The sequence below is a fragment of the Salmo salar genome, chromosome 16, assembly GCF_965601325.2.
Source record: "Salmo salar chromosome 16, fSalSal1, whole genome shotgun sequence".
Lineage (NCBI taxonomy): Eukaryota > Metazoa > Chordata > Actinopteri > Salmoniformes > Salmonidae > Salmo > Salmo salar.
Window position 1 is genome coordinate 77,589,196 of NC_138306.1, and position 72,089 is coordinate 77,661,284.

General features: G+C 44.3%; 2 protein-coding genes across 3 annotated transcripts; one reads left to right on the forward strand and one right to left on the reverse strand.

The window, feature by feature from the left end:
• The first annotated feature begins 3,052 nt into the window (after positions 1-3,052).
• Positions 3,053-22,145, forward strand: LOC123723654 (insulin-like growth factor-binding protein 2-A). Of its 2 annotated transcripts, XR_006759834.2 has the most exons (5): positions 3,053-3,515; positions 16,365-16,543; positions 18,779-18,919; positions 20,888-21,120; positions 21,372-22,145. XR_006759834.2 is itself a non-coding variant. In XM_045697907.2 (4 exons), the coding sequence occupies exons 1-4, from the start codon at positions 3,128-3,130 to the stop codon at positions 21,044-21,046; spliced, it is 867 nt and encodes a 288-aa protein (XP_045553863.1). In that variant the 5' UTR covers positions 3,053-3,127; the 3' UTR covers positions 21,047-22,145. The 2 variants fall into 2 exon arrangements, 1 of the variants encoding a protein (XP_045553863.1); XM_045697907.2 differs by having other exon boundaries at positions 20,888-22,145.
• Positions 22,146-22,673: 528 nt separating this feature from the next.
• Positions 22,674-32,088, reverse strand: LOC100194500 (insulin-like growth factor-binding protein 5). Its single transcript, XM_014150691.3, has 4 exons — positions 31,231-32,088; positions 25,780-25,997; positions 25,539-25,658; positions 22,674-24,617 (listed from the first exon to the last, which is right to left on the reverse strand). The coding sequence occupies exons 1-4, from the start codon at positions 31,562-31,564 to the stop codon at positions 24,480-24,482; spliced, it is 810 nt and encodes a 269-aa protein (XP_014006166.1). The 5' UTR covers positions 31,565-32,088; the 3' UTR covers positions 22,674-24,479.
• Between the last annotated feature and the right edge of the window lie 40,001 nt (positions 32,089-72,089).

Sequence of the window (72,089 nt, forward strand, 5' to 3'; positions counted from 1 at the left end):
TCAGTATAGCCAGGATACTGTTCTAATACATTATCGTCAGTATAGCCAGGATACTGTTCTAATACATTATAATCAGTATAGCCAGGATACTGTTCTAATACATTATAGTCAGTATAGCCAGGATACTGTTCTAATACATTATAATCAGTATAGCCAGGATACTGTTCTAATACATTATAGTCAGTATAGCCAGGATACTGTTCTAATACATTATAGTCAGTATAGCCAGGATACTGTTCTAATACATTATAGTCAGTATAGCCAGGATACTGTTCTAATACATTATAGTCAGTATAGCCAGGATACTGTTCTAATACATTATAGTCAGTATAGCCAGGATACTGTTCTAATACATTATAGTCAGTATAGCCAGGATACTGTTCTAATACATTATAATCAGTATAGCCAGGATACTGTTCTAATACATTATAATCAGTATAGCCAGGATACTGTTCTGATACATTATAGTCAGTATAGCCAGGATACTGTTCTAATACATTATAATCAGTATAGCCAGGATACTGTTCTAATACATTATAGTCAGTATAGCCAGGATACTGTTCTAATACATTATAGTCAGTATAGCCAGGATACTGTTCTAATACATTATAGTCAGTATAGCCAGGATACTGTTCTAATACATTATAGTCAGTATAGCCAGGATACTGTTCTAATACATTATAGTCAGTATAGCCAGGATACTGTTCTAATACATTATAGTCAGTATAGCCAGGATACTGTTCTAATACATTATAGTCAGTATAGCCAGGATACTGTTCTAATACATTATAATCAGTATAGCCAGGATACTGTTCTAATACATTATAGTCAGTATAGCCAGGATACTGTTCTAATACATTATAGTCAGTATAGCCAGGATACTGTTCTAATACATTATAGTCAGTATAGCCAGGATACTGTTCTAATACATTATCGTCAGTATAGCCAGGATACTGTTCTAATACATTATAGTCAGTATAGCCAGGATACTGTTCTAATACATTATAGTCAGTATAGCCAGGATACTGTTCTAATACATTATAGTCAGTATAGCCAGGATACTGTTCTAATACATTATAGTCAGTATAGCCAGGATACTGTTCTAATACATTATAGTCAGTATAGCCAGGATACTGTTCTAATACATTATAGTCAGTATAGCCAGGATACTGTTCTAATACATTATAGTCAGTATAGCCAGGATACTGTTCTAATACATTATAATCAGTATAGCCAGGATACTGTTCTAATACATTATAGTCAGTATAGCCAGGATACTGTTCTAATACATTATAGTCAGTATAGCCAGGATACTGTTCTAATACATTATAGTCAGTATAGCCAGGATACTGTTCTAATACATTATAGTCAGTATAGCCAGGATACTGTTCTAATACATTATAGTCAGTATAGCCAGGATAATGTTGTAATATATACAAATATAAACAGGTCATCCAACTGTGCTAGGCCCATATCGGAAATATGCCCTTTTCTAATCAAAGGGATTTCTGCTCAGTGTTGTAATGTTTCACTTCATATCAATCAAATGTTATTCGTCACATGCTTCGTTAACAACAGGTGTGGACTAACAGTGAAATGCCTACATACACATATTGAAATTAACTATAGCTCTTTACATATGCATTGAAACAGATAATGTATTCATTCACTGCATGAGGAGATCTCACCCAGCGCTCGCTATCAATGTGGACCTGTACTTTATCTAGTGTGTATATTGACTTAATAATTCTGGGGGGAATTTTAGGTAGCTGAACTTGATGGGAATGGCATTGCAATAACCGCTGGCCAGATACTGTGGCCTGTTACCCCATTACCTGGTGGCCGTCCCCAGACACTGGACAAACTCTAGCCCCAGGCCTTGTTTATAAACCAGGCCTTCTCTGCTTCTCCTCCCCAATGTTGCTTTTTATAAAATGACATATGAGGTTCTACGCAAACAGCCCCAGCATCATGCAGATGCCCCCCAAGATACTGGCCCCTTCAGAAGGGCCCTTTCTCCTCGCGTCCACCCTCAAGGCAAGCCGGGATACCGACCATAAATAGGTGAAATACCATGAAATCAGAGGGCACCCACAAAACAAAATAATCCACATTTATATCTGTGACTCCCTGCCTGGCTGGAGAGTATGGTTACAGTATATATGCAATGTTTATTTCTGTGCCCTTAAATAAACAGCAATTAGTCTCCAGGGCAACCACCGCACTCACTGGACGGGTTAATGGGAGCCTGTTTGGTATGTAAGCACGACACCTCAGCGCCTGGCCCCAGCTGATCAATAGGCAACATACACAGCGCCCACCAGGTAGGGAATGGCATGCAGCCTCTGGGCAGGGCTTTCATTAAGTGGCAATGGACATGGAAGGAACGCATTTTGTTTATGTTTATTTATTTATTTATTTTCTGGGAGAGGGTGCATGCTGATAAAAATAAACATGCTACAGTATGTAATATTGCCTCTCTCAGTCTCAGGCCCAGCCAAGGGAATGCTGCCTCGTTTTCCTCCATTGAGTTGCATGATACTACCACATAGAACATTCTCTTCTTGCCTTTCCCTATTGTACAGTGTATTTTTTTGCACATTTCCAACAATAGTACTATTACAAATAGCTACATAGCCTATAATGAGGATACTATCTTGAATTTACATTTCTTAGTTTCCATTGTTCAGAATCATTTTAAATAGAAGGTTTATAGGGCATCACTTCAGTGTAGCCTATGTGTGTTTCTGTTTGTCTGACAGTTCTTTCTGCTTGTTGTAATAAATCACCAAATCTATCTATATACAGGCCTCATCAACATCAACAGTTGGCCAGAGACACCTGGCTGAGTACCATAATGTAAGTTGACTACAAAATAACAAGTCATTTGGACTGGTCTTAGGTATAATTGTACATGAAAACTTAAGAGGCTATATAATATTTTCGTCATAGCACAAAATTGCCTGTTAGGGTTTGCCTGCTGCTCTTCCATACGCACCACTGGTCTGACGAGCTGTCAGTTAATCCTGCCGTTGGTAGGACCCTGCAGAACTCAACCCAGCCGCTGGCTTCACCTGTTCGCATGCACAGTTATTTTACCTGGAGTTGCGTTCCAGCGCCTCACTAAATGACAAGAAGTTCCATGCCGAGAATGATATCGTATTCAGGCTGCAGCTTGCTGCTGCTGTCGTTGGCTTTCGTGAGCGCTTCTTTCGCGGAGATGGTCTTCCGTTGCCCGAGTTGCACCGCCGAACGTCAGGCTGCGTGCCCGAAGCTCACCGAGACCTGTGCAGAGATAGTGCGCGAACCGGGCTGCGGTTGCTGCCCGGTGTGCGCCCGGCAAGAGGGCGAGTTATGCGGCGTGTACACCCCGAGATGCTCCAGCGGGCTCCGGTGTTACCCGAAGCCGGACTCCGATCTGCCTCTCGAGCAGCTGGTCCAGGGGCTGGGGCTGTGCGGACACAAAGTGGTCTCTGAACCCACAGGGAGCCAGGAGCACCGGGAGCAATTTAGCGGTCAGTTTCAACAAGCTTGATACATTTACAATGTTATAATGGAACAGAGAGGAAGTTCGGGAAGTATGATCATTAGTAGGCGTTAATGAATAATTGCACTGTCATTGGGATGTCTTACAGCCCTTAGCATGGACCGTATTGTGATTTATTTAATTCGCAGCAGTCTAAGCTAATGCTTTTGGCGTCCATTTGCTCATAGAAACACTTAAACTGTAATTAACCCGCTCTAAAACGCCTATTTATTCGAATTATTTGTTATTACACAGTTATAACACTTTTATAACACAATTTTATCAAGGTAGTTTTGCCTTTAATATGTACCGAATTGAGCTGCAAATACTATAAGCCTATATTTGGCTTTGGGCTATATGTCCTAATCACAAATGAAAGAAACCTTTGCAGGTAGTATCATCCATCAGTCTCCAACAACAACCAGAACTGCACTGGACTAGTTTGACTTATTGACCTCCATGTGTTGACTTATTGGGCCCTTGCTGCAATCCAATAGACCCCCTTACCTAACAATATTATTCCTGTATAACATATCTTACACTGTATAAGCAAGCCTATACTGTAAGACATACTGTATGCTTGATTATACCCTGAAATAACATTCCCAACTTGTGTTTTACACAGAAATCCCAAAACATTCCTATTTAATTGGATAACATGAGAGAGGAGAAAGAAGGTAAATAATGCCACATTGATTGGCAATTTGGACTTTGTACTTTGACCCCAACAACTGTCAACTAGTCATGGAGTGTTTGTTGAAGCTTGTTCAGTATGGTGTGATTTCTACTAAACCGAATGTCAATGTCCCCATCTGCCAAATGTAACATTTGATTAGATTACAAAGGAGAAACTGTGATTCCTGAAAAGTTCAAATGGATTAGGGCCAGGTCACCACAGACAGTAGCACTAGAAATGCACGTGGAGTAACCTACACATGCACATGTAGCCAGAGATAAGTTGGGTCTTAGGAGGTAGTGGTGTTCTAATACTATTTCTATGGTGGAACTCTTCCTGAAATAGCTACTTGCAGTCTGCTTTGCTACAGCCAGATTCCACAGTCCTAGCCTACAGTACAGTGAATTTGCCATCATGCCATCCTATATTTCTCTGCTCAAACTGTTTATCTTCTACTCTGACTGTTTCTATGTATTCACAGCCTGGCATATACGGGATGGGTTACACCTGGGTTACACAGTACTATTATGTACACCTGAGTTACACAGTACTATCATGTACACCTGGGTTACACAGTACTATAATGTACACCTGGGTTACACAGTACTATAATGTACACCTGGGTTACACAGTACTCTTCTGTTCACCTGAGTTACACAGTACTATTCTGTACACCTGGGTTACACAGTACTATAATGTACACATGAGTTACACAGTACTATAATGTACACATGGATTACACAGTACTATTATGTACACCTGGGTTACACAGTACTATTATGCACACCTGGGTTACACAGTACTATAATGTACACCTGGGTTACACAGTACTATTATGTACACCTGGGTTACACAGTACTATTATGTACACCTGGGTTACACAGTACTATAATGTACACCTGGGTTACACAGTACTATTATGTACACCTGGGTTACATAGTGCTATTATGTACACCTGGGTTATACAGTAGTGTTATGTACACCTGGGTTATACAGTAGTATTATGTACACCTGAGTTACACAGTACTATTATGTACACATGGATTACACAGTACTATCATGTACACCTGAGTTACAGATTACTATTATGTACAACTGAGTTACACAGTACTATTATGTGCACCTGTGTTACACAGTACTATTATGTACACATGAGTTACACAGTACTATAATGTACACCTGGGTTACACAGTGCTATTATGTATACATGAGTTACACAGTACTATAATGTACACCTGAGTTACACAGTACTATAATGTACACCTGAGTTACACAGTACTATAATTTACACCTGGGTTATACAGTACTATTATGTACACCTGGGTTACACAGTACTATTATGTACACCAGGGTTACACAGTACTATAATGTACACCTGGGTTACACAGTACTATTATGCACACTTGGGTTACACAGTACTATTATGTACACCTGGGTTACACAGTACTATTATGTACACCTGGGTTACACAGTACTATAATGTACACCTGGGTTACACAGTACTATTATGTACACCTGGGTTACATAGTGCTATTATGTACACCTGGGTTATACAGTAGTGTTATGTACACCTGAGTTACACAGTAGTATTATGTACACCTGAGTTACACAGTACTATTATGTACACCTGAGTTACACAGTACTATAATGTACACCTGAGTTATACAGTACTATTATGTACACATGAGTTACACAGTACTATAATGTACACATGAGTTACACAGTACTATAATGTACACCTGAGTTACACAGTACTATAATTTACACCTGGGTTATACAGTACGATTATGTACACATGAGTTACACAGTACTATAATGTACACCTGAGTTACACAGTACTATAATGTACACCTGGGTTACACAGCACTATTATGTACTCCTGGGTTACACAGTACTATTATGTTCACCTGGGTTATACAGTACTATAATGTACACCTGGGTTACACAGTACTGCTATGTTCACCTGGGTTATACAGTACTATAATGTACACCTGGGTTACACAGTGCTATTATGTACACATGAGTTACACGGTACTATAATGTACACCTTGGTTAAACAGTACTATTATGTTCACCTGGGTTACACAGTACTATAATGTACACCTGGGTTACACAGTACTATTATGTACACCTGGGTTACACAGTACTATAATGTACACCTGGGTTACACAGTACTATTATGTTCACCTGGGTTACACAGTACTATTATGTTCACCTGGGTTACACAGTACTATAATGTACACCTGGGTTACACAGTACTATTATGTACACCTGGGTTACACAGTACTATTATGTACACCTGGGTTACACAGTACTATTATGTTCACCTGGGTTACACAGTACTATAATGTACACCTGGGTTACACAGTACTATTATGTTCACCTGGGTTACACAGTACTATTAAGTTCACCTGCGTTACACAGTACTATAATGTACACCTGGGTTACACAGTACTGTTATGTTCACCTGGGTTACCCAGTACTATAATGTACACCTTGGTTACACAGTACTATTATGTTCACCTGGGTTACACAGTACTATTATGTTCACCTGGGTTATACAGTACTATAATGTACACCTGGGTTACACAGTACTATAATGTACACCTGGGTTACACAGTACTATTATGTTCACCTGGGTTATACAGTACTATAATGTACACCTGGGTTACACAGTACTATAATGTACACCTGGGTTAAACAGTACTATTATGTTCACCTGGGTTACACAGTACTATAATGTACACCTGGGTTACACAGTACTATTATGTTCACCTGGGTTACACAGTACTATTATGTTCACCTGAGTTACACAGTACTATAATGTTCACCTGAGTTACACAGTACTATAATGTACACATGGGTTACACAGTACTATAATGTACACATGGGTTACACTGTACTATTATGTTCACCTGGGTTAAACAGTACTATAATGTATACCTGGGTTATACATTTCTATAATGTACTTCAGACAGAATTCACAGTATGTTACCTGTAAAAAAAAAAAATGAGGCAATGTTTATATGACTCCCTTTCAAACAGTCCCTTATTAACCACTTTCTTGCAGGTTTAAGCATCCCAGTATACGGAGTGATATAAACTTCTGGACAAAATCTGGTGTGTCCACGAGATTATGCAAAAAGCAGCCCCGGTTACACACGTTTCCTACACGCTTTCATTGTCTAAATAGGCCGACGTGTGAAACCACAATCTATGACATCTCAGGCCATGGTAGCCTAGCTACATCACATTTCCTGCTTGTTGAAACAGAGTAAACCTTGGGATAATTAATTGCAGTAACACTTCACTTTAATTAAGGGCTTGTTTAATAAAGGGCTTGTTTAATAAAGGGCTTGTGTAATAAAGGGCTTGTTTAATAAAGAGTTTGTGAGGAGTTTATAGGATCAGTTTATAAGTCAAACTAAAACGCATTGGTTAACAGTCACATCCGCTCATGTATCAAAATAATCATCACTTAACTTACCTGTCTTTCTCATCTGGCAGAACACACGTAATACACACAAATGCAATGAGTTGTCGCATAAAGCTTCCTTCTTACTGTTATTATGTGAACACATGTTATAACCAAGGAAAAGGTGTTCTGCATTCTCCAAGATTGGATCACTGGGAAATGCAGAGCACCCTATATGCATTCCTTCATGCTACTCATCTCATGCTATACAGGCCTTAATGCATGACTGGCATGTAGCCTTTCATCCATGGAAGACTTGATATGGTGGTGCACCCCGTGTCTCCTCCTTACCTGAACCCTGTGGTGGATGGGCATCTATATTAGCCCACCAGACTACGCCCAGACTGTAACCCCTCATTGTCAATATCACGTGGTACAACTACAGTCGGTTTACTGTGATGCGTCAGAGAATGATGTAAATAGAGACGTTGGGGCGAGATTGATTCCACAACAGGCAGACGGGGAGTATATCATATTATTATGTAAAGACATGTCATAGTCAATAATACATCACGCTAATACAAAAACATACTATTCAAAAAATATATTTAAGAGAAGGGTAGCATCCCAAATGGTTCCCTGTAATGGGCCCTGGTCAAAAGTAGTGCACTCCTTTGCGAAAGAGACCCTGCTAAAATAAAGGTTAACTAAATAGGGTGCTATTTGAGACACACCAAGGTTCATCACTCATCCTCCCATCAGGATCACATCGTTGGGCTGCCACTTATCCAACAGAGAGAGGGTTACCCCACCCCCAACCCAACAAAAGACCAACAAAAAAAACTCTCAAAGCTTTACAAGGAAAACAGATCCTGACCATCTGGCTGCAACTGGGCGGTGAAATAACACGGCTCCCTAACGAGGGGTATTCATCTGTACCTGCATGGGTCCACTGCCGGGGTGCCCAGCCCTCTAGACTGTGCCCACAGGCCCGAAATAGCCCCTGATAATCCCTCCTGCTTCTCTAAAACACGGGCATCACTGCCATCCACCCCTGGGGCTGCAACTTCACCCGAAGCCATGCTAAGAATCTCAGCGTGCCTTAGACACGTTCCAGAATAAACCTGCTCCCTTTCTCTCTCTCACTCTGCTTTTCTCTCCCTCTCCCTTTCATTCTTTCTCTCTCTCCCTCCCTCCTTTCTTTCTTTCTTTCGTTCTCTCGCTGGCTCCCTCCCTCCTTCCACTCCCCTCCCTCCCTCCCTCCCTCTCTTCGGTGCTTGTAGAAAACACAAGCTATGCCTGAAATGTTACTGAGCCGAGTGGGGTTGGAAGGGGACCTGTGAAAGGGCTTTGCAGGGATAGGGCTGGTTTCGCCAGATGTTTGATGTTTCTTCACCGAAGATAATGGAGTTGAAGGAGATTTAAGTGCTGGGTATGTGTGTACAGAAGGAGGCCAATGCATTTGGCTGCTGCAATCACCCAAGATCTGTTGTTCATGGCTAGCCCGATGGCTGCAGGCAGAGCTACTGTCTTAGGAATTGATCCTTGTATGATGGTGGTTTGTGTATCAAGGCCAGTTGACTTGTTACATTGGTGCCATGACTTGGATCACATGTCTGGTGTAGGGTTGCAAAATTCATTTTAATCTTACAACAAATTCACTGGTTTTCTAGAAATCCTGGTTGGAGGATTCTGGATATCCTGATTATTCCCCCCTGACTCTGGGGGAGCCTCAAACCAGGATTTTGGGCGAACCAGAGAATTTATTGAAAGTCCCGGAAATGCAACCCTAATCTGGTGTCCTACTGTCTCTGTTAATAAAGGAGATGTGGATATGTTCACTCTTCAAAGTTAATCTGGTCTTTTCAGACCTCAAAAGTGGTCTAATGTCAAGGTCACGTCTACAGGCCTCAATCCCAAAGGAATGGGAAAGATGGGCACGATCTCGCTCCCCTCTCTCTCTATTCTCTGTATGTGTGTGCTGTAATTGTCCGTGCTGCCCTGCAGGTTCGATGGGCTCTGGCTTGCCTCCGTCTCCCTGTCTCTCTGTCCTCCAGAGCCAGGTGTGTGTGTCCCAAATGGAAAAATACTCCCTTTTCCTTATATAGTGCACTACTTTAGACCAGAGTCATATAGGGATACAGTGTTGTTTGGGACGCATCCAGAGTCCCAGGTTTAGCCTGCAGTCAGTCAGTTCAGGGGTGGATAGATGCCTGGCTGGGTGCAGCCAGTGTCTACGTGTCAGGACCTGCCCAGCCCCAGCTAGCTTCACGCTGTGGAGGAGCCTCTCAGGCCAGATAGCCTGGCTGTGAGGTAAACACACTTGCTCTATGCTGACTGTGTGATTCTAGGAGGAGAGTCCTAGCAGGCCTTGTAAATGATAATGGGAAGCAGTTATGGAGCTGGCTCTTTTTAACTACAGCTCCCCAAAGTGCTTTACTGTACAGTCGTGGCCAAAAGTTTTGAGAATGACACAAATATACATTTCCACAAAGTTTGCTGCTTCAGTGTCTTTAGAAATTTTGGTCAGATGTTACTATGGAATACTGAAGTATAATTACAAGCGTTTCATAAGTGGCAAAGGCTTTTATTGACAATTACATGAAGTTGATGCAGACTCAATATTTGCAGTGTTGACCATTTTTTTTCAAGACCTCTGAAATACGCCCTGGCATGCTGTCAATTGACTTCTGGGTCACATCCAGACTGATGGCAGCCCATTCTTGCATAATCAATGCTTGGAGATTGTCAGAATTTGTGGGTTTTTGTTTGTCCACCCGCCTCTTGAGGATTGACCACAAGTTCTCAATGGGATTAAGGTCTTGGGAGTTTCCTGGCCATGGACCCAAAATATCGATGTTTGTTCCCCGAGCCACTTAGTTATCACTTTTTCCTTATGGCAAGGTGCTCCATCATGCTGGAAAAGGTATTGTTCGTCACCAAATTGTTCCTGGATGGTTGGGAGAAGTTGGTCTCGGAGGATGTGTTGGTACCATTCTTTATTCATGGCTGTGTTCTTAGGCAAAATTGTGAGTGAGCCCACTCCCTTGACTGAGAAGCAACCCCACACATGAATGGTCTCAGGATGCTTTACTGTTGGCATGACACAGGACTGATGGTAGCGCTCACCTTGTCTTCTCCGGACAAGCTTTTTTCTGGATGCCCCAAACAATCATAAAGGGGATTCATCAGAGAAAATGACTTTACCCCAGTCCTCAGCAGTCCAATCCCTGTACCTTTTGCAGAATATCAGTCTGTCCCTGATGTTTTTCCTGGAGACAAGTGGCTTCTTGCTGCCCTTCTTGACACCAGGCCATCCTCCAAAAGTTTTCGCATCACTGTGCGTGCAGATGCACTCACACCTGCCTGCTGCCATTCCTGAGCAAGCTCTGTACTGGTGGTGCCCCGATCCCGCAGCTGAATCAACTTTAGGAGACAGTCCTAGCGCTTGCTGGACTTTCTTGGGCGCCCTGAAGCCTTCTTCACAACAATTGAACCGCTCTCCTTGAAGTTCTTGATGATCCGATAAATGGTTGATTTAGGTGCAATCTTACTGGCAGCAATATCCTTGCCTGTGAAGACCTTTTTGTGCAAAACAATGATGATGGCACGTGTTTCCTTGCAGGTAACCATGGTTGACAGAGGAAGAACAATGATTCCAAGCACCACCCTCCTTTTGAAGCTTCCAGTCTGTTATTCAAACTCAATCAGCATGACAGAGTGATCTCCAGCCTTGTCCTCGTCAACACTCACACCTGTGTTAACGAGAGAATCACTGACATGATGTCAGCTGGTCCTTTTGTGGCAGGGCTGAAATGCAGTGAAAATGTTTTTGGGGGATTCAGTTAATTTGCATGGCAAAGAGGGACTTTGCAATTCATTGCAATTCATCTGATCCCTCTTCATAACATTCTGGAGTATATGCAAATTGCCATCATACAAACTGAGGCAGCAGACTTTGTGAAAATTAATATTTGTGTCATTCTCAAAACTTTTGGCCACGACTGTACAGTCAATTGTGAAGGTGATACGTTATATATACACATAAACACGGGGAAATACAGTATCATTATCACTATGCTGGCCCTAGTGTGAGGTAATATTCATTTATTACACAAAAAGTCACATTGAGATTAAAGGAGATAGTTAAAGGGATCATTTGAACCATGAATGTGTGTTGGTTTGACCTATCCAGTCTCCCCTTCTCCATCCATGGGCCATCTGCTCAGTTGACTAGAGTCTAGACTGTCAGACATGAACCTTCTCTCCTTTGTGCTGTTCTGGGAATTTGACAAGCATCAGCTATTAAAAAAGCAAGGAAGCCACTCATCCCTTTTGTCTGCTGTATTAATTCAAGCAGTGGACCGGACAACAAAGTAAAAACAATGGAGCTGCAGCTCTGTTGACGTTGCAAAGCCCAGGCCCACCTCTGTGGATCTGTGGAACAGAGTGTACTGCAGGAACAGGGCCCCCTTAGAGTGGGGTCCTGACCCTGCCCGTATGTGCCTGTGTGTGTGTGTGTGTGTCTCTGTGTGTGTCTCTGTGTGTGTGTGTGTGTGTGTGTGTGTGTGTGTGTGTGTGTGTGTGTGTGTGTGTGTGTGTGTGTGTGTGTGTGTGTGTGTGTGTGTGGTTTTTAATAGACTCAGACCTTCTCAAGTTTCCTCCATGAAGCTGGAATCAGTATATTACAGTTGGAGACAGTTGGGATTATCCAATAGATGAAAACAAAATAATTTGTGTGTGTGTGTGTGTGTGTGTGTGTGTGTGTGTGTGTGTGTGTGTGTGTGTGTGTGTGTGTGTGTGTGTGTGTGTGTGTGTGTGTGTGTTTAGGGATGTATAAGTGTGTGTGTGTGTGTTTTTGTGCATGTCTCACACCTGATTCTAGTTGACCTCTGCCCTCCGCTCTGCAAAGGACTCTGAGAGCACAAAGAGTTTCATGCGGGGAGCTGAAGTTAGATCTGATAGTTTCATGAGGAGAGCTGAAGTTAGATCTGATAGTTTCATGAGGAGAGCTGAAGTTAGATCTGATAGTTTCATGAGGAGAGCTGAAGTTAGATCTAAAAGTTTCATGAGTAGAGCTGAAGATAGATCTGATAGTTTCATGAGGAAAGCTGAAGTTAGATGTCTAGATCTGATAGTTTGATGAGGAGAGCTGAAGTTAAAGGTTTAGATCTGATAGTTTGATGAGGAGAGCTGAAGTTAAAGGTTTAGATCTGATAGTTTCACGAGTAGAGCTGAAGTTAGATCTGATAGTTTCATGAGGAGAGCTGAAGTTAGATCTGATAGTTTCATGAGGAGAGCTGAAGTTAGATCTGATAGTTTCACTAGTAGAGCTGAAGTTAGATCTGGTAGTTTCATGAGGAGAGCTGAAGTTAGATCTGATAGTTTCACTAGTAGAGCTGAAGTTAGATCTGGTAGTTTCATGAGGAGAGCTGAAGTTAGATCTGATAGTTTCATGAGGAGAGCTGAAGTTAGACCTGATAGTTTCATGAGGAGAGCTGAAGTTAGATCTGGTAGTTTCATGAGGAGAGCTGAAGTTAGATCTGATAGTTTCATGAGGAGAGCTGAAGTTAGATCTGATAGTTTCACGAGTAGAGCTGAAGTTAGATCTGATAGTTTCATGAGGAGAGCTGAAGTTAGATCTGATAGTTTCATGAGGAGAGCTGAAGTTAGATCAGATGTTTCATGAGGAGAGCTGAAGTTAGATCTGATAGTTTCATGAGTAGAGCTGAAGTTAGATCTGATAGTTTCATGAGGAGAGCTGAAGTTAGATCTGATAGTTTCACTAGTAGAGCTGAAGTTAGATCTGATAGTTTTATGAGGAGAGCTGAAGTTAGATCTGATAGTTTCACTAGTAGAGCTGAAGTTAGATCTGGTAGTTTCATGAGGAGAGCTGAAGTTAGATCTGATAGTTTCACTAGTAGAGCTGAAGTTAGATCTGGTAGTTTCATGAGGAGAGCTGAAGTTAGATCTGATAGTTTCATGAGGAGAGCTGAAGTTAGACCTGATAGTTTCATGAGGAGAGCTGAAGTTAGATCTGGTAGTTTCATGAGGAGAGCTGAAGTTAGATCTGATAGTTTCATGAGGAGAGCTGAAGTTAGATCTGATAGTTTCACGAGTAGAGCTGAAGTTAGATCTGATAGTTTCATGAGGAGAGCTGAAGTTAGATCTGATAGTTTCATGAGGAGAGCTGAAGTTAGATCAGATGTTTCATGAGGAGAGCTGAAGTTAGATCTGATAGTTTCATGAGTAGAGCTGAAGTTAGATCTGATAGTTTCATGAGGAGAGCTGAAGTTAGATCTGATAGTTTCACTAGTAGAGCTGAAGTTAGATCTGATAGTTTTATGAGGAGAGCTGAAGTTAGATCTGATAGTTTCACTAGTAGAGCTGAAGTTAGATCTGGTAGTTTCATGAGGAGAGCTGAAGTTAGATCTGATAGTTTCACTAGTAGAGCTGAAGTTAGATCTGGTAGTTTCATGAGGAGAGCTGAAGTTAGATCTGATAGTTTCATGAGGAGAGCTGAAGTTAGATCTGATAGTTTCATGAGGCGAGCTGAAGTTAGATCTGGTAGTTTCATGAGGAGAGCTGAAGTTAGATCTGATAGTTTCATGAGGAGAGCTGAAGTTAGATCTGGTAGTTTCATGAGGAGAGCTGAAGTTAGATCTGGTAGTTTCATGAGGAGAGCTGAAGTTAGATCTGGTAGTTTCATGAGGAGAGCTGAAGTTAGATCTGATAGTTTCATGAGGAGAGCTGAAGTTAGATCTGGTAGTTTCATGAGGAGAGCTGAAGTTAGATCTGGTAGTTTCATGAGGAGAGCTGAAGTTAGATCTGGTGGTTTCATGAGGAGAGCTGAAGTTAGATCTGGTAGTTTCATGAGGAGAGCTGAAGTTAGATGTTTAGATCTGATACTCTCATGAGTAGAGCTGAAGTTAGATCTGCCACTGTTGTGTCGTCAGCAAACTTAATGATGGTGTTGAAGTCGTGCTTGACCATGCAGTCGTGGGTGAACAGGGAGTACAGGAGGGGACTAAGCACGCACCCCTGAGGGGCCCCAGTGTTGAGGATCAGCGTGGCAGATGTGTTGTTGCCTACCCTTACCACCTGGAGACGGCCCGTCAGGAAGTCCAGGATCCAGTTGCAGAGGGAGGTGTTTAGTCCCAGGGTCCTTGGCTTAGTGATGAGCTTTATGGGCACTATGGTGTTGAACGCTGACCTGTAGTCAATGAACAGCATTCTCACATAGGTGTTCCTTTTATCCAGGTGGGAAAGGAAAGTGTGGAGTGCGATTAAGATTGCATCATCTGTGGATCTGTTGGGGTGGTATGCAAATTGGGGGTGATCTAAGGTTTCTGGCATGATGGTGTTGATGTGAGCCATGACCAGCCTTTCATAGCACTTCATGGCTATCGACGTGAGTGCTACAGGGCGGTAATCAATTAGGCAGGTTACCTTCGCTATCTTAGGCACAGGGACTATGGTGGTCTGTTTGAAGCATGTAGGTATTACATATTATATATCTACTGGATTGTAAACGTCAGACCCCTCTTGCTCCTGCCTTAGTGTAGAATACACTTCACTTAAGGGCCGGCCAACCCTGTTATATCTGTATATCTTATAACCTATCCCCCCTCTGTCGTTAATAGTGGTATGTCACTGGACAGCCTGACAGTACAGAGAGTTTGTAAACAATACATTACTCTGAAAGGTTATTCATCTAAGATTTCCTCAAAACAAGGTCCAGCCAACTGTTTCCTCCCCCCTGCCGTTTCTGTTATTCTTCCATTTTGACGGTCCCAGAGCCCTGGGAGAGCTGCTAGTGGGCCCTCAGCCACCGCTCTGTCTGTTGTCAGGAATAGCATGGACAGCTAGTGGACCTGCAGGGCCAGGCCCCCTGCATTGTTTGTTCTCATATCTGTTTGGAAAGAGGCTTTCAGAGGTTGATGTTTAACCACACGTTATCTGGTCAAACAGCTGAGGACTTCTACCTCCCTTCCCCAGATAGTGTGGTGTGTTAGTTCTGGGTGGTTGCTGTTCAAGCTTTCGTTCTAATCAGTCGAACATGAAAATGAGCTAGTGCCCTTTCATGACATGCCTTGACATTGGAGGTGAAGAGGACACTCTTCATAGCAAGTGAAGGTGCCCCAGAGTTAACAGAAAAGTCTTATGTCTTCAGCTCTTCAGTGGCCAATAAACCTGGAGTGTACACAGACAGAATCATATGTTCACTATTGGTTCTCATTCTTGGAAGTTAAAATGGAGAAAAAAAAAGTATTTATAATATTTCACAATGTTTTTGAAAAAGGTCCAAAATATTGCACCTTTAAAGATGTATCTATTTCCGCTGAAAAATTCACCATGTATGCCATTGCCAAATGTACTAAAGCCAACCTGCTGGCCTAATCATTTCTCATTTCATGAAGGAATGTGCAGTATACTTAATCATTCAAATGGTTGAGCTTTTCTGTGATGTAATGACAATATAATGACAATGTTATGACAGTGTTGTAATGAACGATAAATTAATTTAATGGAACTGGTTTCCATAGAGCTGTTTTGACTGTGTTTGTATGTGGTGTGTGTGTGTGTGTGTGTGTGTGTGTGTGTGTGTGTGTCTGTGTATGTGTGTGTGTGTGTCTGTGTGTGTATGTGTGTGTGTGTGTGTGTGTGTGCGTGCGTGCGTGCGTGCGTATGTGCATGTGTGTGAGTCTGTGCATGCATCTGTGTCTGTGTGCGTGTCTGTCCCTCAGGGGAGGTGGTGGACCTCCTGGACACGAGCCTGACAGAGATCCCCCCGGTGAGGAAGGCCACTAAGGACAACCCATGGCTGGGGCCCAAGGAGAACGCTATGCGCCAGCACCGACAGGAGATGAAGACCAAGATGAAGAGTAACAAGCCGGAGGACCCCAAAACTCCCCGCGGCAAGCAGGTTAGTAAACACCTAGTAGTAAACAGTTAGGCTACATCCCAAATAGCACCCTATTCCCTTAATATGGGCCCTGGTTAAAAGTAGTAAACAGTTAGTGAACCTGGGATCATGATTAGCAGTGTCCATGTCCCTTTAGGAAGGAGTCAGTCTTAACAGAACCTAGTGCACTGCTGCCATCTCCTGGAGCAGACCTGATGGTGTCCAGCAGCTAACAATGTCTTACTGCCAATTTGTACAATTAAGGCCAGCTTTTTCAATAGGAAAATGTAGATAAGCATTTCTATTGGACAAGATAGCCCTCCGTTTGACAAAGTTTGCCCCCATTTGAAGCGTACTGAACGTGACCATGGGGAAGGTGTAAATGTTTCACACATGACAGTACAAGACCCTACTGTTGAAAACTCTGTATTGTTTCCTTGAAGTCAAGCCTGGCGTCCTGTTGTAGACCGACCTAAGAAAATACTTTGGTAGCACTTTATAATAACACCTTGTAATAAAGCATTTACACCCACATTTGTAAATGTTAGTAAGCCAGGTATTCACATATTTATGAATAACTATGTCATAATAATGAACACGAGCGTTCATAAGACGTTTAATATCGGTCCTTATAAACCATCTACTGATCATTAGTTATGTGTTTCTGTGTGGCCTCATTTAAAGTGAGCGCTATTTATACTTTATAAAGGCTTTGTAAATGTTTTGAGTGACCAGTGTAATTTCTCACAAGATGGACATGCCGTTGGTAGACATTCCAGCAGTACCTAAATAAACGGTTTACTAATCTATTATAAATGCTTTATTTCAAGGTGTTATTATAAACTACTACCAGTACTTATTTTCCCACATTGAGTGATTTTCCTTGAGGATAATGATTTTGGCATTTCACGGATGCCAAGTTTAAAATAGAACCATTTGCCCCGGATATTAGCGAGTCTTGGCAACACATCAAAACCCATCAGGAGAGACTGTAAGTGCAAAGAAATGAACATTCCAATCGGTTTTACTATTGATGAAGCCATAAAACCCAGAGAAAGAGGGCGATCAGGTGCTTTGGCAATAATCCATGAATAGAATTAGTCATGCAAATATAATTTACTCTCAGTTATACCTGTGAGGGAAACATTATTCATTTTCATGTATATTAATAATTGTATTCTATATTTTGGTAGTGCTGTTCATTTAATTTCCTGTGGATTATTATTCCTCCGAGAATCCAGCTCTTAACCTTTGTAGATGACTTTGGAGAATGTTTTATTTATTTTCTCAAACAGTGGTCTGAAGGTATTGCTGTGTCATTAATCATGTAGTCTCCCTAGGCCGACGGTTTGCCTCCCACAATGTCTCCAGTGTTCCAGCACACATGTCTGTTGACTGTACCAGCATCGGTTGGGACAAGAGGCGGAAATGGGACTCGAGCAGGAAATCAGTCCAGAGCCTTTCCGTTCATGTCCTGATGCAAACATTAGCCTACCACCGGACACAAAATCGGTATCTTAGCTAGATATTTTCAATTTGTGTATTTGGCAAGTAAGTTGTTTGCTTGTGCCATGACAGCTAACGTTAGCGTTACAAGTTTACAACGTTGTTTTTCACGAGCAGAAATCCCGTCTGCATTTTAAGCCCGTCCAAACTAAACTCGTAATATATTCTGAAGAGCACCCTCCCCGGAATTGAGGTAGATATGTACATATAGCTAGAAATAAGCTAACAGATAGTAAACAGTAGCAGCAGCGTATGGGATAAGTAAAAAACATTAGTGCAAAAAAGGTCAATGCAGATAGTCCGGGTAGCTATTTGGTTAACTATTTAAATAATTATTTAGCAGTCTCATAGCTTGGGGGTAGAAGTTCAGAGTCCTGTTGGTTCCAGACTTGGTGCATCGGTGCTACTTGCCGTGTGGTAGCAGAGAGAACAGTCTATGACTTGGGTGGCTGGAGTCTGACAATTCTTAGAGCCTTCCTCTGACACCGCCTGGTATAGAGGTCCTGGATGGCAGGGAGCTCGGCCCCAGTGTAATAGTCAGAGACTATTAATCATGTGGCTGGTGTTGCCTGTTGCTCCAAGGTCTGAGATTTCCCAGACTATTAATCATGTGATCGGTGTTGCCTATTGCTTCAAGGTCTGAGATTTCCCAGGCTATTAATCATGTGGCTGGTGTTGCCTGTTGCTGCAAGGTCTGAGATTTACCAGACTATTAATCATGTGACTGGTGTTGCCTGTTGTGTTCTGTAGATTCAGTGTCAGCAGGAGCTGGACCAGGTGCTGGAGAGGATATCTAAGATGCCCTTCAGAGATAACCGAGGCCCACTGGAAGACCTGTATTCCCTGCACATCCCCAACTGTGACAAGATGGGGCAGTATAACCTCAAACAGGTGACTACACCCTGCACATCCCCAACTGTGACAAGAGGGGGCAGTATAACCTCAAACAGGTGACTACACCCTGCACATCCCCAACTGTGACAAGATGGGGCAGTATAACCTCAAACAGGTGACTACACCCTGCACATCCCCAACTGTGACAAGAGGGGGCAGTGTAACCTCAAACAGGTGACTACACCCTGCACATCCCCAACTGTGACAAGAGGGGGCAGTGTAACCTCAAACAGGTGACTACACCCTGCACATCCCCAACTGTGACAAGAGGGGGCAGTGTAACCTCAAACAGGTGACTACACCCTGCACATCCCCAACTGTGACAAGAGGGGGCAGTGTAACCTCAAACAGGTGACTACACCCTGCACATCCCCAACTGTGACAAGAGGGGGCAGTGTAACCTCAAACAGGTGACTACACCCTGCACATCCCCAACTGTGACAAGAGGGGGCAGTGTAACCTCAAACAGGTGACTACACCCTGCACATCCCCAACTGTGACAAGAGGGGGCAGTGTAACCTCAAACAGGTGACTACACCCTGCACATCCCCAACTGTGACAAGAGGGGGCAGTGTAACCTCAAACAGGTGACTACACCCTGCACATCCCCAACTGTGACAAGAGGGGGCAGTGTAACCTCAAACAGGTGACTATACCCTGCACATCCCCAACTGTGACAAGAGGGGGCAGTGTAACCTCAAACAGGTGACTACACCCTGCACATCCCCAACTGTGACAAGAGGGGGCAGTGTAACCTCAAACAGGTGACTACACCCTGCACATCCCCAACTGTGACAAGAGGGGGCAGTGTAACCTCAAACAGGTGACTATACCCTGCACATCCCCAACTGTGACAAGAGGGGGCAGTGTAACCTCAAACAGGTGACTACACCCTGCACATCCCCAACTGTGACAAGAGGGGGCAGTATAACCTCAAACAGGTGACTACACCCTGCACATCCCCAACTGTGACAAGAGGGGGCAGTATAACCTCAAACAGGTGACTACACCCTGCACATCCCCAACTGTGACAAGATGGGGCAGTATAACCTCAAACAGGTGACTACACCCTGCACATCCCCAACTGTGACAAGAGGGGGCAGTGTAACCTCAAACAGGTGACTACACCCTGCACATCCCCAACTGTGACAAGAGGGGGCAGTGTAACCTCAAACAGGTGACTACACCCTGCACATCCCCAACTGTGACAAGAGGGGGCAGTGTAACCTCAAACAGGTGACTACACCCTGCACATCCCCAACTGTGACAAGAGGGGGCAGTGTAACCTCAAACAGGTGACTACACCCTGCACATCCCCAACTGTGACAAGAGGGGGCAGTGTAACCTCAAACAGGTGACTACACCCTGCACATCCCCAACTGTGACAAGAGGGGGCAGTGTAACCTCAAACAGGTGACTACACCCTGCACATCCCCAACTGTGACAAGAGGGGGCAGTGTAACCTCAAACAGGTGACTACACCCTGCACATCCCCAACTGTGACAAGAGGGGGCAGTGTAACCTCAAACAGGTGACTACACCCTGCACATCCCCAACTGTGACAAGAGGGGGCAGTGTAACCTCAAACAGGTGACTACACCCTGCACATCCCCAACTGTGACAAGAGGGGGCAGTGTAACCTCAAACAGGTGACTACACCCTGCACATCCCCAACTGTGACAAGAGGGGGCAGTGTAACCTCAAACAGGTGACTACACCCTGCACATCCCCAACTGTGACAAGAGGGGGCAGTGTAACCTCAAACAGGTGACTATACCCTGCACATCCCCAACTGTGACAAGAGGGGGCAGTGTAACCTCAAACAGGTGACTACTCACACTTACTCCATGGCCCAGGAGCATCCACACCACACACACACACACACACACACACACACACACACACACACACACACACACACACACACACACACACACACAAACACATGTTCATTCTGTGTTTCAGTGTAAGATGTCTCTGCACGGCCAGAGGGGGGAGTGCTGGTGCGTCAACCCACACACCGGTCGGCCCATCCCATCAGCACCGACCGTGAGGGGAGACCCAAACTGCAGCCAGTACCTTAGAGGACCAGAGATGGACACCCTCGCCTCAGCCCAGAAATAGTACAGCCCTGATTCTCCCTTTGATGGGCCTGAGTCTTAAAACACAACAGAGGAAGCAGTACTCTAAACACTTAAGTAAGCTATAAAAATGTTTGTGTGTCTATTTCTGTTTCTGTGTATAGTTTTGTTTGGTATTAAATCAATTCAAAGCGATATCGTACATTGTAACCACCATAATGTGTCTTGGTTTGAGAACAAATTCCACTGCAAGGGCACAGGATGTGACAGGCAACAAAGATGAAACCCATTCTTCTTTGCAATTTCAAAGGAAGTCAGTGTTTAACTGGTATTTTCATTGATCTCTCTCTCTTTCCCTCCTCTCGTAGCTTTTCTGTGGTGAACAAAGTCTAATGAGAAGAATGTTTACTATGGGCTGAATTCTAACTAGAAATCTGTGTGTCCATCTCAGACTTTTGTGTAAAAATCAAGCATTGATGTCAATGGGCGATTTGCACGTAAATTCCAATTATATGCACATTTGGCAATTAGTATTCACCCCTTTGGACCTCTTGTATTCAATGTATCTGTTGTAGGGTATCTAGAGAAATGTTGTCATGAAAAAATGATTTGACTTATTTGAAAGGTGAATATGTGAAGCAAAAAAACAAAACGGCGAATTAGTGTTTATATGGCTGTTTGTATGGCTGTTTGTATGGCTGTTTGTATGGCTGTGTTTACACTGGTAGCCCAATTCGGATATTTTGCCACCGATTCGTCTTCTGAGCAATCAGATCAGATCTTCTGCGTGTGTAAACGCAGCCCAAGTGTCTTACTTTCTGGTGCTGGGAAGTGAACATGTCAAATGTTTGGTGGTTGTGTACTCAACTCCGCCTACCGTTTGTTTGTTTTACAGTGTTCTACGCCTTCAGGTTGGTAGGCTACTAAAACTATGAAACCTACCTTCTATAGCCTTTGGAATACACATACGTCTTCTATACACTGTAGGAAAACCACATAGACAGAGTCTTGTTGTTACAAACACAAATACACGTTTTAGATTTCCTCGTTAATAGGAACACAAATAGAAATGTAGAATTGTTTTGTGATAAAGAACGTCTTGTTATAAGATGAAGTACATGATTAAATGGATGGTAACTTCCTGTACGTTGATTGTGTATTCATTCGGGCGTATGCCCTGGTATCTTGTGTCTCATTTTCTTACTGGAGGTCTAGGTGTAGATAAGCCATCGTATTTCATGGTACAACCCATTTCACGGTACAACCCAGTTCAAAGTAAAACCCACATGATTGCCTATGTTCAGGTGATTCATGGCGGTTGGCAGACACTGCTTTGTATGTATGGAAATTCTTCTACGTTTCTTTATGTGGTATGGTAGCTATGGTAACTGGATCTCCTGGTAGACAATCATTTGAAGCCAGCAGCAGGTGTATAGGGAACTTGCATTAAGGCTTACAAATAGCGTTGCAAAATTCCAGTAACTTTCCCCAAAATTGGCAGGTTTGCCAGAAATCCTCATTGGAGGATTCTGGATTTCCTGCTTATTCCCTCCTGAATCTGGGAATCTTCCAACCGGGATTTCTGGAAAATTGGGCAATTTTGGGGAAAGTTACCGGAATTTTGCAACCCTACTTCCACAGCATAGAGCAAACAAAAGACATAACAAACCTTCCCATACATCAATACATAACTTTATTTAAATAAATGCTTTGTCGTTACAAAAAAGACAAGGTTAAAGTACATCAATTACACAGTGAATAAATATGACATATTTGTGATATTCACATAGATTTGTTAGTAACACTTCACTTAAAGCCAACAGGTGTATCTCATTGTAAGAATTGTCATAAGCATGTATGACCTTCTTATAACGTCTTACCATCGTCTCTGATGGACCCTGACTAAACAGCTATTTTCAGCCTGTTAAAGAATTGCAGCAAAGAAGCGTTATACCGTTTGGCTTTGAGTAAACTGTTACCTATTTGTGTCCTACATGCTTTTTTTATCACGAATATGGAATGTTTGAGATTTCATGGTCTTTCATACAAGCAAGCTTAAGACTGAGTTGAGAACACTTTCCAAGTCTCCTATGCATTCTAGTGGCAGGCATAGGCTGTACACACAGCCCCTGTCAAAGCTATCGGCATGTTACCATACCCTGAAAAAAGGGGATGTCTATTTCAAGGAATGTCAACAAAATATCTGGCAAATGTTTTGAGCGTCAATAAAATCAGTAGACGTCTGATTTAACATCATGTTCACAAACGGGACGTAGGATCAAAAAGTATCGTCACGGCCTTATATCCTGGAGACGTATATCTTCACACTCGTTAACTCATGGTTCTCTAGTAACCAATCTCCACATCCACATACTGCTAAAATGTCCTCGTTCAACGACAAGGCCTGATAATCTGGATGTAAATCTGGATTCAAAGTCATGAGAGAGAGAGAAGGCACTGAGATTTCCATAGAAACCCAAAGAGCCACACCTTTCCAGGGGTCATACAGGAGAGTCCTAGGCAGAAGACTGTGTTGTGGTCAGACAGGAGGCTACGAGAAGTCAATAGAAACGGCGTGCAACATTTGCATGTGATTTGAGCCTGTGTTGGATTTTTCAAAGCACCTGTACTTTCTTGGCTGTCGTTTATAAAAGACAAAACAAGCATATGACTGTCATGATGTGTTTTTGAGGTGATCTTTTTTATATACTTCACGGAAGGTAAGGCACAAAACAGACTACTAAAGGAGAAAGTATAGGAGGCACACACACACATACACACACAGTAATTTCATACAGTCACCCCTATGAAACTATATTGAGACACAACCCAACAGAAGTAGCAGTTGATGGGTTGATTAAGATAGCTACTGTAACTACTCTGTAACAACCTACTGTATACGAGCAGTTACTAGTTCTTAAGACCCTCAACTCAGAACAATCTGTGAGACAAAGTGGAAGAAAGGCAGGACTGAAAAAAGCTCTTCTCATCTCATCGCACTCAGAAGGACATATAAGGACATAGGCCCAAACTCAGACAGTAAAGTACTTTCAGTCACTGAGGTTCTCTTGTAGGGAAGTGCTCTGAAGGGACAAACATTTGGACTAAAAGAACAGAGTTACGTTTAAATACGACCCCAGATTACTGTGCTCCCCAGTAAAGAGTTCCTGTCAACATCACGATAATAACATAGGTGAAAAAGATGAGCTTTACTCTTTAGCCTTTAAATTTTGTTTAAACAGAATCTAATATAATTGAAATCAGAGAACATTGTTATATGTGCTTTAAAGGGAGGTTATAGGTCATCTCAGTATAGGTGGATGTATAGTTTAAAACCATGTGTATGTACTGTATCTGTGCCCTGCTTTCCTGATTTGATTGGCTTTTGCATATTTTGCATGTACATGTGATTTGCAGGAGTCGGGGTAAAGGGAGGCGGGCCTTGGCTCATGTCAGGTGACCAAATTGGCCATCGCTCATTCGTTTTTGTTGCTGTTGCTCTCCGGGTCTTTGCACTGGATGTCCACTCCGCTGTAGTCAGTGCCAGGGAGCTGCACGCCAAAACGGTCCACACACCAACAGATCCCCCGCTTCCGCCCACGTGATGGTTTACACTGCAGGAGGAGAGGAAATAGCAGGGAATAAGATGGAATACAATTAAATGAAATAGAATAGGATAGAATAAAATAGAATAGGATAGAATATGATAGGAATACAATGAAATGAATAGAATAGGATAGAATAAAATAGAATAGGATAGAATATGATAGGAATACAATGAAATTAAATAGAATAGGATAGAATAAAATAGAATAGGATAGAATATGATAGGAATACAATGAAATGAAATAGAATAGGATAGAATAAAATAGGAGAGAATAGGATAGGATAGGTGTCACGTCCTGACCATAGTAAGTTGTTATTTTCTATGGTAGAGTAGGTCAGGGCGTGACAGGGGGGTTTTCTAGTTTCGTTTTTCTATGTTGTTATGTTCTAGTTTTGTATTTCTATGTTGGGTTGTTCTAGTTTTTGTATTTCTATGTTGGGCTTTGTTTGAGATGATCTCCAATTAGAGGCAGCTGGTCATCGTTGTCTCTAATTGGAGGTCATATTTAAGTTGGTGTTTGTCCCACCTGGGTTTTTGGGAGATTAATTTTGAGTAGTGTGTGTTTCACCTCTGCGTCACAATTTGTTGTTTTTTGTCATTCAGTTTATTTATGTATTGCATAGTTTGACAGTATAAATAAAATGTGGAACGACACACACGCTGCACTTTGGTCCGCTCCTCATGACAACCATGACAATAGGAATACAATGAAATAGAATGGGATAGAATAAAACAGAATAGGATATAAAAGAAAAGGATAGGATAGAATATAACAGGATATCGAATCGAATAGGATAGAAGAGAACAGGATAGAATAGGATAGGATATAATACTATAAGATAGAATGGAATAAGATAGAATAGGATCAAATGAATACAATATGATAGAATAGGATACAATAGCATAGGATAGAATAGTCCATGGGTACCTGCTTGTGCTTGAAGAATCCCTTCTTGTCACAGTTGGGAAGGTATAGGGACAAAGCTAGGACTCTAGATGTGTTTTTTATCCTCTGAATGATCCCGTCCAGCTTTCTCCTGCAGGGTCCCTACACACATACAGGGTCATAGTTTAGGGCAAATATGGCGTGTGTGTGTGCGTGTGTGTCTGCGTGTATGTGTGTGTCTGCGTGTTTGTCTGCGTATACACTGTATATATGTTCAACTTACAAACTCAGGCTGCAATTTGTCCAGGGCGAGGGTTGAGTAGTCAAGGCTGCTGACAGAGTGGAGCTTGGCCTGCTGTCTCTTGCGGTCTTTAGCCTGTCTCATGGCCTGAGCCTTGCGGCTGCTGATGTGGTCTCTGCCCCCGTACAGAGGGACCTTGGCCTGGGGCAGCAGGGACTTTGGAACCTCTGCTAACATAGCTTCCTCTGGAGAATAACCGTCTGGGGAGACAGAGAGTCAGAAAGGATGATGATGATGGTTGCGATGGTGGTGAGGAAGAGGAGCAGGAGGACGAGGAAGAGAAGGAGGAGGAGGTGAAGGGGAGGGGAGGAGGAAGAGGAGGAGGAAGATGAGGAGGAAGAGGAGGAGGAGGAAAAAGAGGAGTAAAAAGAGGAGGAAGAGTAGGGGGAGGAGGAGGAGCAAGAGGGGGAGCAAGAGGAGGAGGAGGAATATGAAGCGGAAGAGGAGGAGGATGAGGAGGTAAGAAGAGTGGGATACTGTCAAGGTCTTCCACATCGGTGCAGATGAAGGAAAAGAGTTGAAAAGAGGCAGCAGGTTTAGACAGAGCCTCTCCTAACACTAGAGGGAGACCTTGAGGTTTTCCCAATCAAGAAATCTCCAGCTGACTCATACAATGTGTGCCTACTTCTCACAAATACTACTTGAGTAAAAGTCTAAACGTATTTGGTTTTAAATATACTTAAGTATCAAAGTAAAACTGTAAATCGTTTCAAATTCCTTATATTAAGCAAACCAGATGGCACCGGACAGCTCCTATAAAACTGGCAAGAATCCCTGGGTCTTGCCAAATCAAAATGTCCAATAACCCACTTCATCTGTCATAAAGATATTAACACTGACTAAAGATAGACCATATGCAGCAGGGACAGATCTATAAGCATAAGGAATGTTTCATTACAACAAAGTTATAAGAGTTATATAATACATAAGAGTTATAACAGTTACAGATTATATAAGAGTTATGAGTTATATATTATATAAGAGTTATATATTACATAAGCGTTATAAAAGTAATATATTACATAAGAGTTATAAGAGTTATAGATTACATAAGAGTTATATATAAGAGTTATATATTATATACGAGTTATAAGAGTTATAAGAGTTAAATACTATATAAAAATTATAAGAGTTATAAGAGTTAAATATTATATAAGAGTTATAAGTGTTATATATTATATAAGAGTTCTAAAAGTAATATATTACATAAGAGTTATAAGAGTTATATATAAGAGTTATATATTATATACGAGTTATATATTATATAAGAGTTATAAGAATTATTAAATATATAAGAGATGTAAGAGTTAAATATTATATAAGAGTTATAAGAATTGTATATTACATAAGAGTTAAGAGTTATATATTATATAATAGTTATATAATATATAAGAGTTATACGAGTTATATATTGTGTAAGAGTTATAAGAGTTATATATTACATAAGAGTTAAGAGTTATATATTATATAATAGTTATATAATATATAAGAGTTATAAGAGCTATATATTACATAAGAGTTATATATTATATAAGAATTATAAGAGTTATATAATATATAAGAGTTCTAAAAGTTATATATTATATAAGAGTTATAAGAATTATTAAATATATAAGAGATGTAAGAGTTACATATTATATAAGAGTTATAAGAGTTATATATTATATACGAGTTATAAGACTTATATAATATATAAGAGTCATAAGAGTTACATATTAAATAAGTCTTATATATTATATAAGATTTCTAAGAGTTATATATTATATAAGAGCTACATAATATATAAGATTTAACTGTACTGTATTTAACAATATTTATATATGAATAGTGTGTAAATAGTATTTGTGTTGTCTCTTGGTGTCTTTCCCATAACAGAAGATATTACATTAAATTCATAATTAAAAAATACAAATAAAATAAGAGTTATATAATATATAAGAGTTATAAGAGTTATGTAATATATAAGAGTTATATATGATATAAGAGTTATAAGAGTTATATATTATATAAGAGTTATAAGAGCTATACATTATATAAGAGTTATATATTATATAAGAGCTATATATTATATAAGAGTTATAAGAGTTATATATTATATAAGAGTTATGAGTTATATAATATATGAGTTATACGAGTTATATATTGTGTAAGAGTTATAAGAACTGTATATTACATAAGAGTTATCTAATATATAAGATATAAGAGTTATATATTATATAAGAGTTATAAGAGTTATATATTATATACGAGTTATAAGAGTTATATAATACATAAGAGTTATATGAGTTCTATATTATATAAGAGTTATAAGAGCTATATATTACATAAGTTATATATTATATACGAGTTATAAGAGTTATATAATATATAAGAGTTATACGAGTTATATATTATATAAGAGTTATAAGAGCTATATATTACATAAGTTATATATTATATACGAGTTATAAGATTTATATATTATATAAGAGTTATACGAGTTATATATTTTATATCAGAATTATAAGAGTTATATAATATATAAGAGTTATAAGAGCTATATATTACATAAGTTATATATTATATACGAGTTATAAGAGTTCTATATTATATAAGAGTTATAAGAGTTATATATTTTATATCAGAGTTATGAGAGTTATATATTATATAAGAGTTATACGAGTTATATATTATATAATAGTTATAAGAGCTATATATTATATAATATATAAGAGTTATACAAGTTATATATTATATAAGAGTTATAAGAGCTATATATTACATAAGTTATATATTATATACGAGTTATAAGATGTATATATTATATAAGAGTTATACGAGTTATATATTTTATATCAGAGTTCTAAGAGTTATATAATGTATAAGAGTTATAAGAGCTATAAACTACACAAGTTATATATTATATACGAGTTATAAGAGTTATATATTATATAAGAGTTATAAGAGTTATATAATATATAAGAGTTATATATTATATAAGAGTTATACGAGTTATATATTTTATATCAGAGTTATGAGTTATATATTATATAAGAGTTATACGAGTTATATATTATGTAATAGTTATAACAGCTATAGATTATATAAGAGTTATTAGAATTATATAATATATAGGAGCTATAAGAGTTATATAATATATATGAGGTATATAATATATGAGAGTTATAAGAGTTATATATTCTATAAGAGTTATGAGAGTTATATATTATATAAGAGTTAGAGGAGTTATATATTATATCAGAGTTATAAGTTATATAATGTATAAGAGTTATAAGAGCTATATATTACATAAGTTATATATTATATACGAGTTATAAGAGATATATATTATATAAGAGTTATAAGAGTTATATAATATATAAGAGTTATATATTATATAAGAGTTATACGAGTTATATATTTTATATCAGAGTTCTGAGTTATATATTATATAAGAATTATACGAGTTATATATTATGTAATAGTTATAAGAGCTATATATTATATAAGAGTTATTAGAATTATATAATATATAGGAGTTAGAAGAGTTATATAATATATATGAGTTATATAATATATGAGAGTTATGAGTTATATATTCTATAAGAGTTATAAGAGTTATATATTATATAAGAGTTAGAGGAGTTATATATTATATAAGAGTTATAAGAGTTATATATTATATAAGAGTTATGAGTTAAATATTATATAACTCTTATTTTATTTGTATTTGTATTTTTGTTTTTTATGTAATATTTTCTGTTGTTCTTGTCTATTACTGTTCTTTACTTTGTCATGTACTTACTTGTATGTTTCATTTGGACCCCAGGAAGAGTAGCTGCTGCATGTGCAGTAGCTAATGAGGATCCTAATAAACTGAACTATACCTCGCTAAGTAGGTGATTGAGTGGTATGTCACAGGGTTGAGAATATCTGTTGTGACATCATCGCTCCTGTCATCCTTCCTAGATTATTCTCAGAAAAGAGAATTCCCTCTTCAGTCCACTGGTTCCGCTGACACTATTTCTCTCCCGAGGCTGGTGCGTAGGCAGCATAGCCCAGCCGGCGTATAAAACCCAATCAAGTCCTCACTTCCTAATCTGGCCCACTCTAATCTTGCCAGTACTTCTGACTGAGTGATTCAGTGGGTTATGATGCATTTCCTGATCTGGGCGAATTTGATGCTCTCGAAATCCCACAGATTTAGTTGTAACGAAAAGACTCCTTATCCCCTTCCTCTCTCTTTCTACCTCCCACTCTCTCTGTCGATCTCTCTCTCTGTATCTGTCTATCTCTCTCTCTCTCTCTCTCTCTCTCTCTCTCTGTATCTGTCTATCTCTCTCTCTCTCTGTATCTGTCTATCTCTCTGTATCTCTCTCGACCCCCCTCTCTCTCATCTCTCTCTCTCTGTCTTTATCTCTTTCTCTCTTTCCTCCCCCTTGCCCTCTGTCCTCTCTAAATTCTCACACCCTGCAGGAAATGAGAAGAGGTGGTAAATCTTATCCAGTAGCAGGCTGGCAGTCAGAGAGGCACGCTCGGCTAACATTCTGCTGAATCACTGCACAGCTTAAAGATGATGACGCAGGGAGAGATGGAAAGAGGCAGAGGAGAAGGAGAGAAGGAGAGAGGATTTAAAGGAGGAAGAGTGAGATAGAGAAAGGATATTGGTGAAGGAGAGCAGGAGGAAGAGGGGAGAGAGAAATGACTTAATTGAGAAAGAGTTGGAGGAAGAAATCTAGCCAGAGAAAGGTGTAGAGATTACTTATTGCAGGTGGGAAGGGGGAGGGGGGGGGGGACATGGCAATGGAGAGAGGGAGGGTTGAGGGAGAGGAGGGAAAACCGCTGATCCCTCTCTCTTCAACAAATTTCAGGAGAGAAAATAAAAACTAAAGCTTGGGGGAAACCCCTGTGAAAGAACGTGACACTTGAGAAACCAGCTGACTAAGTGCTAATGAGTCAGACACAGTGACTGTCCCTCAAATGGCCCTCTAGAGAGCTGAGGACACTCTAAAATGTTTGTAATCTTCTTCACCTTGTTTCATGTACCTGGCACTAGGTCACTCATGCCAAGATGATGCCCTTGAAAACCCCTGATTTTCAGCTCTCAGCTGTGTGCTATCAATCAAACAATCTTAGCAATACATGTGGTGGATTTGGAATACACTACAGGGTGTGGTGTTTTTATGTGTGTGTGTGTGTGTGTGTGTGTGTGTGTGTGTGTGTGTGTGTGTGTGTGTGTGTGTGTGTGTGTGTGTGTGTGTGTGTGTGTGGTGTGTGTGTGTGTGTGTGTGTGTGTGTGTGTGTGTGTGTGTGTGTGTGTGTGTGTGTCGTCTAACAAATGGGATAATCTGCCAATGTAGTTCCAATAAAGATATGTGTGTCTAAATATTGAACATTTTAAAGAAATACAAATGGGAAAAAATGATAAATCAGTAAATGAAGACTCATATTTACCCCTGCCTGGATACAGCGGCCTGTACATCTTCTCGTTGGCGCACACTCCTCTCCCGTGGAGGAGCGCGTGCAGCGGTTTCTCCTCCCCGTTCTTCGGCAGGCATCGGAGCCCGTGCGTGCAAGTCCCCGTGTACACACCGCACGACTGGCCCTCGGGGAGCGCGCAAGTCAGGCAGCAACCACAGCCAGGCTCCTTCACCAGCTGGCATCCCACCGGCACTGGCGGACACATCGACATAAGCTTCTGGTCACACGGTTCGCACGGTACGAACGAGCCCAAACAACCCGACTCGCTTAGGAGAAGCGTTGCCAGGAGTGAAAAACTAATCAGCATATTGTTTCAAATTAAAATTATTACAAACATAAAATAACTATAATCAACTACTATGTGTATTGCATGGAACGCTTGCTATGCTTTCGTTTTGGGGCAAAAGTCCTTGAAAGAGTCACCATCCACAGGTGGCCACTGCCTGCGTGCGTAAAAGTCCCTTAATCACTGTATCAGATGCTAAGGTTCCACTCTTCACCCGGGCAAAGTGTCTGCGATGTCTTTATTGTGTCAAAAGTCCAATTATATTTGAGTTTAGATTGTCCACCGCGAAATTACCCGAGTATTCTCCTTTCGAGCTTTCAAATGTCGTTTTACACATGCACATCAATTGTCTCCAAATGAAGAAGAAAAAAGCAGGGATTGTCTTGTAGAAGAACCAATCTCTGTAGGCTGCCCTCCCCGCAGGTTTTCTGCACATACAGTATAATATGTGGCTTTGAGCTTGCCTTTTTAAAAACTGCCAGAGGCGAATCCTGTAACGATGGGTATATGTCAAACGACGTTGATGGGGGAGGGCGCACTTGTCAACTCGGTGCGGTGCTGTTGATTGTACAGGGCGGGTCCTGGCAAGTCCCCTGACTTCTACGACTGGGTACAAGGCGATGCTGAGGGCAAATAAATACAACCAACTGACTGGAACCTCAATGTTTTGGGGAGGATCAGCAAGTGCTGGATGTCCCCTGCATCAATCATGGACATTGACAGGGAATAAATAGGCCTATCTATTTGTAGGCTACAATTTCTCTTTGAAATACACTATTCTGGTGTATTTTCTGATGTTTTTTTTGGAATCAGGTGGGGAGGTGTTTTAAAAGAATGAATAAAGTAACACCAGTGATCCAGCCTTGAGTTGTATGGACTGATTTTAGGACCAGTGGACTAGACTGTGTCTACATTACATACGTTATTTGCCTCAAAGTAACATCTGCAACTCTTTGAGGAGATAAAAAGTTCACCAACTGAGGTTAAATATTTGGCAGATGATGTTAGCCCCACCTCTGCAAGATGTTTGCTGGAAGCTCTCCCAGCTAAACTGGGGTCACTGTGAGCTGTGGTTGTCTGTAATATTACCGCATGTGGTCAAGATAAGCCTATGGTCAGTATAGTTCGCCAAGGTCGATGTGACCTTCAGTATAGTTCGCCAAGGTTGATGTGACCTTCAGTATAGTTCGCCAAGGTCGATGTGACCTTGGGTACATTGTGTAGTTGTTGATTTGCCAATGTCAGATAATAACAAGTAGACATGAGTGTACTTCAGCCAGAAGATGCTATGACATCTTACTGTGTAATATTTGTAACATTGCCTGTGTGTGTGTGTGTGTGTGTGTGTGTGTGTGTGTGTGTGTGTGTGTGTGTGTGTGTGTGTGTGTGTGTGTGTGTGTGTGTGTGTGTGTGTGCGTGCGTGCTGTTGCCAAATTTAATCTCCAGTTCTTTCAGCTCCAAGCAATATTAACCCATTCTCTGCTTTCTTTCTTTCTTTCTTTCTTTCTTTCTTTCTTTCTTTCTTTCTTTCTTTCTTTCTTTCTTTCTTTCTTTCTTTCTTTCTTTCTTTCTTTCTTTCTTTCTTTCTTTCTTTCTTTCTTTCTTTCTTTCTTTCTCTCTCTCTCTCTTTCTTCCTTTCTTTCTCTCTACTTCAACACTGTAGACATACCCCATCACAACGCTCAACCTAGTATGACCTTTGACCTACCACCGTCATTCTATGCCACACCCATTAACGGAAGTCAGGGTCACCTACCGCCCTTGACCCCTAAACTTCCCCTCTTCTCCCTTCTCTCCTCCCTGCTCTCTCGTTCCGTCTGGACGAGAAGAAAGAGACGAAATAAGGGCATTGAGCTGAAACCTGCCAGACGTCTGTCTCTAGTCTGTCTCTAGTCTGTCTCCAGACGTCTGTCTCTAGTTTGTCTCTAGTCTGTCTCCAGACGTCTGTCTCTAGTCTGTCTCTAGACATCTGTCTCTAGTCTGTCTCTAGACGTCTGTCTCTAGTCTGTCTCAAGACGTCTGTCTCTAGTCTGTCTCTAGTCTGTCTCCAGACGTCTGTCTCTAGTCTGTCTCCAGACGTCTGTCTCTAGTCTGTCTCCAGACATCTGTCTCTAGTCTGTCTCTAGACATCTGTCTCTAGTCTGTCTCTAGACACCTGTCTCTAGTCTGTCTCTAGACGTCTGTCTCTAGTCTGTCTCTAGTCTGTCTCCAGATGTCTGTCTCTAGTCTGTCTCCAGACATCTGTCTCTAGTCTGTCTCTAGACGTCTGTCTTTAGTCTGTCTCTAGTCTGTCTCCAGACGTCTGTCTCCAGTCTGTCTCTAGTCTGTCTCCAGACGTCTGTCTCCAGTCTGTCTTTAGTCTGTCTCTAGTCTGTCTCCAGACATCTGTCTCTAGTCTGTCTCTAGACGTATGTCTTTAGTCTGTCTCTAGTCTGTCTCCAGACGTCTGTCTCTAGTCTGTCTCTAGACATCTGTCTCTAGTCTGTCTCTAGACGTCTGTCTCTAGTCTGTCTCTAGTCTGTCTCCAGATGTCTGTCTCTAGTCTGTCTCCAGACATCTGTCTCTAGTCTGTCTCTAGACGTCTGTCTTTAGTCTGTCTGTAGTCTGTCTCCAGACGTCTGTCTCCAGTCTGTCTCTAGTCTGTCTCCAGACGTCTGTCTCCAGTCTGTCTTTAGTCTGTCTCTAGTCTGTCTCTAGACTGTCTCCAGTCTGTCTCTAGTCTGTCTCCAGTCTGTCTCTAGGAGTCTGTCTCTAGTCTGTCTCTAGACGTCTGTCTCTAGTCTGTCTCTAGACGTCTGTCTCTAGTCTGTCTCCAGTCTGTCTCTAGACGTCTCTCTCTAGATGTATGTCTCTTGTCTGTCTCTAATCTGTCGCTAGTCTGTCTTTAGTCTGTCTCTAGACATCTGTCTCTAGATGTCTGTCTCTAGACGTCTGTCTCTAGTCTGTCTCTAGACGTCTGTCTCTAAACGTCTGCATCTAGACGTCTGTCTCTAGATATCTGTCTCTAGACGTCTGTCTCTAGTCTGTCTCTGGTCTGTCTCTAATCTCTCTAGACATCTGTCTCTAGTCTGTCTCTAGACTGTCTCCAGTCTGTCTCTAGTCTGTCTCTAGTCTGTCTCTAGGAGTCTGTCTCTAGTCTGTCTCTAGACATCTGTCTCTAGATATCTGTCTCTAGACGTCTGTCTCTAGTCTGTCTCTAGTTTGTCTTTAGTCTGTCTCTAGACGTCTGTCTCTAGTCTGTCTCTAGATTGTCTCTAGACGTCTGTCTCTAGAGGCCTGTCTCTAGACGTCTGTCTCTAGACGTCTGTCTCTAGACATCTGTCTCTAGTCTGTCTCTAGACATCTGTCTCTAGTCTGTCTCTAGACATCTGTCTATACTCTGTCTCTAGACGTCTGCCTCTAGACGTCTGCCTCTAGACTGTCTCCAGTCTGTCTCTAGTCTGTCTCCAGTCTGTCTCCAGTCTGTCTCTAGTCTGTCTCTAGTCTGTCTCTAGGAGTCTGTCTCTAGTCTGTCTCCACTCTGTCTCTAGACGTCTGTCTCTAATCTGTCTCTAGTCTGTCTCTAGATTGTCTCTAGACGTCTGTCTATAGTCTGTCTCTAGACGTCTGTCTCTAGACGTCTGCCTCTAGACGTCTGTCTCTAGACGTCTGTCTCTAGACTGTCTCTAGACGTCTGTCTCTAGTCTGTCTCTAGACGTCTGTCTCTAGACGTCTGCCTCTAGACGTCTGTCTCTTGACATCTGTCTCCAGACGTCTGTCTCTGGTCTGTCTCTAGTCTATCTCTAGACTGCCTCCAGTCTGTCTTCAGTCTGCCTCTAGTCTGTCTCTAGGAGTCTGTCTCTAGTCTGTCTCCAGTCTGTCTCTAGACATCTGTCTCTAGTCTGTCTCTAGACATCTGTCTATAGTCTGTCTCTAGACATCTGCCTCTAGACATCTGTCTCTAGACGTCTGTCTCTAGACATCTGTCACTAGACATCTGTCTCTAGTCTGTCTCTGGTCTGTCTCTAGTCTGTCTCTAGACGTCTGTCTCTAGTCTGTCTAGACATCTGTCTCTAGACATCTGTCTCTAGACATCTGTCTATAGTCTGCCTCTAGACGTCTTTCTCTAGATGTCTGTATCTCGTCTGTCTCTAGATTGTCTCTAGACGTCTGTCTCTAGAGGTCTGTCTCTAGTCTGTTTCTAGATGTCTGTCTCTAGATGTCTGTCTATAGTCTGTCTCTAGACATCTGTCTCTAGTCTGTCTCTAGACATCTGTCTCTAGTCTGTCTCTAGACATCTGTCTATAGTCTGTCTCTAGATGTCTGCCTCTAGACATCTGTCTCTAGATGTCTGTCTCTAGTCTGTCTCTGGTCTGTCTCTAGACATCTGTCTCTAGACGTCTGTCTCTAGTCTGTCTCTGGTCTGTCTCTAGTCTGTCTCTAGTCTGTCTCTAGACATCTGTCTCTAATCTGTCTCTAGATGTCTGTCTCTAGATGTCTGTCTGTAGTCTGTCTCTAGACATCTTTCTCTAGACTGTCTCTAGACATCTGTCTCTAGTCTGTCTCTAGTCTGTCTCTCGACGTCTGCCTTTAGACGTCTGTCTCTGGTCTGTCTCTGGTCTGTCTCTAGACATCTGTCTCTAGACGTCTGCCTCTAGACGTCTGTCTCTAGACGTCTGTCTCTAGTCTGTCTCTAGACTGTCTCCAGTCTGTCTCTTGTTTGTCTCTAGACATCTGTCTCTTGTCTGTCTCTAATCTGTCTCTAGTTTGTCTCTAGACGTCTGTCTCTAGCAGTCTGTCTCTAGTCTGTCGCTAGTCTGTCTTTAGTCTGTCTCTAGACGTCTGTCTCTAATCTGTCTGTAGATTGTCTCTAGACGTCTGTCTCTAGAGGTCTCTAGTCTGTCTCTAGACGTCTGTCTCTAGTCTGTCTCTAGTCTGTCTCTAGTCTGTCTCTAGACATCTGTCTCTTGTCTCTCTGGACGTCTGTCTCTAATCTGTCTCTAGTCTGTCTCTAGTCTGTCTCTAGACATCTGTCTCTTGTCATCTGTCTCTAGTCTGTCTCTAGACGTCTGTCTCTAATCTGTCTCTAGATTGTCTCTAGACGTCTGTCTCTAGAGGTCTGTCTCTAGTCTGTCTCTAGACATCTGTCTCTTGTCATCATTCTCTAGTCTGTCTCTAGTCTCTCTAGACATCTGTCTCTAGTCTCTCTGGACGTCTGTCTCTAGTCTGTCTCTAGTCTCTCTAGACATCTGTCTCTAGTCTTTCTGGACATCTGTCTCTAGTCTGTCTCTAGTCTGTCTCTAGACATCTGTCTCTAGTCTCTCTGGACATCTGTCTCTAGTCTGTCTCTAGACGTCTGTCTCTAGTCTGTCTCTAGTCTGTCTCTAGACATCTGTCTCTAGTCTCTCTGGACGTCTGTCTCTAGTCTGTCTCTAGACGTCTGTCTCTAGTCTGTCTCTAGTCTCTCTGGACGTCTGTCTCTAGTCTGTCTCTAGACGTCTGTCTCTAGTCTCTCTGGACGTCTGTCTCTAGTCTGTCTCTAGTCTGTCTCTAGACATCTGTATCTAGTCTCTCTGGACGTCTGTCTCTAGTCTGTCTCTAGACGTCTGTCTCTAGTCTCTCTGGACGTCTGTCTCTAGTCTGTCTCTAGACGTCTGTCTCCAGCCAAAGGGTTCATTGTGCTGCACTACTATGCAAAACATATCAGAGGTCATAAGGCTGTGTTATCTACAGACAGCTGAAATAAGCCCATATGTTCACCATATTTACATTGATGATTTACCCAGCTGATTTCAATAGGGTGGACACTGAGACAGCTTCTACCCCCAAGCTATAAGACTGCTAAATTGCCATAAGACTGCTAAATCGTTATTTAAATGGTTACCTGGACTATCTGCATTGACCCTATTGTCACAGACTCTATGCACAGTCACAAGACTATACACACTATATCCAAAACCCACACACATTCACATGCACTACATACGCGAACACCAACATAACACACACACACGCATACCGACATAACACACACAAACACATACACACGCGCACTCACACATACACACATACACTTGCACACTCATCATACGCTGCTGCTTCTCTGTTCTTTATTCTTACACATATTATTATCTATCCTGATGTCACTTTACCCTGCCTTCATGTACATATCTACCTCAAATACCTTATTATTATCTATCCTGATGCCTAGTCACTTTACCCTGCCTTCATGTACATATCTACCTCAAATACCTTATTATTATCTATCCTGATGTCACTTTACCCTGCCTTCATGTACATGTCTACCTCAAATACCTTATTATTATCTATCCTGATGCCTAGTCACTTTACCCTGCCTTCATGTACATGTCTACCTCAAATACCTTATTATTAGCTATCCTGATGCCTAGTCTCTTTACCCTGCCTTCATGTACATATCTACCTCAAATACCTTATTATTATCTATCCTGATGTCACTTTACCCTGCCTTCATGTACATGTCTACCTCAAATACCTTATTATTATCTATCCTGATGCCTAGTCACTTTACCCTGCCTTCATGTACATGTCTACCTCAAATACCTTATTATTATCTATCCTGATGCCTAGTCACTTTACCCTGCCTTCATGTACATATCTACCTCAAATACCTTATTATTATCTATCCTGATGTCACTTTACCCTGCCTTCATGTACATGTCTACCTCAAATACCTTATTATTATCTATCCTGATGCCTAGTCACTTTACCCTGCCTTCATGTACATGTCTACCTCAAATACCTTATTATTATCTATCCTGATGCCTAGTCACTTTACCCTGCCTTCATGTACATATCTACCTCAAATACCTTATTATTATCTATCCTGATGCCTAGTCACTTTACCCTGCCTTCATGTACATTTCTACCTAAAATACCTTGTATCTCTCTGTACATTGATCTGGTACTGGTACTCCCTGTATATAGCTCCACAGTGATCTGGTACTGGTACTTCCTGTATATAGCTCCACATTGATCTGGTACTTGTACTCCCTGTATATAGCTCCACAGTGATCTGGTACTGGTACTTCCTGTATATAGCTCCACATTGATCTGGTACTGGTACTTCCTGTATATAGCTTCATTCTTGTGTATTTTATTCCTCTTGTGTTATTATTGTTTTTGAAACTCTGGATCGTTGGGAAGCATTTTACGTTAAAGTCTACACCTGTTGGATTCGGCAAATTTGACAAAATATTTTTTGGGGATTTGATTTGAATATGCTCCTGGCCCAGCGTGCATGGATGTCACTGAGCTACAACATCAACCAACCCACTATTCATTTCATCCGGATTTGAAAATAGGAGTGAGATTTATATGCTGGTGGAGCACATTAAATTGATCAAATCTGTCGTTGTGTTCATTGGGTTAGGGAGGACGACGGGCTGGTTCCTGTGTGGACACGCCTGGTGTCGTGTCAGTTGAAACACGAGGCGGCTAATATAGCGCAGGTTGATATGGGAGTGGAGAGCTACTCTCCCACAAGCTTGGCTGGTGCTTAAACCCGTGAATTCAGACAAACAAAAGGTGTGATTGGTCCGCACTCAAAAAGATTTCTCATAAAGCTTACTTAATTTTTCGATGTAAAAAAAATATTTTCACTGCATCAGGGATAGCGTACACAGACATTTTGGCTTTGCAGCCTTCTTCAGTGTGTAGGAGAAATAGTATTACACATATAGATTGAGCCCACAAAACATCCCCTTGGCGTTCCATTTCAGATTCTGTCAAACTGCTGTAGATGTTTTCTAATGTTTGTTGAACCAAGCAAGACCCATTGATGGTCTCTTCTGCACCGGTGGTCCTGGCTGGTCAAAATGTTAATGTTCCTCATACAAGCATGCCACAGTAAGGTAAATGAAGCATTTGGACTGTGGGGAAGGCACCTGTTCGAAAGTAACAAGGCAACTATACCCTGCCTGACTTGTGTCAACTCACAAGTCAGTCAGTCAGACTTCCTGTCCAGGGCCACCATTCTTTCTACTGTATAAATACTTTAGATGGAGTACAGTAAAGTAGTACACATGCTTTTGCCTACTTGATAGACACTGACTTACGTCGCAACAATACTCCCAATTTGTCATGCTGTAGCAGACACCCTGCGTCCCAAATGACACTCCATTCACTATGTAGTGCACTACTTTTAATAATGACACAAAGTCTCCCTATGGCTCCTGGTCAAAAGTAGTGCACTACATAGGGAATAAGGTTCCATTTGGGATACAGACAATGACTGTAAATGTTCCTCGAGAGTGTTGGAATGTTGTCTTGGACTGAAGCTAGGGGCTATGGAGGTGTTGTTCTGATAGACATGGACTGAGGATAGGGGCTATGGAGGTGTTGTTCTGATAGACATGGACTGAGGATAAGGGCTATGGAGGTGTTGTTCTGATAGACATGGACTGAGGATAGGGGCTATGGAGGTGTTGTTCTGATAGACATGGACTGAGGATAGGGGCTATGGAGGTGCTGTTCTGATAAACATGGACTGAGGATAAGGGCTATGGAGGTGTTGTTCTGATAGACATGGACTGAGGATAGGGGCTATGGAGGTGTTGTTCTGATAGACATGGACTGAGGATAAGGGCTATGGAGGTGCTGTTCTGATAGACATGGACTGAGGATAGGGGCTATGGAGGTGTTGTTCTGATAGACATGGACTGAGGATAGGGGCTATGGAGGTGTTGTTCTGATAGACATGGACTGAGGATAGGGGCTATGGAGGTGTTGTTCTGATAGACATGGACTGAGGATAGGGGCTATGGAGGTGTTGTTCTGATAGACATGGACTGAGGATAGGGGCTATGGAGGTGTTGTTCTGATAGACATGGACTGAGGATAAGGGCTATGGAGGTGTTGTTCTGATAGACATGGACTGAGGATAGGGGCTATGGAGGTGTTGTTCTGATAGACATGGACTGAGGATAAGGGCTATGGAGGTGCTGTTCTGATAGACATGGACTGAGGATAGGGGCTATGGAGGTGTTGTTCTGATAGACATGGACTGAGGATAGGGGCTATGGAGGTGTTGTTCTGATAGACATGGACTGAGGATAGGGGCTATGGAGGTGTTGTTCTGATAGACATGGACTGAGGATAGGGGCTATGGAGGTGTTGTTCTGATAGACATGGACTGAGGATAGGGGCTATGGAGGTGTTGTTCTGATAGACATGGACTGAGGATAGGGGCTATGGAGGTGTTGTTCTGATAGACATGGACTGAGGATAAGGGCTATGGAGGTGTTGTTCTGATAGACATGGACTGAGGATAAGGGCTATGGAGGTGCTGTTCTGATAGACATGGACTGAGGATAGGGGCTATGGAGGTGTTGTTCTGATAGACATGGACTGAGGATAGGGGCTATGGAGGTGTTGTTCTGATAGACATGGACTGAGGATAAGGGCTATGGAGGTGTTGTTCTGATAGACATGGACTGAGGATAGGGGCTATGGAGGTGTTGTTCTGATAGACATGGACTGAGGATAAGGGCTATGGAGGTGTTGTTCTGATAGACATGGACTGAGGATAAGGGCTATGGAGGTGCTGTTCTGACAGACATGGACTGAGGATAGGGGCTATGGAGGTGCTGTTCTGATAGACATGGACTGAGGATAAGGGCTATGGAGGTGCTGTTCTGATAAACATGGACTGAGGATAGGGGCTATGGAGGTGTTGTTCTGACAGACATGGACTGAGGATAAGGGCTATGGAGGTGCTGTTCTGATAAACATGGACTGAGGATAAGGGCTATGGAGGTGCTGTTCTGACAGCCATGGACTGAGGATAAGGGCTATGGAGGTGCTGTTCTGACAGCTCAACTCAGCTCTGCTCAGTGAAGTCATGATGTTTCTGACACTCCCCACCCTGTAGCAATGGACCATGGCCAACTCATCTACGTGGGTGTTTGTGTTTGTGTGTGTGTGTGTGTGTGTGTGTGTGTGTGTGTGAGGTGTGCATGTTTGTGCATGTGTGCATGTGTATGCGTGTGTGTGTGTATGTGTGTGTACTAGCATGAGTGTTGTGAGGTTCATGCGCTAAACTACCACCTGATACTGGTTGTTTCTGGGGCTTCTCTTAGTCCTGGGATCACAGCGAGGTGTTCAGGACCTCTCTTAGTCCTGGGATCACAGCGAGGTGTTCAGGACCTCTCTTAGTCCTGGGATCACAGCGAGGTGTTCAGGACCTCTCTTAGTCCTGGGATCACAGCGAGGTGTTCAGGACCTCTCTTAGTCCTGGGATCACAGCGAGGTGTTCAGGACCTCTCTTAGTCCTGGGATCACAGCGAGGTGTTCAGGATCTCTCTTAGTCCTGGGATCACAGTGAGGTGTTCAGGACCTCTCTTAGTCCTGGGATCACAGCGAGGTGTTCAGGACCTCTCTTAGTCCTGGGATCACAGCGAGGTGTTCAGGACCTCTCTTAGTCCTGGGATCACAGCGAGGTGTTCAGGACCTCTCTTAGTCCTGGGATCACAGTGAGGTGTTCAGGACCTCTCTTAGTCCTGGGATCACAGCGAGCTGTTCAGGACCTCTCTTAGTCCTGGGATCACAGTGAGCTGTTCAGGCAGAAGGTAAAGCAAGACACAGGTCTAGTAAGTCTTCTCCCTGCTCCAACCTCCTCCACATCTCACACTACTAACCATCCCCCTCTCCTGATATGATTCAGTTTTCTCAAATGCCTTGACTTTACTCTGTCTCTGTCTGTCTTTCTCTCTTTCTCTCTCTCTCTCTTCTCACTTTCTCTATTCCTCTCTCTCTCTTCTCACTTTCTCTATTCCTCTCTCTCTCTTCTCACTTTCTCTATTCCTCTCTCTCTCTCTTCTCACTTTCTCTATTCCTCTCTCTCTCTCTCTCTCTCTCTCTCTCTCTCTCTCTCTCTCTCTCTCTCTCTCTCTCATATGGACCTTTGTTTTGCTGCTCTGTGGTGTTTTTATGTCCTACTGTATCACCTCAGTTTGTGTCAATGAGTTCATCATGGTTCCTCTTTATCAAGCCCAGAGGGGGATTTCTGCTGTATTTCTCCTCTCTGACACACGGCCCTTACTGTAAACAACACTACTGGGATCTAACCACTGAGAATGTGCTGAGACAATAGTTACTGACTTTTCCTCTTGATTCTCAGAGAATAAAGTCATATTTGGGGGGTGTATCACAACTCGATCTGACTGTGCATGCCAAGAGAATGGCCTGGAATTAATCTGAGAGTGTACTCACTAACTCATTAGGATGACGGTCCACTTTACTCATGATGCAGTGTATTTGTCAAAATATAGTACGGAGACAGTACTAAATTAGCCAATATGGCAGCTACAGTCCAGTAACTCTAACCTCAAATCAGCAGGGAAAGGCAGGGATCTGCACGCAATGCCCAGGTAGGACAGCCAAGGAGAGCACAGCAGCGGAAGAACTAGAAATCAGATCTGAACAGGAGAGAGGAGAGAAAGGAGAGAGAGGAGAGAGAGAGGAGAGAGATGAGAGGAGAGGAGAAGAGAGGGGAGAGGAGATAGGAGAAAGATAGGGGAGAGAGAGAGGAGAGGAGAGGAGAGGAGAGGAGAGGAGAGGAGAGGAGAGGAGAGGAGAGGAGAGGAGAGGAGAGGAGAGGAGAGGAGAGGAGAGGAGAGGAGAGGAGAGGAGAGGAGAGGAGAGGGATTTATTTGAACATCTAACAAGAAAAGAGACAAAATGCAAGTGGCATGCTTTGTATCCAAACTTGGCTCTTTCTTGGAACTGCAAAGTGTGGTGTAAATGTTAGACTCTTGGAATACATTGAATTTCTGTTCACTTCCTATTTAAAAAATACTGCTTTCTCAGAATTGGCAGTACTGCATGTCTAGAGAGTTTTCCAACATGTCACAAGATTTTCCAAGAAAATATGGATCCTACTGGAAAGACGAGCTCCTTGGCTGAGCCCATCACTTACTTCTCTGCTGGTTCTTTCTCTCACTTTCTGAACTTTGAACTTGTGGACAAGTTGTCCTCAACTCCCATCTATTCCCATTGGTGGCGGTGCATGATGAGATGATTGACAGCTGCATTTGAGATTTGGCTTTAATACATGAAAAGCCAAACAAACATTGTCTCATTTCATACAATCTGTGTCAGGCTGTCTGAACCAGTTAACCCCCCAAACAACAACTCCAGTTTCATCTGGATGTAGGGAACACTATTGTTTTTTGTAGTTCTGTAGTTTGATGACAAGTTTCAACATACAGAAACCTGGATTTTATACTTTTACTACTGTATACCTGAAGAAATGTTATCCTGGAAATTGAAGAAAATATCATAGTATTTATTGTAGATAACAGATGTAGAATCTTAATTTGATCACCTTGTTGCAAGAGAACTTTCACTTTCAGCTTCTGAAGTTTCAGATTCGTTTTTCCCTTGCGAAAAATATAAATGCATTATAATCCACATAATAATTCAAATTTCCTGATGCTGCAGGATTATTTTCCTTCTGTAGCAAACTGGCTCAAATTAAGATCCTACATCTGTAGAAAACCCTGCAAACTTTGTGCTGATTAAAATCCCTAAGGTAGTGCATGCAAACATGGGTGACTTGGTTTCAACCACCATGAAATGGCTTTGGGGCCAGATATGCCCTAATTACTGCAGACTCAACCTGCCGCTCAGAGCTACTGTGTGTGTGTGTGTGTGTGTGTGTGTGTGTGTGTGTGTGTGTGTGTGTGTGTGTGTGTGTGTGTGTGTGTGTGTGTGTGTGGTGTGTGTGTGGACTTGTTTAACTATACAGAAGTCCCCACAAGAATAGTAAACACATTTTGAGTGCGTGCGTGCGTGTGTAAAATATGCTGAGTTGTTATTTTTCTCTCCATGTGTTCCTCTTTTACATTCTCTCCATGTATCTCAACCCTCCCCCACACCATCCTCACTGGTTACTGTCTCTCTCAACCCTCCCCCACACCATCCTCACTGGTTACTGTCTCTCTCAACCCTCCCCCACACCATCCTCACTGGTTACTGTCTCTCTCAACCCTCCCCCACACCATCCTCACTGGTTACTGTCTCTCTCAACCCTCCCCCACACCATCCTCACTGGTTACTGTCTCTCTCAACCCTCCCCCACGTCATCCTCACTGGTTACTGTCTCTCTCAACCCTCCCCCACACCATCCTCACTGGTTACTGTCTCTCTCAACCCTCCCCCACACCATCCTCACATGTTACTGTCTCTCTCAACCCTCCCCCATGCCATACTACCTGGTTACTGTCTCTCTCAACCCTCCCCACACCATCCTCACTGGTTACTGTCTCTCTCAACCCTCCCCCACACCATCCTCACTGGTTACTGTCTCTCTCAACCCTCCCCACACCATCCTCACTGGTTACTGTCTCTCTCAACCCTCCCCCACACCATCCTCACTGGTTACTGTCTCTCTCAACCCTCCCCCACGCAATCCTCACTGGTTACTGTCTCTCTCAACCCTCCCCACACCATCCTCACTGGTTACTGTCTCTCTCAACCCTCCCCCACACCATCCTCACTGGTTACTGTCTCTCTCAACCCTCCCCCACACCATCCTCACTGGTTACTGTCTCTCTCAACCCTCCCCTACACCATCCTCACTGGTTACTGTCTCTCTCAACCCTCCCCACACCATCCTCACTGGTTACTGTCTCTCTCAACCCTCCCCTACACCATCCTCACTGGTTACTGTCTCTCTCAACCCTCCCCACACCATCCTCACTGGTTACTGTCTCTCTCAACCCTCCCCCACACCATCCTCACTGGTTACTGTCTCTCTCAACCCTCCCCCACACCATCCTCACTGGTTACTGTCTCTCTCAATCCTCCCCCACGCCATCCTCCCTGGTTACTGTCTCTCTCAACCCTCCCCCACACCATCCTCACTGGTTACTGTCTCTCTCAACCCTCCCCCACACCATCCTCACTGGTTACTGTCTCTCTCAACCCTCCCCCACACCATCCTCACTGGTTACTGTCTCTCTCAACCCTCCCCCACGTCATCCTCACTGGTTACTGTCTCTCTCAACCCTCCCCCACGCAATCCTCACTGGTTACTGTCTCTCTCAACCCTCCCCACACCATCCTCACTGGTTACTGTCTCTCTCAACCCTCCCCCACGTCATCCTCACTGGTTACTGTCTCTCTCAACCCTCCCCCACGCAATCCTCACTGGTTACTGTCTCTCTCAACCCTCCCCTACACCATCCTCACTGGTTACTGTCTCTCTCAACCCTCCCCCACACCATCCTCACTGGTTACTGTCTCTCTCAACCCTCCCCCACGTCATCCTCACTGGTTACTGTCTCTCTCAACCCTCCCCCAAACCATCCTCACTGGTTACTGTCTCTCTCAACCCTCCCCCAAACCATCCTCACTGGTTACTGTCTCTCTCAACCCTCCCCACACCATCCTCACTGGTTACTGTCTCTCTCAACCCTCCCCCACGCAATCCTCACTGGTTACTGTCTCTCTCAACCCTCCCCCACACCATCCTCACTGGTTACTGTCTCTCTCAACCCTCCCCACACCATCCTCACTGGTTACTGTCTCTCTCAACCCTCCCCCACACCATCCTCACTGGTTACTGTCTCTCTCAACCCTCCCCTACACCATCCTCACTGGTTACTGTCTCTCTCAACTCTCCCCACACCATCCTCACTGGTTACTGCTCTCTCTCAACCCCTCCCCCAACACCATCCTCACTGGTTACTGTCTCTCTCAACCCTCCCCCACACCATCCTCACTGGTTACTGTCTCTCTCAACCCTCCCCCACACCATCCTCACTGGTTACTGTCTCTCTCAACCCTCCCCCACACCATCCTCACTGGTTACTGTCTCTCTCAACCCTCCCCCACACCATCCTCACTGGTTACTGTCTCTCTCAACCCTCCCCCACACCATCCTCACTGGTTACTGTCTCTCTCAACCCTCCCCCATGCCATACTCCCTGGTTACTGTCTCTCTCAACCCTCCCCCACGCCATCCTCACTGGTTACTGTCTCTCTCAATCCTCCCCCACGCCATCCTCCCTGGTTACTGTCTCTCTCAACCCTCCCCCATGCCATACTCCCTGGTTACTGTCTCTCTCAATCCTCCCCCACGCCATCCTCACTGGTTACTGTCTCTCTCAACCCTCCCCCATGCCATCCTCCCTGGTTACTCTCTCTCTCAACCCTCCCCCACACCATCCTCACTGGTTACTGTCTCTCTCAACCCTCCCCCATGCCATCCTCCCTGGTTACTCTCTCTCTCAACCCTCCCCCACGCCATCCTCACTGGTTTCTGGTTGGTGGCACTGGTCCCAACTAGGTATAGCCAGGGGCTTCACATTTTGACAAGAATATGTTTGCATAACTGAAATTCTAATACATTGCAATAAAAATGGAATGGACCTATTCTGACTACGTTTGACCCTGTCATGATTAAACCACGTTTAACTTATTGGTTTACACATAAGCACTGAATCATATACTATCAAATGGGTTAAACAAGCAACCATTGTATACCAGGTTGCACCCTTTAATCACCCTTTATTCAAAAGGATAAATATGTCAGAGGAGAAATCTCATAAAGTAACACTACTTATTTAGTGGTATTTGACTGCAGCGTAATATATAATGTTGAGGGTGAATCACCTTCCTTCAGGACATTTGGCCTCTATCATCAGAAAGAATGTGCCTGGAACCAAAAGTATGTGATTAAGGGGGGATGTGTATAGATGCAACACTGTGTCCTGGTATCACCGATTGAACTATGGAGAAATAATAGTGTTGACTGTCTACTGATACCAATATCATTCAATGGTACAACAGACCGTCTTATCCATAAGATAATGTCTTATCCATGAGATAAAGTATTTTCCATAAGATAACTTCTTATCCATGAGATAAAGTATTTTCCATAAGATAACGTCTTATCTATGAGATAAAGTCTTATCCAAGAGATAACGTCTTATCCAAGAGATAATGTCTTATCCAAGGACCTGTTGTTTCTCCTTCTAATGCACGTACGCCATACGTGGCTGGTGGGAGGAGCTACAAGAGGACAGGCTCATTGTAATGGCTGCAATGGGCTCGATGGAACGGAGTCAAACATGTGGGTTCCATGTGTTTGATTTGTTTGACACCGTTCCATTTATACTGTTAGTCTTAACAATGAGCCCGTCATGCTATAGGTCCTCCCACCAGAATCATCCACACACACACACACACACACACACACACCACACACACACACACACACACACACACACACACACACACACACACACACACACACACACACACACACACACACACACACACACACACACACACACACACACACACACACACACACACACACACACACACACACACTCCTCACCGTCATTAGAGTGACCTCTGCTGGTGACATTGACCTCTGCATGGTGAGGGTGGTCTGGAAGGTTCCGCTCAGATGATTACCTGACAGTGACAGCCTCTGGAGCTCGGTTGATGTTGAAAAGTGTCAGTAAACTGTCAGGGATACCGGATGTGAAGATTTAACAACCTCCAAACAGTACAAACAATGTCAAATGAGCCAGTCGCCAAAATCTCAGCGTTTTAAGAGCTCCTACTCTGCCAGTGACCTTGAAAGTTCTCTATCTTGGCTGTGAGAAAGTAGAGAGTGAGAAAACAGAGAAACAAAATAGGAGAAAAGTGAGGGATGAGAGGAGAAGATTCCACTGATGAGGCAGATCTGTATCTGACCGATTCTGCAAGTTTAGACACAGGAAGGAGATTAGATAGATACGCTAGTGTCACATCGGACATTCTGCAACTACACACACACACACACACACACACACACACACACACCACACACACACACACACACACACACACACACACCTACAAACGCACACACACAAACAAACGCACACGCACATGCACACCTACACTACACACACATACACATCTAAACACACACACACACATGCACACACACATTGTACAGGTAGACAGACAGACAGACATGATGATGACCTGAAGACAGGCGGCTCTTATCAGCTGTTGCTGAGTCATTGTTGTGTTGTGAATAGGACACTATAACAGAGATCACCTCCCCTACCGTCTGCCAGAGGAGCCTGTCATGTTGTGTTTTTAGACTGCCTGTAATTAGTATTACCTGCTTCCCTCAGTTTGACTCAAACACAGTCCCTTCAATCACAGTGGCACTGTGTGAGGATGTTTTAAACATGTGGATGAATACATCATCTCTCCACACTACAGTGTATACCTACAGTACTGTACCATCCTGGTATGACCTTCCAGTTGGCAGGAGGAAGCCCATCTGTCATGAAAGACATAAAATGTTTCCTCACTTGGCATATGGCCATCCTTTCCACCTGGCTACCCCTACCCCGGTCAACAGCACTGCACCCCCCACAGCAACTCGCCCAAGCCTTCCCCATTTCTCCTTCTCCCAAATCCAGTCAGCTGATGTTCTGAAAGAGCTGCAAAATCTGGACCCCTACAAATCAGCCGCGCTAGACAATCTGGACCCTTTCTTTCTAAAATTATCTGCCAAAATTGTTGCAACCCCTATTACTAGCCTGTTCAACCTCTCTTTCGTGTCGTCTGAGATTCCCAAAGATTGGAAAGCAGTTGCGGTCATCCCCCTCTTCAAAGGGGGGACACTCTTGACCCAAACTGCTACAGACCTATATCTATCCTACCCTGCCTTTCTAAGGTCTTTGAAAGCCAAGTCAACAAACAGATTACCGACCATTTCGAATCCCACCGCACCTTCTCCGCTATGCAATCTGGTTTCAGAGCTGGTCATGGGTGCACCTCAGCCACGCTCAAGGTCCTAAACGATATCTCAACCGCCATCGATAAGAAACAATACTGTGCAGCCATATTCATTGACCTGGCCAAGGCTTTCGACTCTGTCAATCACCACATCCTCATCAGCAGACTCAATAGCCTTGGTTTCTCAAATGATTGCCTCGCCTGGTTCACCAACTACTCCTCTGATAGAGTTCAGTGTGTCAAATCGGAGGGCCTTTTGTCCGGACCTCTGGCAGTCCCTATGGGGGTGCCACAGGGTTCAATTCTTGGGCTGACTCTCTTCTCTGTATACATCAATGATGTCGCTCTTGCTGCTGGTAAGTCTCTGATCCACCTCTACGCAGACGACACCATTCTGTATACTTCTGGCCCTTCTTTGGACACTGTGTTAACAACCCTCCAGACGAGCTTCAATGCCATACAACTCTCCTTCCGTGGCCTCCAACTGCTCTTAAATACAAGGCGACGGTGGAACTCCCGCAGCAGTTCAGGGTCCAACACATCCGCCACCGGAACCCAGCACCTCTCCTCCGGACCGTACCCCTCCCACTCCACGAGGTACTGAAGGCCCCTCGCCCGACGCCTCGAATCCAGGATGGAACGAACGGAGTACGCCGGGGCCATCGAGGGGGCGGAGGAACCTCCCGTACCTCAGATTCCTGGAGCGGACCAACCACCACCGGCTTGAGGAGAGACACATGGAACAAGGGGTTAATACAGTAATCGGGGGGAAGCTGTAACCTGTAACACACCTCGTTCACTCTCCTCAGGACATTGAATGGCCCCAAAAACCGCGGGCCCAGCTTCTGGCAGGGCAGGTGGAGGGGCAGGTGGAGGGTCGACAGCCAGTTGCGAACACCGGGGCCACACTGCGGTGACGGTCCGCACTGTTTTTTTGGCGTAGCGCGGCTCGCTGGAGGGGAACATGGGCGGCTTCCCATGTCTCCTACGTGCACCTGAACCAGTCGTCCACCGCAGGAGCCTCGATCTGACTCTGATGCCACGGCGCCAGAACCGGCTGGTACCCCAATATGCACTGAAAGGGGGAGAGGTTAGTGGAGGAGTGGCAGAACGAGTTCTGCTCCATCTCGGCCCAAGGCACAAACGCCGCCCACTCCCCCGGCCGGTCCTGGCAATAAGACCGCAGAAACCTGCCCACATCCTGGTTCACTCTCTCCACCTGCTCGTTACTCTCAGGGTGAAAACCTGAGGTGAGGCTGACCGAGACCCCCAGACGTTCCATGATCGCCCTCCAGACTCTCGAAGTGAACTGGGGACCCCAATCAGACACCATATCCTCAAGCACCCCGTAGTGCCGGAAGACGTGTGTAAACAAGGCCTCCGCCGTCTGTAGGGCCATAGGGAGACCGGGCAGAGGGAGGAGACAACAGGACTTAGAGAAACGATCCACAACGACCAGGATCGTGGTGTTTCCCTGTGAGGGAGGAAGATCGGTCAGAAATCCACCAACAGGTGTGACCAAGGTCGTTGTGGAACGGGTAAGGGATGTAGCTTACCTCTGGGCAGGTGTCTAGGAGCCTTACACTGGGCAGGAGGGAACATAAACCCTCACGTCCTTTGCCAAGGTGTGCCACCAGTACTTCCCAATCAGACAGCGCACCGTCCAACCGATCCCCGGATGACCAGAGGAGGGTGACGTGTGGGCACAATAGATCAACTGGTCACGGACAGCAGACGGATTGTACAGACGCCCGACGGGACACTGGAGGGGAGCGGGCTCTGTACACAACGCCTGCTCAATGTCCACGTCCAGCTCCCACACGACCGGCACTACCAGGCAGGAGGCCCGGGAGTATGGGAGTGATCCATGGGCCGCTCCTCTGTGTCATATAGCCGGGACAGTGCGTCTGCCTTCATATTCTGGGAACCTGGTCTGTAGGACAGGGTAAACACAAAACGGGTAAAGAACATGGCCCACCTTGCCTGACGAGGATTCAGTCTCCTTGCTGCCCGGATGTACTCCAGGTTGCGGTGGTCAGTCCAGATGAGGAAAGAGTGTTTAGCCCCTTCAAGCCAATGTCTCCACGCCTTCAAAGCTTTCACCACAGCCAACTCCTGATCCCCCACATCATAGTTCTGCTCCGCTGGGCTGAGCTTCTTCGAGAAGAAAGTACAGGGGCGGAGCTTCAGTGGCGTGCCCGAGAGCTGAGAGAGCACGGCTCCTATCCCAGACTCTGACGCGTCCACTTCCACTATGAACACCAAAGAGGGATCCGGATGGGCCAGCACGGGAGCCGAGGTAAACAGATCACTTAGGTGCCCAAAAGCCCTGTCCGCCTCAACCGACCACTGCAGACGTACAGGACCCCCCTTCAGGAGTGAGGTAATGGGAGCAGCCACCTGGCCAAAACCCCGGATAAATCTCCGGTAGTAATTGGCAAACCCTAAAAACCGCTGCACCTCCTTCCTTCTTCTTCACAAAAAAGAAACTCGAGGAGGCGGGTGAAGTGGAGAACCGAATGTACCCCTGACCCAGGGATTCAGAGACATGTGTCTCCATAGCCGCCGTCTCCGCTTGCGACAGGGGATACACGTGACTCCTGGGAAGTGCAGCATCTTCCAGGAGATTTATTGCACAATCCCCCCGTCGATGGGGTGGTAATTGAGTTGACTTCTTTTTACAGAAGGCGAGAGCCAAATCAGCATATTCTGGGGGGATGCGCATGGTGGAGACCTGGTCTGGACTTTCCACCGTGGTAGCACCAACGGAACCCCTACACACCTCCCCGAGCACTCTCGCGACCACCCCGTGAGAGCCCTCTGTTGCCATGAAATGGTGGGGTCATGACGAGCTAACCAGGGAAGGCCTAGTACCACAGGAAATGCAGGAGAGTCATTGAGGAAGAGACTGATTCTCTCCTTCTGACCCCCCTGCGTCACCATGGCCAGGGAGATGGTGGCTTCCCTGATTAGCCCGGACCCTAATGGTCGACTATCCAGAGCGTGTACCGGGAAAGGTCTAACCACAGCAATAATGGGGATCCCTAAACTAAGGTCGAACACTCTGTCGATAAAATTCCCAGCCGCGCATGAATCGACGAGCGCCTTATGCTGGGAATGCGGGGAAAACTCAGGAAAACAAGCAGGTGGACAACAGAGTGGTGCAGACTCAGCCGGGGCGACGCCAGAGTGCCCTGCCTGCTGCTTCGACTCCCAGAGGGACCAACCCGGCACTGACCGGCAGTGTGCCCTCTGCGGCCACAGATGGTGCACGTGACGGCCCCTCCTCCAGCCTCCCTAAGCGCAGCCCCTCCCAGCTCCATGGGCACCGAAGCAGGGTTGCTGGAAGATGGAACCGACAGAGCCTTTTCTGGACGTCCACAGGTGACCAGCAGGTTATCCAACCGGATGGAAAGATCCATTAGCTGGTCAAAAGGGATGTTGGCATCCCTGCAGGCCAACTCCCGTCGGACGTCCTCGCGCAGGTTGCATCGGTAGTGGTCGATAAGGGCCCTGTCGTTCCATCCTGCTCCGGCGGCCAAGGTCCGAAATTCCAGGGCGAACTCCTGGGCGCTCCTCGTCCCCTGCCTCAAGTGGAAGAGCCGTTCCCCCGCCACTCTACCCTCGGGCGGATGGTTGAAGACGGCCCGGAAGTGGCAGGTGAACTCCTCGAAGTGGTCCAACGCCGCGTCTCCTTCTCCCCACACGGCGTTTGCCCACTCCAGAGCTCTCCCCGAGAGGCATGAGACGAGGGCGGACACCCTCTCCCTTCCCGAGGGAGCTGGGTGAACGGTGGCCAGGTATAGGTCCAGCTGTAATAGAAACCCCTGGCACCGTGCTGCTGTCCCATCATACTGCCTGGGAAGGGAGAGACGCATCCCACTGGGACTGGATCCAGGCGGGACAGGTAGAGGTAACCCCGGTTGCGCTGGTCGATGCTTTCCTGTCTCTCCCAGCGGTCCATGGTCTGGACAACGCGATCCATCATGGCACCGAGATGTTGCAGCATTGCCGAGTGTTCCCGGACGCGCTCCTCGACTCCTCTGACCGGGGTACCTGCTCCTGCTGACTCCATGGGTGGTGTGGAATTCTGTCAAGGTTGTGCACTACTGGTACGAAGTCAGATGCAGGAGAGAAGTGAGTTGTGATCAGGCCACTTTATTTGGCAGAGGCATAAAAGACAGACGCAACTGCGTACAAAAACCTCCAGCCACAGGTAAAAGTAAACAAGCGAGAAAACCCTCACAAATATACAAATGTATGACAAATACATACAACGGGTCAAAATACGATACCCTGGGGAAAACCAGTCTAGCGCATCACACTTAACACGTAACACAACAATTCCACACAAAGACATGGGGTGGAACAGAGGAATAAATACATGCAGTGTGATTAGGGAATGTAAACCAGGTGTGCAGGGAACAAGACAAAACAAATGGAACAATGAAAAGGTGGAGCGGCAATGGCTAGAAAGTCGGTGAGGTCGACCGCCGAACGCCGCCCGAACAAGGAGTTCGGCGGAAGTCGTGACAGTGGTGAACCAGTTACTTGGTTTATGGACAAAATGACCTCACAGTGTGCAGCCTGCCAGCCTCTACCTTGTCTGTCTCAATAATGATGATGTGTGTTCTACTGTTATTTCACTCTCTGCAGTCATCAATGATGTCATAAACTCCAACTTCTGTTATGTTGCTGTTGTGATAACACATTTTTGTGTTTCCATGGTGATATTCGGGCAATTTTCTCCCAGCAAGCTGGCAAACACCTTGACTTGGTTCTGAACAAATATGTGATCCATGAATGCAGCTTTTATTGAGTGGAATACTGCATGTGCTACTTCTTAATGCTTCCCATGAACCCCTGACCCAACATGAATGTCAGTTCTTATTACCTGGGATTTACATTTAACTTCAGCCCTCCAACTGTCTTTTCTCCCAGGAGGGCTTTACCAAGTGTTCTGTGCCAGGCTGTGCCAGTGTGGGTTAGAACATGGTCACACGCACATATATATACACACACACACACACACACACACACACACACACACACACACACACACACACACACACACACACACACACACACACACACACACACACACACACACACTGGACAGACAGTCATAATACTAGGGATAATCGCTTCTTTCGTGTTACTACAAAGGGAGGGCTGTCACAGAGTAGAGAACGTAGAGCATTGAAGTGGTGACTTTAAACTGTATGTACTAATTTAGGAAGGAAAGGGCAGTTGGTCTGGTCAGTGGTCACATGCCATATCACTAGCTAGGCCTGGAGCCTCCCGAGTGGCACAGAGGTCTTAGGGACTGCAGTGCTAGAGGTGTCACTACAGACCTGGGTTCAATCCCAGGATGTGTCGCATCCGGCCGTGACCGGGAGAACCATGAGGCGGCGCACAATTGGCCCAGTGTCGTCCGGGTTAGGGGAGGGTTTGGCCAGTCGGGATGTCCTTGTCTCATTGCACTCTAGTGATCCCTTGTGGTGGGAAGAGTGCATGCACGCTGACTTCGGTCACCAGTTGTACGATGTTTCCGCCAACACATTGGTGCGGCTGGCTTCCGGGTTAAGTGAGCAGTGTGACAAGAGGCGATGCGGCTTGGCAGGGTTGTGTTTCGGTGGACGCATGGCTCTTGACCTTCGCCTCTTCTGAGTCCATATGGGAATTGCAGCAATGGGACAAGATTGGAACTACCAATTGGGGAGAAAAAGGGGTACATTTAAAAAACATTAAAAAAATACAAAAAAATACAAAGAAAAGTGCTCTCGATTAGGCAAATGCTAACTGGACTAAAGTAGCCAAATGTTCCAACATTTCTATCAGTACTGTATTGTACAGTACAATTTCTATGTATTCTTGTGCAGAGCCCGTGATCTAGGGTTAGGGCTCCTGGTTCAATCCCTGCACCCCCTCTGTTTCCAACTGTCTAAATAAAGTGTCTTATGTAAAAATGATACATTTAAGAAGAGTAAAGAAGCCTGCATCCTCATCCTTTCTCCGTTAAAGCCAGGGCATCCTCTGGAGACAAATACAACAGTGGCTGCTATTAATTACCAAGAAATATTTGCCTTTTGTGGGAGATACTCGATAGCAGTAGTATCCAAAGCAAATAGTGAACTGGCAGTAAAGGTGCCCTGACTGTATACCAGATCCAGGCCCATGAGAGAGACCCAGAGAGAGACCCAGAGAGAGACCCAGAGAGAGAGAGAGAGAGAGAGGCAGAGAGAGAGAGAGAGGGAGGCACAGAGAGAGAGACCCAGAGAGAGAGAGAGAGAGAGAGAGAGAGGCAGAGAGAGAGGCAGAGAGAGAGAGAGAAAGAGAGAGAGGGATGCACAGAGAGGGGGGCACAGAGAGAGCGAGAGAGAGAGAAGGCAGAGAGAGAGAGGGAGAGAAGGCAGAAAGAGAGAGAGAAAGAGAGAGAGAGGCAGAGAGAGAGAGAGAGGCAGAGAGAGAGGCAGAGAGAGAGAGAGGGAGGCACAGAGAGGGAGGCACAGAGAGAGAGAGAGAGAGAGAAGGCAGAGAGAGACAGAGAAGGCAGAAAGAGAGAGAGAGGCAGAGAGAGAGAGAGAGAGAGAAAGAGAGAGAGAGCGAGAGAGAGAGAGAGAGAAGGCAAAGAGACAGAGTCATACACTTATTATTAGTTTGATATCTCCTCATTTCTTCATGCCAATGGTATGGTAATTTCTAATGGGTTATATAAACAGATTGGTGCGGGGGAGCCTGTCAACTATAACACACCTAACATTGTATAATGTCTGCAATAACACATCAGTATATAGGACTACATAACCTGAACCAAGATTAGACGTTTGTATTTTGACAACCGGAAAAGGTTTTGTCTATACCCTTGCAGAGTGTGCTGAGGTGTGCAGAGGTAGCCTAGTGTTTAGAGTGTTGGACTAGTAACCGAAAGGTTGCAAGCTCAAATCCCTGAGCTGACAAGGTAAAAATCTGTCGTTCTGCCCCTGAACAAAGCAGTTAACCCACTGTACCTAGGCTGTCATTGAAAATAAGAATTTGTTCTTGACTTGCCTAGTTAAATAATGAGGAAGAGTAGAGGTGCTTAAGATAATTTGGGTGTGGTGCAATATACTGATTTGTGTATAAAGTTTGTATAACAAGGTGGTGAATTTACAAGTTTGGAAAGGATGACTGTTAGCAGCAGGTGTCCATATCCAACCAGTCATTTACTCCCATCACACGCATATCCGTTTTTTGTAGAAACATATTTGGTTTAATGAGGGGTATGTGACGTCCATCCATGTCTGAGGACGTCAGGAGATGACATGGAACTCGGCAACTAGGGGCAACAGTAAACGCGGTTACCCTCAAGTAGGTTTCAGTTTTGCTTTTGCTATCCCAACTCTGAATGGTTAAAGCCTAACCATTTAACTCTGAATGGTTAGGCTTTAACCATTCAGAGTTAAAGCCTAACCTTAAGATTTCGGAGTTAATGCCTAAGCTTAAGATTTTGGGTTGAATGCCTAAGCTTAACCTTAAACACTTTAAAATGTGATGTTTGCAACAACTTCAAAATTTGACGTTTGAGAACAACGCATGACCGTCTAATTCTGACGTGAGACTGTGAGAGCTAGTTGACATCCAATGGCCCAAACCGTCAATTTACAGCTTAAAACCCATGAGGAAGGCAGCCCTAAATGACCACACATTACTGTACATAAGCATTAGCCTTTGTGGTTTCCTATAAATAACCATTATACCTGGAACATTCACTGCAAACCAAAGAAAAGGACATCCTGTGTGTGTGTGTGTGTGTGTGTGTGTGTGTGTGTGTGTGTGTGTGTGTGTGTGTGTGTGTGTGTGTGTGTGTGTGTGTGTGTGTGTGTGTGTGTGTGTGTGTGTGTGTGTGTGTGTGTAGAAAATGTGAAAGATCAGTGATGTAAAGTTACTAAGTAAAAATACTTTGAAGTATTACTTATAGTAAGTTGTTTTTGGGGGGTATCTGTACTTTACTACTTACAGTACACGTCCATCAACAGGGCACTCCAGTCCATCCTAGTGTGGAAGACAGAACACCCATACACCCACAAGTTTTTCACCTTTGTGTAATTGTCTGGCTTGTCTGTCTTTCCACCTCACACAGGAATTTATCATCTTCTCTCCCTGGTGGAGAGGCAAACCCAGTCTTCCTTTCTTAAAATTTGCTGTGGCCAAAACATCTGGCCTCTCAGAAACGGCAACAAACACTTCTCATCCCACTGAGCCCAACTCTCCTCCTCTCCTCTCCCTCCTCAGACCTCGTGTCTAAATGTTGGTTTTAGTCGCCCTACCATTCAACGTCTCCTAAATCAACATGGAAAACCTCACGCTCTGAAAACAAACTCAGAACTTCGCTTTCTACAGTAAATCCTCTTCCATCTTCGTTGTTTGTTTTTACCAGTGCTTCACTTAGTTGGGTTCTGTACCAGAGGAAGTGCATTTACGGTATAGCTAATGCCTCATGTGATGAGTTACCTATCATCTGAGACTTGGAAAGTCAACTGTCGTCCATAGACTGGAAGCAGCTGTTTGGTTAACACGTAAGTACAGTACTGACGTTGGAAAGCAGGTGTTGACAACCAGGGTTTGATACCATTTCAAGTTAGGGCCCGAGTATCAAATTGCACCTTATTTCATTCATAGTGCTCTTCATAGGGAATTTGGTGAAATTTGGGACGCAGTCTAGGATAAATTTCCTGATGTTTCACCTCCTAAATCAAACAACTTGGTTGGGATCTCCATGGCTTGGCCCCTGAGGGCCGGACTAGAACCAAGCCAAGGGCCACTCCCTAAACAGTGCCAGGCTTCACAGCCCATTGATGTACTGTAAGACCAATGTAATTATGGGACGAGCAACGGCACAGCCCGCCAGGGAACACAAACAAAGAGCAACGCTGCAGCTGCACACTTCCAACAGCACTCTGAAGGACTGGCCTCCAACATAACCTGTGTTAAAGTCCGAGTGCACACTTCCAACAGCATTCTGAAGGACTGGCCTCCAACATAACCTGTGTTAATGTCACGGGTGTCGTAGGGATTGGACCAAAACGCAGCGGGAACATGTAAACTCATCTTCTTATTTTATTAAAGAAGGAAAACAAAAGAAACACATATACAAAAACAACAAACGACACTAAACAGTCCTGTCATTTGCACGAACACAAAACAGGAAAATACTACCCACAAAACCCATAGAAAAAACACCCCTCTTAAATAGGACCTTCAATTAGAAGCAACGAGGAGCAGCTGCTTCCAATTGAAGGTCAACCCAATAAACACCACATAGAAATAGACATACTAGAACTAACATAGAAATAGACTAACAAAGAACATAGCCCAACAAACCCCGAAACACTCTAAACAAACACCCCCCTGCCACGCCCTGACCAAACTACAATAACAAACAACCTGTTTTACTGGTCAGGACGTGACAGTACCCCCCCCCCCCCCCCCCCAAAGGTGCAGACCCCAGAAGCACCTCACACAAAAATAAGCACCAAAATGATAAACCCCAAAACCAAAAAAATAATCCTAACTAAAGGGAGGGAAAGGGAGGGTGGCTACCGTCACCGACGGTTCTTGTGCTACATTATATTTTCCCCTCTCGAAGTCACTGGGCTATGGCGCATCGCTGAAGACCTCGGGCTGATGCGCGTCACTGGAGACCTTGGGCTGATGTGCGTCGCTGGGGAGCTCCGGGACTGGAGGGCGACTCTGGGAGCTCCGGGACTGGAGGGCGACTCTGGGAGCTCTGGACTGGAGGGCGACTCTGGGAGCTCCGGGACTGGAGGGCGACTCTGGCTGCGCCGGTTCCGGACTGGAGGGCGACTCTGGCTGCGCCGGTTCCGGACTGGAGGGCGACTCTGGCTGCGCCGGTTCCGGACTGGAGGGCGACTCTGGCTGCGCCGGTTCCGGACTGGAGGGCGATTCTGGCTGCGCCGGTTCCGGACTGGAGGGCGACTCTGGCTGCGCCGGTTCCGGACTGGAGGGCGACTCTGTCGGTTCCGGACTGTATGCCGTCTCTGTCGGCTCCGGACTGTGGGCCGTCTCTGTTGTCTCCGGACTGTGGGCCGTCTCTGTCGTTTCCGGACTGTGGGCCGTCTCTGTCGGCTCCGGACTGTGGGCCGTCTCTGTCGGCTCCGGACTGTGGGCCGTCTCTGTCGGCTCCGGACTGTGGGCCGTCTCTGCCGGCTCCGGACTGTGGGCCGTCTCTGCCGGCTCCGGACTGTGGGCCGTCTCTGCCGGCTCCGGACTGTGGGCCGTCTCTGCCGGCTCCGGACTGTGGGCCGTCTCTGCCGGCTCCGGACAGTGGGCCGTCTCTGTCGGCTCCGGACTGTGGGCCATCTCTAGATGGGGCACTATCGCTGGAAGCTCTGGACGGGGCACTGTTGCCGGACACTCTGGACGGGGCACTGTTGCTGGACACTCTGGACGGGGCACTGTTGCCGGACACTCTGGACAGGGCACTGTCGTCGGAAGCTCTGGACGGGGATTGCGCACTGAAGGCCTGATGCGTGAGGCTGGCTTAGGAGGCGCCATACTAGGGACACGCACCACAGGGCTAGTGCGAGGAGCAGGAGCAGGACGAGCTGGACTGGTCTGACGCACTGGAGGCCTGGTGCGTAGGGCTGGTACTGGAGTTACCAGACTGGAGACACACACCCCAAGGCTAGTGCGAGGAGCGGGAACAGGACGTACTAGACTGAGCTGACGCACTGGAGGCCTGGTGCGTGGTGCTGGCTTTGGAGGCGCCAGACTAGAGACACGCACCTCAGGGCTAGTGCGAGGAGCAGGAACTGGATACACCGGGCCATGAGTAGGCACTGGAGGTCTGGAGCACACCTCCTGCACAACCCATCCTGGCTGGATGGTAATAGTAGCCCTGCACGAGCGGAGTGCTGGCACAGGGCGAACTGGGCTGTGCAGAGGCCTGATGGTTGCCATGCGTAGAACAGGCGTAGGGTAGCCTGGGCCTAGGAGGCGCACTGGTGGCCAGATGTGCTGCGCAGGCATCCTCCTTCCAGGCTGGATGCCCACTCTAGCATGGCACTTGCGAGGGGCTGGGATCGCTCGCACCGGACTGTGCGTGCGCATGGGCGAGATCATGCGCACTTCCGCATACACCGGCGCTCTCCTCTCCACACGCTCCCCACAATAAGCACGGGGAGTTGGCTTAGGGCTCACCCTTGGCCCAGCCAAACTACCCGTGTGCCCCCCAATTTTTTTTTATTGGGGGTGCCTCTCAGGCTTCCTTGCCAGCCGTGTTCCCGCATAGCTTCCCCGGTCCTCTTCAGCCTTCCTTCATGGTGACTCACCCACCAGTATCTCCCCTCTCCTGGCTGCCTCCACCTGTTCCCATGGGAGGCGATCCCTCCCGGCCAGGATCTCTTCCCACGTGTAGGATCCCTTGCCGTCCAGGATGTCCTTCCATGTCCAGTCCTCTTTACAGCTCTGCTGCTACTCCTTCCTCCGCTGCTTGGTCCGTTTGTGGTGGGTAGTTCTGTCATGGGTGTCATAGGGATTGGACCAAAACGCAGCTGGAACGTGTAAACTCATCTTCTTATTTATTAAAGAAGGAAAACAAAAGAAACATGTATACAAAAACAACAAACGACACTAAACAGTCCTGTCAGGTGCACGAACACAAAACAGGAAATAACTACCCACAAATCCCTTAGAAAAAATACCCCTCTTAAATAGGATGTTCAATTAGAAGCAACGAGGAGCAGCTGCTTCCAATTGAAGGTCAACCCAATAAACACCACATAGAAATAGACATACTAGAACGAACATAGAAATAGACTAACAAAGAACATAGCCCAACAAACCCCGAAACACTCTAAACAAACACCCCCTGCCACGCCCTGACCAAACTACAATAACAAACAACCTCTTTTACTAGTCAGGATGTGACAGGTAAAGTCTGAGTGCACACTTCCAACAGCACTCTGAAGGACCGGCCTTCACCATAACCTGTGTTAAAGTCCTAGTGCACACTTCCAACAACACTCTGAAGGACTGGCCTCCAACATAACCTGTGTTAAAGGCCTAGTGCACACTTCCAACAACACTCTGAAGGACTGGCCTCCAACATAACCTGTGTTAAAGTCCTAGTGCACACTTCCAACAGCATTCTGAAGGACTGGCCTCCAACATAACCTGTGTTAAAGGCCTAGTGCACACTTCCAACAACACTCTGAAGGACTGGCCTCCAACATAACCTGTGTTAAAGGCCTAGTGCACACTTCCAACAGCACTCTGAAGGACTGGCCTCCAACATAACCTGTGTTAAAGGCCTAGTGCACACTTCCAACAGCACTCTGAAGGACTGGCCTCCAACATAACCTGTGTTAAAGGCCTAGTGCACACTTCCAACAACACTCTGAAGGACTGGCCTCCAATATAACCTGTGTTAAAAGCCTAGTGCACACTTCCAACAACACTCTGAAGGACTGGCCTCCAATATCCCCGACTCAAAGACCTAGTGCACACTTCCAACAACACTCTGAAGGACTGGCCTCCAATATGCCCGACTCAAAGACCTAGTGCACACTTCCAACAACACTCTGAAGGACTGGCCTCCAATATAACCTGTGTTAAAGACCTAGTGCACACTTCCAACAGCACTCTGAAGGACTGGCCTCCAATATGCCCTGTCTCAAAGACCTAGTGCACACTTCCAACAACACTCTGAAGGACTGCCTCAAGAGTACTACTCTCTCTCAATTCAATTTCAATTTTAAGGGCTTTATTGGCATGGGAAACATGTGTTTACATTGCCAAAGCAAGTGAAGTAGATAATAAACAAAAGTGAAATAAACAATAAAAATTAACAGTAAACATTACACTCACAGAAGTTCCAAAAGAATGAAGACATTTCAAATGTCATATTATGTCTATATACAGTGTTGTAACGATGTACAAATAGTTAAAGTACAAAAGGGAAAATAAATAAACATAAATATAGGTTGTATTTACAATGGTGTTTCTTCTTCACTGGTTGCCCTTTTCTCATGGCAACAGGTCACAAATCTTGCTGCTGTGATGGCATACTGTGGTATTTCACCCAGTAGATATGGGATTTTATCAAAATTGGGTTTGTTTTCAAATTATTTCTGGATCTGTGTAATCTGAGGGAAATATGTGTCTCTAATATGGTCATACATTGGGCAGGAGGTTAGGAAGTGCAGATCAGCTTCCACCTCATTCTGTGGGCAGTGTGCACATAGCCTGTCTTCTCTTGAGAGCCAGGTCTGCCTACGGCGGCCTTTCTCAATAGCAAGGCTATGCTCACTGAGTCTGTACATCTCTCTCTCCCTGTGGTTTCTGTGTACACTTCTCTAGAGGGTATCTCTCAGTTGTAGGTGTGCTGAGGCCTTTTTCAGAGCTATTTTGAATGAAAAAGAAAGGTACCAACACACTGCAAAAGGCTGCAAAGCTGAAACATCTGTGTACGCTATCCCTGATGCAGTGAAAAAAAATATATAATTTAAAGTTAAGTTTATGCAACATCCTTTTTGATTATCTGAACTCACAGATTTTATGCAACAACCAAACTCCTGGGAGAGCGCGATGTTCTCCTTTTGAAGAGCTGTAGACATAACCTCAATTTGCATAGTTGATGATCATATCGTCATCAGGCAGACACCTTCATACATAGCAACATTTTTACTCCAATCATGTATTGTCCTTTGTTTAACCGTAAGGTAGTGCATTTATGTTATTGGACCCTAAGTGTTGCCGTGCACCCCTCTTCTTTACGGTGTGTTTTCAAGTACCTATATAATCAGAGACAATTTCAACATGATCTGATCGGTAGATGACAGACATTGGCAGCAAATGTATGCAATTAGGCATGTGAATCAAAAACAAACGTACGTTTGTGTTCAGAAAAAGCAATAACAGTGCAGTATGATTTGCAGATGTTGTTGAGTGTGACACACAGTTTTGCTCAATGGGACTTTCAGGAACACCCAGGGCGGCCATCTTTCTTCTCATTTAGGCTTTGCTGAGAAGAACATCCGTGTTGATGTCTTTGGCTAGGGAGACCGACTTGCATCACTCAGAGCATTAGGAAAGTGGTTGCAAAAAAAGATTCTGTGAATGCAGGTCAAACGGTTGCTCTGTGGTCTGTCCATTGCAGTTGTCAGTTGAGAAACGGTAGGATTGCAGGATTGCAACATTGTAAGGGTCTGTCAAAATAGTTTACACACCTGAAGGGAGTAGAAGGGATTGCTGGACTTTTGCAAATCAAACAATAAAAAACGATGGTTCATTGATACTTCTCTTTCTGGATTTTCCCTCCCTCCTCCCCTCCCCCCGGACAGCCCAGCAGCAGTTCCCCTCTGTTAAGCCATGGGCCAGGTTCCCAGGCCGCAACACTGCTCTTAGGTAATTCCAGTTGTCCATCTGGACGGACCGGACAGAGGTTTGGGAGGGATTCCACGGTGCGAACTCTCCTTCCCCCCACCCACCCTATTGCTCCCCATCACATCCCCCTTTTCCTTGAAACATTTTTGTCATCCATCAGCATGCTGTCACTGACCGTTGCTCCTGTGTTTCCTGAAGCAGGGTTGGTTCTGATACACTGTGTTCTTACTGCAGTCTAGCCGGTCAGAGAGACTCACACTGCTGGCCTTGCAGGAACACTATCAAAATACACATTACACGCCACAGCAGAATCTTAGGCGACTGGGGAGAGGGCTCGGCTCCCTCGAGGACCCCAGGGACAAGATGAGGTCACCTAGGAGGTGGGAGGTTGTATGTATCCCAAATGGCTCCCTATTCCCTAGTGCACTTTCCCTAGTGCACTACTTTTGACCAGGGCCCATAGGGGAATACAGTGTCATTTGGGAAGCAGCGTGTGTCAGTCAGCTGTACGAGCCCAAAGAGTGTGGCAACACTGCTAAGATCACCCTTGACCTTAGTATTAGAACACAGTTCAACTCAACACAGATACCGCAATCAAGGCATTCCTTGTAGCCGCTAATAACTCCTCTGATAATAAATATTTGGAGCCCGGAGGTGGAACAATGTGTGTATCTGAGGTACGCGGGATATGTCTTATCGCTGCTGTTCATCACTTCTCATTCCCAACACGAGGGCAAATATATCTGTCTGTCCACTGTTCTGAGGAGTAACCATATTAGGACAGTTGGGACAAGACGTATGGCTCATGTTAATAAGGGAAGACAAACCGATACAGAGTTGGAGATGGAGCACACCGTCTATTAGGTGGATGAATTACTTCAGGCGTTCTTATGTAGGTGATGTATCAATCTGAAGAGCACTCCCACTGGGCACATACTGCTTGAATCAACATTGTTTCCACGTCATTTCAATAAAATGACATTGAACCAATGGGCTCCTTCTGAGTAGGTCTGACATCTTTATGCCTTACCCTTCCTCTTTAGAAGTCTGTGGAGAGAGAGAGAGAGAGAGAGAGAGAGAGAGAGAGAGAGAGAGAGAGAGAGAGAGAGAGAGAGAGAGAGAGAGAGATCTCCATCCATTGACTTCATCCTGGAAAAGCGATGGATCTGTTGGAGAGGAGAGGGGGAAAAAACAGAGGACAGGAAACAATATCATACTTGTAACATCCCCAGAGTATGTACTGCTGTCAGAGCAAATTTTCTCTGGGTGCTTCATTGTGGATTTGGATGAGGTGCAGATGTTTCTCTTGGATGTAGGTCTGAATGTGTCTTTGTTCATGTCTTCTAGTATATACTGTTGCGAGGGGAATGAAAACCCTATAATGCTTTATGTGCACAGACTTCATAGACATTAAATCACAACGTCATGGTTTACAACCCACCAAAGAGGTTCTGGAATGCAGCACCCAGCACAGCAGATTCTATCCTCCTCAGCAAGCCAATGAATACGGAATTCATGTTTTCTCTGTTATGATTGCCATCCTCTATATCCACGATGGTTGCTATGAGCACAAATCAAGTATTTCTCTCTCTCTAGATTGAATCTACAGCCTTGCACCTATGCTACCCACAACCCTGATTATTTTATAGCACTGATTATAGGGTATAAAATAAGAGATTTATTGTGGTCGTGGGGAGATTCCATATTCATTAACTACTGTAGATAACTATTTGCAGTAGATACCACTGACACCACAACTACTATTTTATAGATCTAGTATTTATCCTCCTAACTAAAAGCAAAAATTTTGACTAAATCAGAGGAAGGAGGAGCTGTGTCCCAGGCCAGGTTCTGCTGGAGTCAGAGGGGTAAACCCGAGCCCCACGTCAGGGTGGGCTCCATCCCCTCTGGGAGGCTCTTTGAGCCAGGGTCCAAGTATTCCCTCCTCTGGAAAAGAACGAGGGAGAAAGGAAAGAAAAGACAGAGAGAGGGAGAGCAGGAAAACGTCTTTCATGTGTGTGGCAGCCGGTCTCAGTGGCCAGGCTTTTGAAAGACCCACATGTGGAGCCTCACCAAAGTCCAATTGCACATCCATCCTTTTTGAAATAACACTTCCGAAACAGTTCTGCGCTCTGTCCAAGTCAAACAGGTCCACAACGATATACTTCCCTAAAACCTGAGACAGAGACGTCGTCCAAATACTCTTCAGGTCTGCTGATTTTCACTGCAGAGAGATGTTTGGTGAAATAACGGAGGGAACAGATACTTTGTGACTTGCATTGTATCAGGTCATTTTACGCAATGGGTCATGTTTGAGTCATTGCGGACTTTTGACAAGTCTTGAAAGTTGCACAAAGGGAATGCCATTGTAGAGTTCAGTTTGAAACTATCCTTGTTTTCCTGAGTATTCCAAGGTTCCATTAGGATCTGTATCCAGCCCCTGTGGTTAAAAAAAGAAAGACATATAAACTCAACTCATACGAAACAGGGACAGGGCATAGATACCGTAGCCAGGACACATAAGAATAGGTTCGTTTCCTCACATGCTAGGCTGTCATCTTGACGTCTGAATGACATTGGAACACTGTGAAGACTAACTGTCACACTGAACACGGCAAGTCTGTCATACGTGCTCCAATAGGCCCAAAGTACGATATTGGCGAACAGCAGTAATTACTGAGAGTGTTGGGCTTTGGTTTCTGGTTACATTTTAAAACAAAAGACAATAAATAACTGTCACAACGAAGGGTTCATTGATTAACATGACAGACTTTAAAGTGAATGCCATAATTATCCAGGATATGCTTTTATAGGAGGAGCAAATGGAAAGGGCTCTACCAGCCTGTTAACAGTGTTAGGAGAGAGTTAGTTACACAAGCGAGCCTTATACCAGGAAAATGCCTACAGAATTTAACCTCTGCTACCTCGTGCTGATTGCACTTCCTGCTTGGTCGCCGCGGCAACACATAGGTTGTAGCCTGCTGATCTGGGGTGTCAGCTGATTAATGGGTCACTTCCGTGGACAGTGACATCATCCATTCAACCATGGTTGTCCATTCCTGCAGTGTGGCCTGATACACTGACCCCCCTCCTCTGTGAAGTCATCATAATGCCAGTGTTGTAAAGTACTTAAGTAAAAACACTTTGAAGTACTACTTATTAAGTCGTTTTTGGGGGTATCTGTACTTTACTATATATATTTTGGACAACTTTTACTTTTACACCAATACATTCCTAAAGAAAATAATGTACTTTTTACTCCATATATTTTCCCTGACACCCAAAAGTACTCGTTACATTTTGAATGCTTAGCAGGACAGGAAAATTACACTTATGAAGAGAACATCCTTGGTCATCCCTACTGCCACTGATCTGGCAGACTTACCAAACACAAATGCTGAGTTTGTAAATTATGTCTGAGTGTGCCCCGGCTATCCGTAAATTTAAAAAAACAATACAATTGTGCCGTTTGGTTTGCTTAATATAAGGAATTTGAAATGATACATAGTTTTACTTTTGATACTAAATAAGTATATTTTAGCAATTTCCATTTACTTTTGATACTTAATAAGTACATTTAAAACCAAATACTTTTAGACTTTTACTCAAGTAGTATTTTACTGGGTGACTTTCACTTTTACTTATATCATTTTCTATTAAGGTATCTTTATTTTAACTTAAGTATGACAATTGGGTACTTTTTCCACCACTGCATAAAGCAACACAGTTGGGACGGTTGTTTTCAGCAGGTGAGCTGCCAACGAACTGAGAATAGTCAATGTCTCTGGAGGATTGGAGAAGAGGAACACAGTAAAGAAGACTTTTAAACACAGAGTAGAGGAGAGATGAGAAGATTAAAAAGAGAACCACGGTTTGTTGTCACACAGCAACATTTCATTATCTAATACTTTGATCTCCTTAAAGCAAATCTAAGAACTGTTTTGACAAGAATCCCGGTTGCCAATGACAGTTGCTGTGACAGTTTGAGTTCTTTATGATTGAACGTTGTCCTAGTTTCAGGGGAGCCTGATCCTTGGATGACTCACTCTCCATCCCTGGATGGAAAAGTGTGGTGAAAATGCTTGGTTAATCCCAGAAAAGGAAAACACCCAGGTATGGGTTATGTCCGCTCTCTTGGGCCAAACTCAACAGACAGGTTCTATGGAAGACATTTCCCATTTCCTCCATTACTGTCAACACCTTGGATTCATCTATGGCTACTTGCTGTTGTAAGTAAGTAAGCAAGCAAGCAGGCAAGTAATTAAGTAATTAGGTAAGTAAGTAATTATGAAGAAATAAAAGTGGACTTGACATTGTTTTAACTACGGAGCAGATATGAAACAAACAGACAATCATTATATCAGTCAAAAATATCAAATTCCCAGTTGATGCTACAAAACCAACTTCATAAGAGGTTTTAAAAGTAGGTTCTATTTGACTCAACGTTCCATGATGTACAGTAAGACATTGTTGGTAGAATAGATGGATGCAGTTCATTGCATGATTAATATCATTCACCAATACATTTCTTGGTAGTCTAAAAAATATTGCTATCAGGTTGTAAATCACAGCTGCCCTGGTACATTGTTTGCTGCCTCCATTCGCGATGCACTGTTTCAGTTTCCATGATATATTATAGTTATAATATATATTATAGTTTCAATATTTTGGACAAAAACTGACAAATGTAACTAAGGCTGGGAATGTCAATACAATCAAACTAGCAAGGGAAATTATCACAAGTCAGTCATAATGTGGCTAATATGTTACTAGTGTATCTATTTATATAGCAAGCTAAAAACACAGACCCTGACTTTAGCTAGCTTCTAGGAGGACCTCATTGGAGAAGTTGGTGAGTGACTGACTTTTTTCCCCTCATTTCGTTTTTCGGTGGCTACACAACTAGAGAGACAGGTGTCAATTGGTTAGCTAGCAAGAAATGTGAATTGCCTTGTTAGCTAGCTAGCTATGCTGAATGACTGTTATCCCGTTAACATATCTCTTACGTTCGCAAATTAACTCTGGCTAGCTATCTACCCTGATGTCAGAGCACTCTTATCTGAGTGTGTACATTTACGAACGTGCAAAACTCGTTGAATATGTCAGTAAATGTAGGCCAAAAAAGTAATAGTTTGTCGCGAATGCTCTAGATAACATGTAAACAGCCTAACCAGCTCTGCTATGGCGAGTGAAATGGTTAGTGAGGTGTTCTCTCATTTGTGTCTGGAAGTAGCTAGCTAGCAAGATAGCCAACTTTAGCCAGTTAGCTTGGGTGCTTGGTTGGGACAAGCATACATTGGCAGGCAAGCTGCAAAAGGACGAGCAGGCTATTCCCCATTGTTTATCAGTGCAATTTTGAAGGTCAACTAGTTGAAAAAGTTTGAGAGGGTTTACCTAATGTTCCTTCGTTAGATTTGACCTCATTTGCTCTAATGTTCTTTCGTCAGATTTTACCTCATCTTGCTCTTGCTAGCATTAGTTGTTGATCTTGTTGTTGTTGATGTGCATATAGGGAAAGATAGACTACCTTTTCATGGTTGTTTAATCAATAGGACTGTAAAGTTCTCAAATATAAGAGGACTCGTGGTATTTAGCTACATATTTGCAGAAATCCATTCAAGTGTATTTTGTGGCTTTTGCCAAATGCGTTCTAATGATCTAACGTCACGCTGTTGCAACGGCCTGTAAACACACAGTCCAGTTCAAAGTAAATGATGGCAGGCCGTTGTGGCAAATGGCTTGTTTGCGTATAGACCTACTGTAGCTCTGATTGGCTATGGCGCACCGGTGTGCGTAGACTCTGGTCCTGGACAAGACAGTTGTTTTTATTTGGTTTTATTTACTGCAGTGTCTATTATTTGTCAAAACTTCACGGCCGGTTTCCCACTCTATAATGCTATAGAATTTTCATAAATGCCTTAGTATATGTAATTCCCAAACATTCTAAGAATTTATGAAAATGTGAAAATTACCATAATCTAAGTGCTCGCTTGTCAGAAAACCCCTCAAAAAGTGTCATATTCTTCCTGGGCGTGTATATGAACATATTTTAATAAGATTTCATCTTGCTAAAATGCTGTCAGTTCCACTTTGAGTAAGTAAGTAAGTAGGTAAGTACAAACTCCATCCATGAACAAAGAACTGTCCTTTTGTCACAAAGAAGCCTACAATTCTACCCATGACAATGTGTGGGAACTTTCTGAATGGCTTAATGACGTTTGTCCTAACAGTTGTGTCTTTCCCGAGGTTGGACCCAGAGAACAGTGGAGTACAATGGGACAGAACTCACAGCAGGCCCTCCTGGCCAAACAATAGAATTCACTGGGTTTGTCAGGTCCACTGGCCCGGCCAAACAATAGACAACACAGAGTTTCTAAGCTCCTGTGGTTACTTGTTGACCATGTGATGTTGTTGCAGTCTGGGTATATTCTGTCCCTTATCACTTATTGTTTTTCCGAGCAGACCATAACTGGGGAAAAACGTACGCTTTGTCCCGACATCATCTAGTTAGAGATCTGGAAGGTTTTGCGTTGCGCATTCATCAGATTCCTTCAGTTCAGTGTTCCTCGGTGACAAAGCTCTTATGACAGCTCCCATCATAGAATCACAGCAGTGCTCGGCTCCGATGGCCAAAAACACAGCGCTGATCCTGAGAAATAACACAAGTAGCTCTCCCATTGTCTAGAAATATCAGGGAAATTGTTGCTAGAGTTTATTTTGTGATTGCTTGTTTTTAAACGCTTATGGGGGGGTAAGAGGACAAGAGGAGAGGAGGAGAGGAGAAGAGAAGAGAGAAGTTGGGGAGAGGTTTCATCTGTGCCACCAGAGAGCAAGACTCATCCACAGATCAGGAGTACAGTGCTTCAGCAGAGTGACAGTTTGATAGCCCTGGCTGAGGACTGTGGTGGAGGGACTAACTAAAAAGGATTAAACAATAGAATGGTTCAAAGCACAATGAAATCAATATGCGTTATGTGAGTCATATGAGGGTGGAGTGAATTACAGTGAATGTCAGGGGTGTGTGTGTGTGTGTGTGTGTGTGTGTGTGTGTGTGTGTGTGTGGTGTGTGTGTGTGTGTGTGTGTGTGTGTGTGTGTGTGTGTGTGTGTGTGTGTGTGTGTGTGTGTGTGTGTGTGTGTGTGTGTGTGTGTGTGTTGAGAGCATGCGTGTGCATGTGTGTGTGCACTTGGCCATTCATGCATGTGTGTGTGTGTCAATAGAAGTGCTAGGTTATGGCCTCTCTCCTCAGCATTACTGTAATGTTGCCTAATATTGGCATTGTAGTGATGTGCTGTGGGTTGAGTAGAGGGTGGAGTGAAATAGCTTGATGTTGTGTTTGGCCCAAAACAGACAGTCAACTACAGTTGTTTCATGGAGACGTGGTACTGTATTAAATGATGTCTGTAAAACAAAGGGAAACGGTCTGAGTTGAACATTCATACCACTGGTATTCAAATTAATATTTTTTTATGATAACCCTACATACCAAGGAGGATAATTATTAGCTTTGGAGAAACACGAACCGTGTTCAATTGATTCCGCTAAATCACAACTGGTTTTCAGCTACATTCATGGGTTTGACATTACCGTGTATGGCCAAACACTGAAAAGGGATCAATGACATTCGAATTGTGTCTGGGGTAAGATGAGAACGAAAATCCTAATTGTTAGCAGTGTTTTCCATTGGGTTGTCAAAATAACCCCTTCTCAGAGCTTGTTCTGTGTATCTTATGAGCAGTGCAGAACCCTCCAGACTTCTTGTCATCTGTTGATTGGTTGGAATAAACAAAGAGTACAGCCTCTCCTAAAGATGTCAGGTTACACAAGAGGAAGAGGATGGAAGGTGGAAGGACATTGAATGTATAGGCTAAAGCCAAGATGTACACTGAGTGTACAAAACATTATGAACACCTGCTCTTTCCATGACAGGTGACCAGGGGAATCCAGGTGAAAGCTATGATGTCACTAGTTAAATCCACTTCAATCAGTGTAGATGAAGGGGAGGACACAGGTCAAGGAAGGATTTCTAAGCCTTAAGACAATTTAGGCATGGATTGTGTATGTGTGCCATACTTAATATTCTTTATACTCAGTGTATACTTTCTTTTATAATGGTGTAGAACCCAGTGTGTGCCTGGTGAGAGACCCTTGTAGCAGTAGTTCCATACATTGGAAAGAGAAGGAAATGACTGCCCCTCTAAACTATGGTCTTGGGGTCAGAGAGGCCCTTTGAAATGATGCCCAGGGAGAACAGGGCCCAAAGCCAAAGGCTCCGAAGGGCTCCGAAGGCTCCGAAGGCTCCGAAGGGCTCCGAAGGCTCCGAAGGCTCCGAAGGCTCCGAAGGGACCAGGTAGTAAATAAAACACTAACGCCCAACATGAGTC

Coding starts and splice junctions, on each gene's coding strand:
- LOC123723654 (XM_045697907.2), top strand. CDS start 3,128: ATGACAAGAAGTTCCATGCCGAGAATGATATCGTATTCAGGCTGCAGC. Junction 16,544..18,778: donor AAACTCCCCGCGGCAAGCAG/GTTAGTAAACAC, acceptor TGTGTTCTGTAG/ATTCAGTGTCAGCAGGAGCT. Junction 18,920..20,887: donor GGCAGTATAACCTCAAACAG/GTGACTACACCC, acceptor TCTGTGTTTCAG/TGTAAGATGTCTCTGCACGG.
- LOC100194500 (XM_014150691.3), bottom strand. CDS start 31,564: ATGCTGATTAGTTTTTCACTCCTGGCAACGCTTCTCCTAAGCGAGTCG. Junction 25,659..25,779: donor ACAAATTGCAGCCTGAGTTT/GTAAGTTGAACA, acceptor GTATGTGTGTAG/GGACCCTGCAGGAGAAAGCT. Junction 24,618..25,538: donor GATTCTTCAAGCACAAGCAG/GTACCCATGGAC, acceptor CTCCTCCTGCAG/TGTAAACCATCACGTGGGCG.